Source organism: Dermochelys coriacea, chromosome 20 (genome assembly GCF_009764565.3).
Source record: "Dermochelys coriacea isolate rDerCor1 chromosome 20, rDerCor1.pri.v4, whole genome shotgun sequence".
NCBI classification, from domain to species: domain Eukaryota; kingdom Metazoa; phylum Chordata; order Testudines; family Dermochelyidae; genus Dermochelys; species Dermochelys coriacea.
The window spans coordinates 1653048-1713995 of NC_050087.2; the positions used below are offsets into that span (position 1 = coordinate 1653048).

At 58.6% G+C, this 60948-nt stretch overlaps 3 protein-coding genes across 7 annotated transcripts; 2 read left to right on the forward strand and 1 right to left on the reverse strand.

Annotated features, from left to right (window-relative positions):
• The first annotated feature begins 6127 nt into the window (after window positions 1–6127).
• Window positions 6128–14938, forward strand: PRPH (peripherin). Its single transcript, XM_038378480.2, has 9 exons — window positions 6128–6719; window positions 10793–10853; window positions 11710–11805; window positions 12172–12333; window positions 12558–12683; window positions 12952–13172; window positions 13401–13450; window positions 13818–13897; window positions 14445–14938. The coding sequence occupies exons 1-9, from the start codon at window positions 6202–6204 to the stop codon at window positions 14490–14492; spliced, it is 1362 nt and encodes a 453-aa protein (XP_038234408.1). The 5' UTR covers window positions 6128–6201; the 3' UTR covers window positions 14493–14938.
• Window positions 14939–18522: 3584 nt separating this feature from the next.
• LOC119845760 (trophinin associated protein) lies at window positions 18523–29938 on the forward strand. 5 transcript variants are annotated; one of them, XM_038378470.2, is made up of 17 exons: window positions 18523–18683; window positions 19765–20055; window positions 21295–21514; window positions 22248–22417; window positions 23066–23159; window positions 23410–23528; window positions 24068–24276; window positions 24653–24699; window positions 25303–25460; window positions 25872–25965; window positions 26138–26262; window positions 26786–26884; window positions 27194–27268; window positions 27694–27801; window positions 27974–28307; window positions 28587–28798; window positions 29211–29938. In XM_038378470.2, exons 2-17 carry the CDS (start codon window positions 19819–19821, stop codon window positions 29304–29306), a joined length of 2397 nt encoding a protein of 798 aa, XP_038234398.1. In that variant the 5' UTR covers window positions 18523–18683; window positions 19765–19818; the 3' UTR covers window positions 29307–29938. The 5 variants fall into 5 exon arrangements, with proteins under 5 accessions (XP_038234398.1, XP_038234400.1, XP_038234397.1 ...); XM_038378472.2 differs by having other exon boundaries at window positions 18564–18683; window positions 24656–24699; XM_038378469.2 differs by having other exon boundaries at window positions 18589–18683; window positions 19740–20055.
• An 8978-nt stretch (window positions 29939–38916) lies between these two features.
• Window positions 38917–54292, reverse strand: C1QL4 (complement C1q like 4). The gene is made up of 2 exons (XM_038378501.2): window positions 53189–54292; window positions 38917–39390 (listed from the first exon to the last, which is right to left on the reverse strand). The coding sequence occupies exons 1-2, from the start codon at window positions 53741–53743 to the stop codon at window positions 39211–39213; spliced, it is 735 nt and encodes a 244-aa protein (XP_038234429.1). The 5' UTR covers window positions 53744–54292; the 3' UTR covers window positions 38917–39210.
• Window positions 54293–60948: the final 6656 nt, after the last annotated feature.

Sequence of the window (60948 nt, forward strand, 5' to 3'; positions counted from 1 at the left end):
CTTGTTCTTTGGTTCTTCCATTCTTGAGGCTGTTGGGTGGATTCCAGTCTGCCCCTCGGGGGTCCTCTGGTTACTTCCACTTGACCTCCCTGATCATTCAGTTATTATCCACACCAAGCATCCAGTCACATACATCCGCTATCTCTATTTTAATCACAATTGTTAAAGCGAGATGAATACAATAGAAGGGCGGGGAGTCTCTGGGTGCTGTTTCTGATGTTAGAGTATTGCTTTGAGTCTCTCTCTGAGAGTAGGTTTCAGAGTAGCAGCCGTGTTAGTCTGTATTCGCAAAAAGAAAAAGAGTACCGGTCTCTAAGGTGCCACCCGTACTCCTTTTCTTTTTTCTCAGAGTAGTTGTTACAAAGAATTGCTTTGAGAACAGACTCCATCTTAGAATGTACTAATACAATTAGCAGTTTGCAAGTTTGACACAGGGAGAGAAACAGTATCAAAAACCAAGAGACACCTTAATTAGTAATACCCTGGAATTTAAACTATGGGGAATCAAACTCATTTGTGATTTTAATAGAGAACTTCTTTAATATGATCCAACAAACAGGCCTAGGCCCCCTGGAATGGGGTTATGGAGCCTTTTGCCTTGAGGTGGCCAATTCTAATCCTTTCCAAGGGCAAGGCCTTTCCTGGCCTCCTCAGAGACCCCCCTCCCCATGCAGTGAGTTCATGGGTTCTCATCATGGACTGCCCCCCCCCCTCATTACCCCAGACCTGACTGGCCCTGTAGACTGAGGGCCCTGGGTCAAAGTTGGAGTGTGGGGGGAGTTTCTGCCTGGCCTGGACCCACGGTGGGGACTGATGGGGACTCCAGTGCCCACAACGTTGTTCTGGAAATTCCTATGGACCAGTCTGGTGCCAAGGCCCCTACGGAAAGGATGTGGGTTGTGTCTGGGGCCAGACCCAAAGGCCACTGCAGTTAAGAAGGGTGGTTCCGTCAGACTCATGGACCTTGGGATCGGGCCACTGGGTCCGAGGGGTGGGGGGGGAGACAAGGGGCTGTGGATTGTGTGACACAGTCATCGCCTGGCGGGGGGTGGGGTGGGGGGCACTAGGGGCAGAATTTGGCTCTTGTAAATAGTGAAGAGATAAATGAACATGGCTGAGAATAACTCCTCTTGATTAATTAGCCTCTTAGAGTTGGTCTGGCAACTTCCACCTTTCCATGTTCTCTGTATGTATATCTATCTTCTTACTCTCTCTTCCATTCTAGGCATCCGATGAAGTGGGTTTTAGCCCACAAAAGCTTATGCTCTAATAAATGTGTTAGTCTCTAAGGTGCCACAAGTCCTCCTGTTCTTTTCGTGGATACAGACTAACACAGCTGCTACTCTGATGGCTGAGATTGTTCCTAGTTGCCTGAGAACTGGGAGCCCAAATCACTGAGGCAGATTTAAAAATATTGATTTATCCATTCACCCATCCCCATCCATTCCATCTGTCTATTCCTGTACACCCCCTCTATCTATCCCCATCCACCCCCTCTATCTATTCCTGTACATCCCCTCTATCCATCCACCTATCCCAATCCACCCCCTCTATCTATCCCCATCCATCCAACCCCCCCCCCCCGATCTAATCGAGTTTTAACAAACTTTCCCTTGTACAGAACAATTTTCAGGAGCTTTGGGTTCATGCTGCAGTGGGAACAGCCTAGGATCCCCCTGAAAGTTCCAGTGCAACCCTTAGCTACCCAGTCCCAGCCAGCACCTCCCTACCCTGCAGGTAAAACATCCCCTCCCATGCTGGGAGCAGCCCTGCAGGAGAAGAGGAAACTGATCAGAGCCACAACACAAAACTGACCAATCCGGGCTCCTTGGGGCAGAGAAATCATTGGCCGAAGCTGGGCATCTAAATCAATATTTTGGTGCCCAAATAGGATGCTGATCCTGAAGGATGCTCTATGCAGGCCCAAGGGCACCGAGGAGCTCCCTGCAGAATGGGGGCCGGTTTTCAGTGGTGCTGAGCGCTGGGGGCAGGGAAGAATCAATAGGGCTGCAGGTGCCTGGCCCCAGCCATCTCAAGTTATCAAGCTGTACTGCTGTCTAATCCTAACCTTAAGCCCCAGCACATGGCCCCGGGCACTGCTAAACACAGAACAAAGCAGCAGGCCCCACCCCAGAGAGTTTCCTAAAATCAGTGTCATCAACTCTCATGATTTTATCTTGTGATACTGGAGGTTTCTCCTGAAGCCCCACCTGCCAGAGTCATGGCCTCCTGCGAGAATCTCTCCTTTCCTCATTATGATGATTTAATAAAAGCAACTTGCAAGCCCTCACATCCGTGGGGTGGAGAAAGGGGAAGACAGGACTCTTAGGAACCAGACAGCCAATGAGCAGAGCCGCACCTTTGTGATATTTTAAATCTCAGGGGTTTGAAGGTGATCTCCTGAAGTTTGGAGGCCGGACTTGTGAAGCCTGATGCCGCAGCCAAGCGAATGGCTGGTTTTGAAAAGTTTGGTGCAGACGAGGACGATGCTGGAAAGTCCTGCTGGGTGAAATTTCCAAAAGTGCCTAAGTCCCCTTTACAAAATTCACTGAGGCACTTAGCAGCTGGAGTCTCATGGAAAGTTAATGGCAGTTAGGTTCCTAACTCTCCTAGGTGTTCTCTAAGTCCCAATGGGCGCCTTAGACACCTAAAGATCTTTAGAAATCTGGCCTTAGCTCCTAAACCCCTTAGGAAAATGTTCTCCTTCTAATCAGCTCAGGTGACATTAATAACCCAGGGAAGGAGGAAGATACAAATGGGGCCAGATGCTGCTCTGGTCCTGACATGAAGCCAGGGTGAGACCAGAGATTGCACCAGATTTACCGCAATGGGGCCAAGAGCCCCATCCGCCCGGCATCCTTTGAGCTGAGATCTCTCTCTAGCTACCTCCAAAGCAGAGCCTTGTTCTTCGGAAATGGGGTTCAAGTCAGCAGCTGCCTCGCCAAGGAGCCCCTCCCCTCCCCGTGCAGGTCGGGCTGCAGCCAAGTGCCGGATCTGCTGCGACTGGAAATCCAGTGCCACTGGCTGACGTCTCCCTCACTCTCCTTTTCATGAGGCCTTGAGGTCCCTGGGCACAGACGCAAAATGGTTTATACTTCCCATAAGCTGCTGCACCGCCCCCTCCCCCCCGGATAAATCTTCAGCCATGGGGGAGGGGAAACAGCCCAGTGACCATGGCCTGGCGGGGAAATGCTCATCAAGAAGAAACCAGTCGGGCGCTCAGGGGCCATTTAAAGGCCATTAGCCCAGCATAGTCTGTCTGCACAGCCCGCTGAGCGGCTCCAAAGCTCGTCTCCTTCCCCAGCAGGGACTGGGCCAAGAAAAGCTATTCCCTCCCCCATTCTGTGGCTCATGGTCAGGGATGCAGGAGAACTAGTCACTGGGGATGAGTGCTGGCCCCACCCCATGGGAAACCGACTTCTTGGTCACCTGCACAAGACAGGTGGGGGGTGGGGGGAAGGAAGGCCAGGAAGGGGAGGGGGTCTGTGACAAGACATGGGGCTGCCGGATGTTGCTCAGGGCACATGGGACTGCGGCACCCCGCACACACGCTGGAAGTCGGTGATCGAGGTTAAAGGGGGCACAATGGGGGGCTGTGTTCCCAGGCCATAGTGATTATCTGTAGCACAGCCGTGCCTGCAGCCCCCAGCGGGGAGCGAGGCCCCAGTGGGCTGGGTGCTGCACAGACAAGGAGTGAGACAGTCCCCTGTCCCAGACCGCCCACAGGCTAGACAGACAAAGGATGGGAGGGAAGGGACATCACCAAGGTCACACAGTAGGTTGGTGGCAGAGCTGGAAATAGAACCCAGGAGTCCTGGCTCCCTGCCCAGGGCCTGCTCCATTATGCCAATGTTAATAGCTTGAGGCTACACTGATTGACTCTTGTGGGGTGGGGCCAGAATTTGGTCCTCAGTCAGGATGGCACCTCATCTCCTAAGGAGCTTGGGGCAAGCGAGGTGTGGATGGGCCCCAGCCAAGGACAAAGTCTCTCCCAGCCACACAGAGCTGAGCAGAGGCTGCACCCTGCAGTGGGGCTGGGCGGGTGTCTGGGGAGGCCTGGGCCCTGCAGTGGGGCTGGGCGGGTGTCTGGGGAGGCCTGGGCCCTGCAGTGGGGCTGAATGGGTGGGTCAGAAGCAGAGCATTGACTGGTGGAACGGTGAGGCTGGAGGCATCTGGGGGGTAGGACAGCCAGTGGGTAGCGGGGACACAGAGGCGGTAGGGGGACGGGGCTGTTTCAGGCTGACTCTGTGGGCTGGGCTGGGCTGGCAGCTCCCTGCAGGGGAAGGATCCATCAGGCAGATCCAGCTCCATTACCCCCAACAGCCCGGAGCCAGGCGGGCCCCTGACCCAGCCTGAGCCCAGCTGCTCCACATCCGCCTCCCCAGCATCTCGCAGCCACCCTGCTCTGCCCCTGCCCCAGATGGAAGGGGGTGCAGCAGAGGGGGCTGACGGGGGGTTTATGGCATGCGGGGGGGGGGCTGTTTGCAGCCTCCACTCTCACTTGTTGGCCACAGGCAGAGTCCGTGGGGGAGGGTCACCACAGCTTCAGCTCCCCCCTTGTTTGATCCTGGGGGTGCTGCATTGCTGGAGAGGGAAGAGTCCTGCTGTATCTGGAAGGGGGCCTGGAGCTGGTCAACCCCTCTGCAGCCTGTGTGCGTGGAGGGGTGGGGGGGTTGCTGTTTAACCAGCAACCCCACCCCACCCCACTGGACAGAAGCATCTGAGAGCTGGAGCCGCCCCCCCTCCAGAGGTCACAGTGCAGGTGAGGGATGCCATGTCCTGCTCTGGGGCTGCAGGGCGTGGCTCTGCCCAGTGCCCTCTGGTTGGGTGCGGAAGGGAGGGGCAGATCCCTACCCCCCGCCCCGGCTCCCTAGCATGTGAGAGGGTCTGGCTGTCAGCGATGGGCCTGGCTCAGACAGAGACGGCTGGCTGAGGCATGGCAGGTTGACAGCACCAGGCTGTATCTTGTCTGGGGCAGGGCCGCCTGCTCCCCAAACAACAGCCCCCCATACTCCACCCCGTGGGCGGAGACCCACCGCTGGGGCGGCAGCTGCAGGGGGCTCAGAAACGGAGATGGCGGAGGTGGGGGGATGTGTGTGCAGGAGAGATGGAGGTGTGTGCATGGAGTGTGTGCACACGTGAGCCCAGCTCTGCGGGGACTGGACCCACCCAGCTGCCCCTGCCGCTGGGGAGGCGTCTGGCTGGGCTGGGCGAGGCAGTAGCAGCACTGAAGTCCTGCTGGGGGGGTTCCCGTTCACCAAAGACCCCCAGGGCACCCCCAGGCTCTATCCATGTTGTGCTGTCCTCAGCTAGCTCTAGCCCTTGTGTGTGACCCCAGCATGAGACCCCCCAGCCTGGCTCCTGATCCCACCCCCAGGGGAAGGAGCCAACACCCTGCCAGTCATGCAGGCAGTTTAAACACTGCTGATGCCAGGTTGCTCTCTGCTGTAGCTGGGGAGAGGGGGGCAGGACCGCTGGTTTCTCCACCCCCCGCTCACTCTGGAAGTGGAGCGGGGTCTAGTGGCTATGGGGGGAGTGTGTGCTAAGAGCCCTGGCTTCTGTTGCCAGCTCTGGGAGGGAAGTGGGGCGCGGTGGTTAGGAAGGGGGGGGATGGTGGGTGCCAGGACTCCTGGGTTCTATTTGCAGATCCGTGGGGCGTAGTGGTTAGAGGGGGCAGGGGGGTGCCAGGGCTCCTGGGTTTTATTTGCAGGTCCGTGGGGCGTAGTGGTTAGAGGGGGCAGGGGGGTGCCAGGGCTCCTGGGTTCTATTTGCAGGTCCGTGGGGTGTAGTGGTTAGAGGGGGCAGGGGGGTGCCAGGGCTCCTGGGTTCTATTTGCAGGTCCGTGGGGCAGTGGGGCGCAGTGGTTAGACGGGGGCTGGGGGGTTGCCAGCCCCCCCCGGGGTTTATTCCCACCTGGGAGGTCCCTGTGCCCTGCAGCAAAACTCACCCGGGTCCTCCGCCAGCCCCACTTCTCCGCCCCGGGATCCAATAGGTGACCCCCCCCGACCGTGCGCTGGGAGGGGGGACCCGGGGTGGGGCGGGGGGCTGGGCTCCCGGGGCTCTGGCCGGCGGCCGGGGGGGGCGGAGCCTGCCCCCGCCCGTGCGCTATAAAGCAGCAGCCCGGAGCCGGCGGCTCTTTCCATCGCCAGCCGCGGGCCGGGCCGGGATCGGGATCGGGATCGGGGCCGCCGCGCAGCAGCCATGAGCGCCCGGGCCACCTCGTACCGCCGCGTCTTCGGGCCGCCGCCGCTGCTCTCGCCCGGCTCGGGCTCGGGCTCCTCCGCCTCGTCCCGCCTGGCCGCCGCGCGCCTGCTGGGCTCGCCGGGCCCTGCGCGCTCCGCGCAGTGGGCGCGCGGCTCGTTGCGCGCCGCGCAGCCGGCCCGCCTGGCCCCGGGCGCCGCGCGGCTGGACTGGGCGCTGGCCGAGGCGCTGAACCGCGAGTTCCTGGCCACGCGCGGCAGCGAGAAGGCGGCGCTGCAGGAGCTCAACGACCGCTTCGCCGGCTTCATCGAGAGGGTGCGCGCCCTGGAGGCGCACAACGCGGCGCTGCGCGCCCAGCTGGGCCAGGCGCAGGCCCGCGAGCCCGCGCGCGCCGCCGACCTGTGCCAGGGCGAGCTGCGCGACCTGCGGCGCCAGCTGGAGCAGCTGGGCCAGGAGCGGGACCGCGCGCAGGTGGAGCGGGACAACCTGGCCGAGGACCTGGCCGCGCTCAAGCAGAGGTGACGGGGCCCGAGTGCAGGGAGGGGCTGTAGGGATGGGGGGTGGGTTTTGGGGAGGGGCCGTAGGGATGAGGGAAGGGGCGCGGGTTATGGGGCGGGGCAGGGGCTGTAGGGATGGGGGAGGGGCGCAGGGGAGTGGGGGGTGGGTTATGGGGTGGGGTGCGGGGGAGGGGCTGTAGGGATGGGGGAGGGGGCTCGGGGGTGGGTTATGGGGTGGGGGCGCGGGGGAGGGGCTGTAGGGATGGGGGAGGGGCGTGGGGGTGGGTTATGGGGTGGGGGTGCAGGGGAGGGGGCTCGGGGGTGGGTTATGGGGCGGGGCTGCGGGGGAGGGGCTGTAGGGATGGGGGAGGGGCGCAGGGGAGTGGGGGGTGGGTTATGGGGTGGGGGTGCAGGGGAGGGGCTGTAGGGATGGGGGAGGGGGCTCGGGGGTGGGTTATGGGGCGGGGGCGCGGGGGAGGGGCTGTAGGGATGGGGGAGGGGCGCAGGGGAGTGGGGGGTGGGTTATGGGGTGGGGGTGCAGGGGAGGGGCTGTAGGGATGGGGGGAGGGGGCTCGGGGGTGGGTTATGGGGTGGGGGCGCGGGGGAGGGGCTGTAGGGATGGGGGAGGGGCGTGGGGGAGTGGGGGGTGGGTTATGGGGTGGGGGTGCAGGGGAGGGGGCTCGGGGGTGGGTTATGGGGCGGGGGCGCGGGGGACGGGCTGTAGGGATGGGGGAGGGGCGCAGGGGAGTGGGGGTGGGTTATGGGGTGGGGGTGCAGGGGAGGGGCTGTAGGGATGGGGAGGGGGCTCGGGGGTGGGTTATGGGGCGGGGGCGCGGGGGACGGGCGGTAGGGATGGGGGAGGGGCGTGGGGGAGTGGGGGGTGGGTTATGGGGTGGGGGTGCAGGGGAGGGGGCTCGGGGGTGGGTTATGGGGTGGGGGCGCGGGGGAGGGGCTGTAGGGATGGGGGAGGGGCGTGGGGGGTGGGTTATGGGGTGGGGGTGCAGGGGAGGGGGCTCGGGGGTGGGTTATGGGGCGGGGCTGCGGGGGAGGGGCTGTAGGGATGGGGGAGGGGCGCAGGGGAGTGGGGGGTGGGTTATGGGGTGGGGGTGCAGGGGAGGGGCTGTAGGGATGGGGGAGGGGGCTCGGGGGTGGGTTATGGGGTGGGGGCGTGGGGGAGGGGCTGTAGGGATGGGGGAGGGGCGCAGGGGAGTGGGGGGTGGGTTATGGGGTGGGGGTGCAGGGGAGGGGCTGTAGGGATGGGGGAGGGGGCTCGGGGGTGGGTTATGGGGCGGGGGGCGCGGGGGAGGGGCTGTAGGGATGGGGGAGGGGCGTGGGGGAGTGGGGGTGGGTTATGGGGTGGGGGTGCAGGGGAGGGGGCTCAGGGGTGGGTTATGGGGCGGGGGGCGCGGGGGACGGGCTGTAGGGATGGGGGAGGGGCGCAGGGAGTGGGGGGTGGGTTATGGGGTGGGGGTGCAGGGGAGGGGCTGTAGGGATGGGGGAGGGGGCTCGGGGGTGGGTTATGGGGCGGGGGCGCGGGGGAGGGGCTGTAGGGATGGGGGAGGGGCGTGGGGGAGTGGGGGGGTGGGTTATGGGGTGGGGGTGCAGGGGAGGGGGCTCAGGGGTGGGTTATGGGGCGGGGGCGCGGGGGACGGGCTGTAGGGATGGGGAGGGGCGCAGGGGAGTGGGGGGTGGGTTATGGGGTGGGGGTGCAGGGGAGGGGCTGTAGGGATGGGGGAGGGGGCTCGGGGGTGGGTTATGGGGCGGGGGCGCGGGGGAGGGGCTGTAGGGATGGGGGAGGGGCGTGGGGGAGTGGGGGGTGGGTTATGGGGTGGGGGTGCAGGGGAGGGGGCTCAGGGGTGGGTTATGGGGCGGGGGCGCGGGGGAGGGGCTGTAGGGATGGGGGAGGGGCGTGGGGGGTGGGTTATGGGGTGGGGGTGCAGGGGAGGGGGCTCGGGGGTGGGTTATGGGGCGGGGCTGCGGGGGAGGGGCTGTAGGGATGGGGGAGGGGCGCAGGGGAGTGGGGGGTGGGTTATGGGGTGGGGGTGCAGGGGAGGGGCTGTAGGGATGGGGGAGGGGGCTCGGGGGTGGGTTATGGGGTGGGGGCGCGGGGGAGGGGCTGTAGGGATGGGGAGGGGCGCAGGGGAGTGGGGGGTGGGTTATGGGGTGGGGGTGCAGGGGAGGGGCTGTAGGGATGGGGGAGGGGGCTCGGGGGTGGGTTATGGGGCGGGGGCGCGGGGGAGGGGCTGTAGGGATGGGGGAGGGGCGTGGGGGAGTGGGGGGTGGGTTATGGGGTGGGGGTGCAGGGGAGGGGGCTCAGGGGTGGGTTATGGGGCGGGGGCGCGGGGGACGGGCTGTAGGGATGGGGGAGGGGCGCAGGGGAGTGGGGGGTGGGTTATGGGGTGGGGGTGCAGGGGAGGGGCTGTAGGGATGGGGAGGGGGCTCGGGGGTGGGTTATGGGGTGGGGGCGCGAGGGAGGGGCTGTAGGGATGGGGGAGGGGCACAGGGGAGTGGGGGGTGGGTGAGTGCAGGGATCTAGGAGGCTGTGTCAATAGAGTTGGGAGGGGAGGGGATGGGGGTGCCAGGCGCTGAGTGCAGTAGGCAATGGGGTGTTGGGTTGGGTCTCTGCTGAGCTTCTCCCCCTATACTCTTCTGAGGTGGGGGAGCTCGCTGGTTGGCTGATGAGAAAGGGGTGCAGGGCTGCAGTAGAAAGGGGGGCATGGTTTGGGGCGGAGGGGGTGAGGCTGGGGGGGATGTGAGGGATGAGGTACAAGCAGGTTGTGTGGGGCATGCGGATTGCTTGAGGGTGCAGAGAAGGGTCTATGGGGCACACGGGGGGGTGGAAAGTGCAGCAGCTAGCGTTGGCTCTGTTTGTTTGGCCAATGTTCAGGGCAGACTCTGGGCCCCACTCAGCTGCAGCCCCCCCCATGCAGGCAGAGCAGCTCCAAGGGCCAGTGGGCTGTGGGGAGCGCAGGGTGAGGTTTGGGGGTTGAGCTGGGGCAGAAGAAGGGAAATGGGGAAGGGTGGTGGGTGGGCAGGAGGGGTTCAGGCGGAAGGGAGGAGCAGGGCTGGGAGGATTAGAGGGCAACTGAGGCAGTGATGGGTGAGGCCATAGGTGCTGGAAATAGGGGGGCTGCTGCACCCCCGGGCTTGAAGTTGTTTCCATTGTATACAGGCTTCACAGTTCAGTTCAATGGCTCTCAGCCCCTCCTCCTCCGCCCCCCCAAAAAAATTTTCCAGCCCCCGTGGGTGGGGCTGGCCACCTCCCTTATAGTGTAGGCCTATGGCCTGGAGGGGACCCTGTCTGCCTTGGGGGAGAGAATATCCCAGCAGCCCCTGGGACGGGGGGAGGTCTGCAGTCTGGGCACCCCAGAGCAGCATCCCCCAAGCCCTAGCACAAGGTGGAGTCTGCAGGGGGTGGGGCACTGAGCTGCTGCATCCTGAACTACAGCACCATGGGTGCGGGGGAGGGAGAGGGGCCCTGCTGCCCCTCTGGACCCATGGGCGGGGGGGGGGGTGCTGCAGGGTGTGGCATCCCCCCTACCCACGTGGTCCAGGCAGATGACTGCAGGGCCGGGCTGCTGGCCCCCTGCTGGAGAAGCTGGGGTTGGGGGGGGCTTCTCAGCTGCTGCCCTCTGGGTCTTTATCCTCCAGGGGAGAAGATGGGGTGGGGGCTGTTCACAGTGCAGGATTCCCTCCCCAGCACTGCCCCACCCTCCTCCAATACACCACAGGGCCCATATCCCTGGTTTGGGGGGGTGGGGGTGGACAAATGCAGAGCCCCACTCCCCCAGCTCCACTCGGTGGGGCTCCGAGGTGGGGCACTTCAGAGGACTGAATTCGGCCATCCCAGGAAGGGGTGGGGCAGAGAGGCCCCTCTGATTGCTGGCAGTGTTAGTCCAGAGGGGTGAGGGGCAGGTAGCATCCTGGGAGGGGAGGAAGTGGTGGGGGGAGGATCACGGGGTGTTCAGGGAGCGTGCCCAGTGTGTGCATGGGGGATGCTGGCATGAGGGGGTGGGCGTGGCTGGGGCTGGAGGGAGCAGTGTGTGGGTGTGTCCTGCCTGCCTCTGACCCTCTTGGTGTGCCCCCTCCCCCAGGCTGGAGGAGGAGATACACAGGCGTGAGGATGCAGAGAACAACCTGGTGCTGTTCCGGAAGGTGAGTGTGTTTGGGGAGAGGGGGTGGGCTGAGGGGCTCTGGAGTGTGTTCACCTGCCCCCCTCTTGTATGCACACTTGCACACACTCATACTTGCATGCACTCTTGTTCACGTGTTTGTGCACATGTGTACCTGATCACATACACTTCTGCACATTCATGTACAAACATGTCCTTGCAGGTGCACTGCACACCCGTGTGTCTGCTCACACGCTCCCATGCAGCAAGCCCTGGAATCGATGGGCTCTCGTTGTCATTTAAATGACACCATGCCAGCCCCACGCATTGAGGGGACATGTGGAGCCGAGAGCCGGGCGTCTCCCTGTCCAAGCCACGTGTGCAAATCCATGTGATCTAGAGCCCAGCACTGCGGAGACCTGATCCCAGCTCTGCCCTGCCCTGGCCTTGGTCTTAGCAGCCCCGAGCTGCCACGGACTGTAGGAATGGGGCAGAGGGTTGTGATTGGATCTACACCTGCCCCAGTGCAATGCACGCACCACAAGTTGTGCAGACCTGTGGGCACATGCACCCGGGATCATCATCCATGCGATGGTGTCCACATGCTTAGTGCATACACCCAGGCATGTGCACCTTCACGTACACACCTGCATTGGGAGAGACATGTATGGCCCACGAGTGGTCACACAGGCGCTTACGTACACGTGCAAAAACACCCCCATATGTGCACAGTCACAGCACACACACACAGTATCCCCCTCCCTGCCACCTCCCAAAAATGTCCTCCATGCAAGGAGAGGGAGAGGGTGGCGACCTGTGGGCTGGACTGCCCTCAGCGACCTCCCCACCCCGCGGTGGGCCTGTCCCTGGCACTCGGCCTCCTGCCTCCCCCTCCTCAGGATGTGGACGACGCCACCCTCTCCCGCCTGGAGCTGGAACGCAAGATCGAGTCGCTGATGGATGAGATAGAGTTCCTGAAGAAGTTGCACGAGGAGGTAGGGGGAAGGTGGGGGGCACAGAGGGGAGGCAAAGGAGGAGTGTGGGAGTGGGAGAGGATTTGGGGGTGGGGGTGATGGAGGGACTCGGCTGTAGCCAGCTCTTCCCTGAGCTCGCCAGTGATCCAGGTACCTTTCTGCCATCTCGTGGTGAAGAGCAGAACTGCAGTACGGCCCCACCCTGCGCCAGGCTGCCGCACGCCCGGGTGAAGGCAGTGGCACAGATGGGACCCCAGAACTAGGCTCACAATTAAACTTCTGGGTGCAGCTGGGGCCCCACATGAATCAGATTTCAGGGCGTCTCATGGTCTGTCTTGTCCCCGTGCGTGTGGCTGGCGTGTCTGTGTGTGTGGCTGGCGTGTGCAGGAGCTGCGTGACATGCAGGTGAGCATTCACAGTCAGCAGGTGCAGGTGGAGATGGAGCCGGTCAAGCCAGACCTGACGGCCGCGCTGCGCGACATCCGCACCCAGTACGAGAGCATCGCGGTGAAGAACCTGCAGGAGGCTGAGGAGTGGTACAAGTCCAAGGTACTGGCCCCAGTCGTGGCCCTGGGGTGGAGGTGCCCCATATGCTCTCTGTGCCTGCCTGCGCCAGCAGGGGGAGCCAGGGATGGAGGGGGCAGGCACATGGGGCACGGCTGCTCCTGCTGGGGGGGAACAACCTCACCTGCAGGAAGCTCCCCCTGCACCTCGCTGGGGTAGTGTTTTGGGGGTCCTAAGACCCTCTCCCCAACACTCCCTTCCTCTCACAGTTTGCTGACCTGTCGGACGCAGCCAACCGGAACCACGAGGCGCTGCGCCAGGCCAAGCATGAGATGAACGAGTCCCGGAGGCAGATCCAGAGCCTGACCTGCGAGGTGGATGGGCTGAAGGGAACCGTGAGTACTGTTTGGAGGGGTGGGGGGGACCCCAGTGCCCCCTAGCACTGCTCTGAGGGAAGAGCACCTCCTGGTGGAGCTCCCTGCAGCAACTGGTTGTATCCCCAGTGCTTGAACAGGGAATCACAGCCCAGCTTGCTTTCTGTGGCACAGCTCCCCCCCCAAATGGTGGGGAGCAGCTGCCTCAGGATGGGATGTAGGGGGAGCAGCGAGAGACTGGACTCCTTTGGACCAGGAGTCCGATGCCTGCCCTCCCCCCCGTGGCTAGAACGAGGCACTGCTGCGCCAGATGCAGCAGCTGGAGGACCAGTACGGGGCGGAGGTCGGCAGTTACCAGGACACGGTGGGGCGGCTGGAGCAGGAGATCCAGCACCTGAAGGAGGAGATGGCGCGGCACCTGCGCGAGTACCAGGACCTGCTCAATGTCAAGATGGCGCTGGACATTGAGATCGCCACCTACCGCAAGCTGCTGGAGGGCGAGGAGAACAGGTGGGTGCGGCACTGGAGAGCCTGGCTGGCAAGTGCCATGGGGGGAGGGGGGCGGCACAGCTCTCCAGATGCCAGGACGATGCCTCTGTCACAAGGGGTGGGGTATTGCAAGGGAGGGGGCTGCTGTCCAAGCTCTTCTGCTTCCCTTAGTCTCCAAGAGGGCCTGGTTGGGTGAAGGATAAGCAGGGGCCTTCTGCCACTCATTGTGCTGTTTGATCCCTCCCTCAGGATCACGATCCCCATCCACTCGCTGGCCTCCCTCAGCATGAAAACTTCAGGTGAGTGTGCAGCCACGTGGGGGTGTCTGTCCCTGCCTCCCCCAGGATCCGCCACTCCCCAGCCAGTGTTTTGGGGGCTCCCTGCATCCTTCCCCAGGTGTCTGGGGTGTCACTGGCCTCTGCCAATTGTGTGGGGTCAACTGCGTCCAGCTGCTCTCGTTGGGGAGCCTGGGAAACAACTCTGGTGTCGCTGAGCAGTATCGTTAGGGGCAGCACCTGCCAGCTGCGGGATCTTCCCCAGTCGTGGCCAGAGTCTGCTGTCCTGGTGCACACCCAGCCCAGGGCTTGGAGGCCTCACTCTGGGGGAGTGGGTTCAGTGGCTGCAGCCCCTTCCTCTCTCATGGCCTCCCTGCACCCCCCTGCCCAGTGCCTGAGCCGGAGCAGACCATGGAGAGCCACACCAGGAAAATGGTTCTGATCAAAACCATTGAGACCCAGAATGGAGAGGTGAGTCTCCACCCCTCGGTGCAGGGAAGCCCCAGTCAGGAGAGGAGGATGGGGAGCTGTCAGGGTGGAATGTGCCAAGTCAAGGGTGTTGGGGATGAGGTCAGGGCAGAGGTTCCCTGGGGGTTCAGCTGTCATTCAAATCCCAGCATTACAGGCACATGCAAGGAGAAGTAGCAATGTCTGGTGGTTGGAGCAGGGAGGCAGGACTCCTGGGCTCTATGACCAGCTGAGGGTGGAGTGAGCTACTGGTTGGAGCAGGGGATGGGACCCAGGGATCCTGGGTTCTGTACAAAGCTATTGGGGAGCATGGTGTAGTGGCTAAAGCAGGGATCCCTAGGATCCTGGGTTCTGTTCCTAGCTCTGCCTCTCTTCGGCTAATTGATTTCCCCCTCTCTGTGCTGGGGATAATGCTGGGGCTGGGGCCTGTCAGAAGGGCTCCACGATCCTCGGTGGCAGGGGACGTAGCCAGGCGCTGGGGATGGCGGGGGGGTGGTGGTGTCTAATCCTGCGGTCTCTGTTCCATCCTGCCCCCGCCCGCACGTGGCAGGTGGTGACTGAGTCGAGGAAGGAGCAGAGAAGCGAGCTGGACAAATGATCCCGGCACCAGGCCTCTGCCCTGGACCGAGGCGATGGCGTGGAACTGACATGCAGAAGCCACTGCGAGACCCCTGCTGCAGCCCCCCACCTGCTCCCAGCCACACTGGCCTTATTACTACTGATACCTCTGACAGCCCTGCTGCACTGCCCCCATCCTCCCTGCCCTCGTAGTGCACCCGGAGGGGTGAGCACAGCAATACCCCCTCAAAGCCCATGGGCAGGGGCTCTCGCAGGGAAAGGAGTGAGGGGGTCCTGCCTCCTGCTCCCCCACACCTTTGCCCCTCTCACCACATGCTGTTTCCTCTGTCCCACCCCTGTACTGGCCCTTGGATCTGACCTGGCTGCTTTTCTGCTCCAGCTCTGCCTTGGGGAGGCAACTGACCTTCCCAGACTAGATCTTCTGAGCTGGTAGAGCAGGATTAGGGTGACCCACCAGCAAGTGTATTTAAAAAAAAAATATCAGGATGGGGGTTAATAGGTGCCTATATAAGAAAAAGCCCCCAAATCGGGACCGTCCCTGTAAAATCAGGACATGTGGTCACCCTAAGCAGGATCCTGGCTCCCCCTCTGACCGCTGCCTGTGCTTTACCCAACAAACCTTGAGAGCACTACCAAGTCCTTGGAGCGACTGCTGAGACCAGTCCCCAGATCTGGTCCTGCTGCTCAATCCCACCACGATTCCCGCTCCCAAGGCAGAGGCCCTGACCAAGTTTGGTACCAAAGAGGCGTCTGATGCTGAAGCTGATTCCAGACAGGAGTTGTCCTGGTTCCGCTCTCAATCCTGAACTGCAGAGGGATGTTTCCAGTGCTGACATGGTTCCTGCTGCCAGAGTACTAGGGTCAGTGCTGTACCAGAGACTCAGTTTCTGAGTGTGATACCAATGTCTGATTGCAATTCTTATTGCTGATACCGCAGTCTGACACGGTGCCTGTTCCCAGTACAGAGTGTGGCCAGGCCCCCAAATTCTGACAGTGATCAGTCCAGAAACTGCGTTTTAGTACAGAAGAAACCAATGGCAGGGACTACTCACCACAGCTGGATTTCTAGCCCTAGCACACTCAGCCTGGATTCCTGCTCCCCAGGTAAAATCCCAATACAAATGGCTGATATTGAAGCAGTTCCTAGTCCCACTACTGACTCTTCTCATTGCTGCTGAATCTCTGAGTCGATTCTCATTTGTACTGCTGAGTAGCAGCTGGGAGTGATCCCTTTCCCAAGGCGAACGCCATTTTTAGCACCCAGTACTGATTTGATGCCTGCTCCTGACACTGATTTCTTCTTTGACACCAAATCCCAGCACTGAAAGGGATAACTGCCACGTGCTACTCAATAGTGCTGAGTGAGACAAGGTGGGTGAGCTAATGCCCGTTACGGGACCAACTTCTGTGGGTGAAAGAGATAACAGCAGTTGGTCCAAGAAAACAGCTTAGCTCATCCCCCTTGTGTCTTTAGTATCCTGCACCACAACCGGCAATACTGACTGTCCCGTGCAGTCCCTGATTGTGATTCCTTCCCTAAGGAGCCCTGCTGTAGTACTGAGTCTCCGTTCTCATTTCGAATGGATCCCTGTCTGCCTGGTAACACTCGTGCCTCTCTGGGATTTCAGACACGTTTTTAGTTCTCGTGTCCTGCTACGGGAGAGTTTCTTCTCCTGCCTTTCAGCCCTGGCTCTAATACTTGAACGGATGCATGGAACGAGGTTTCCTGCTGCCGAAATGTGCTGCTCTCCCCTCTCAGTAGCGATTCCTGAGCCCGATACCTGCTGCTGCCACCAAGCCCTGCTGTGCTTTTTCAATTCTGCTCTTACGAGTGAGTCCTGCAGCATCTTCCTGAGCTTGACTGCTACTAAATATGCAGTCCCAAAATGATTTACCCTCCTGCCATCCCCACGTCTGTACTCTGGCCACGTGCACGCACACGCTGTGCCTGAATCAGATCCACCTCCCTTGCCCTAGCTCTGCCTTTAACCAGGGGCTGGGGTAGGGACCCCTCACCCTGCTGGAATGAGTCACGCTGGAGACTCCGAGTAGCTGCAGGCTAGTTGCTTTGGTGCTCCCCGATCTGCCTGAACAACAAGGGTTGTCCAGCGCTCGGCCGTGGTGTTGAATGTCCCCTGTCTTGCTTTACTGGCCACTAAAGATCATCACGAGGAATCTCTGCGTCTGCCTCTCGTCTGTGCCTCCTTGTCCCAGTGTCTGGTATCTCCACCCACCAGTGGGGGCGGGGGGGAGGGCAGGGGAGAGAGACCTCAACTTTGACCCCTTCAGGCAGTGCCCACCAAAGGGCCCCTGTCTGAGGTGAGTTGTCAGTTCTTTGCCCTAGTGGGCAAGTGGTGCCATCCCAAAATAACCTCACACCACTTGGACCTAGCGGACCTCCTGTGTTGGCAGCCACTGTGGGGGGAGGGGGGACAAGCTCCCTGCCTGTCCCTTTAGGGCAGCGTGAGGCGTGGTGGTGGCGATGGGTGAGGGGAGCTCGTCCATGCTGTGTCTGCTGGTGGGTGGTGAGAGGCTGGATTCAGAGTAGGGCCCTACAGGCGCTAGTGCCTGTTCACCCCTTTCACTGCAGCTCGTGGCCCTGGCCAGCTCCCCGCTTCCAGGGAGGGGAGGTCGTGCAGGAATCCAGGTGGACCGTGGGGTAAATTGTGACCATGCTGCACAGTGAGATCCAGGTGTACAGGGTGATCTGTGGCACTGCTGTGCCCACAGATCCAGGGGTGTCATTGGGGCTGTGTCAGGCTGTGCCTGGTTGCCAAGAACTCGCACCATGGTATGACCTGGCACCATGGCACGACGCTGCTGTCTGACCTGGTGGAGCTAGCCTAAGGGAGACCTCACAGCAGGTGAGCCCAGCCAGTGATGGAGAACTATGGGGAGTGTCTGGCATGGCCCAGTGCCAGGGCCTGGCCCACTGGCATGATGCTGCAATGTGACCTGGAGCTGGAGCCTGACCCCTGTGACCCCTTGGCGTGACCTGAACTGGCCTGTGGCCCCTTGGAGTGACCTGGAGCTGGGCTATAAGCTCTGTGACATCTTGATGTGATCTGGAGCCAGGCTGTGACCCTGTGACCCCTTGGCATGATCTGGAGCCAGGCTGTGACCCCTGTGTGACGAAGCGGGACTGTTCTTAATGTTTCCTCTGAATAGGGTGGGGGTGCCTCAGTTTCCCCATGGCAGTTCTTAAGCATCTAGGGGGTGGGATAAGGGTGTATGATCGAGGCAGAGCCCTAGAGGGCAGGTGTGGGCAGGGGTCTGGACACAGAGAATGGCCGACACCCTGTTTCCTGGCAGCTGATGGCCTGGGCCTTCCCCCCTGCAAGGTGAGAGCTAAAGGGTCGGAGAACAAAGGAATCCGGTGCCCTCCTGGCCCGGGAAAGGGACAAAGCCCGGGGGGGGCTGGAGGGGGAGGCAGCTGGGGCTGGCTGGGGACATGGAGTGAAGGGCAGACGGGGTTGTCTGGCTCCCTGCCCCCCAACATGGACCCGGCTGAGGGGTCCTGTTCTCTGCCCCCACAAGCTCCGTGTTAGCCCCTGTTCCTGTCGTCTAATGAACCTTCTGTGCTACTGGCTGAGAGCCCCGTCTGGCCCCCCGGGACCCGCCTGGGCGGACTGGCTGGGGGGGGCTGGCTGCTCCGAGGTCCGACCAGGAAGGGGGGGCCGGGGGCTGTGCCCTGGGGACAGGCTGCTCCCAGAGCGTCGCCCGTGACCTCGTGACCCCGTGACCTGACCCGGAGCCGGGCCCCAAGACATGGGGGGGCCTCAGCTCTTCTCCCGCCAGACCCGGCCCATCCGCCCGCCGCTCTACCCACGCCCTGCTCTATGGTCTGGCTCTTCTCTATGGTCTATACGCCCCAGCTCCCTTCAGCTCAGATCTCGCGAGATCCTCGACTTCCGCTGGGCGACCTTTTCCCGCCCCCCGCGCGCCTGATAGGCCGGAACGGGAGGCGGGCGGTGGGAGGGGCGGACAGCGCCGACCAATCCGTCACCGCAGCTCCGCCCTACGCCTTGCGTCGCCCTGGCACCGCCTCCCTTGCTCCCGATTGGCCCGCTCTAGGATCGAACCCGCCCCCCAGGCGGAGGCAGGTGACCAATCAGCGCCGTTAGTATTTTACAAACCAGCGGGGAGCTGCAGCCTGGTCCCGAGCTGCTGGGCTGAGCGGGGCGGACGCAACCGAATCAACCGGGAGCAGGTGGGGGAGCCCTAGGGGACGGGGCCCTGGGCATATGGGGGGCTTCCCTGAGTTGGGGGTCAAGGGGGGGTCCCTGGCCTGAGGGTCCCGAGGTGGGGGGCAGTAGAGGGGGGACCCCCTCGGGGTTCCTGGCGTGGGGGGTGTTTGGGGATGAGGTGTCCATGGGGGGCCCTGGGGTGGGGAGTAGGTGGGCCCAAGGTGGGGTTCCCAGTTGTGGGGGGTTTCTGGGGGTGTCAGACATGAGGAGTGGGGGTCCCTGGCCTGAGGATGAGGGAAGCTCCCAGGTTGGGGGCAGTAGAGGGGGGACTCCCCCGGGAGAGTGTGGGGATGGGGTGTACTTGGGGAATTCCTCGGGGTGGAGAGTATCCGTGGGGGATCCCTGAGGTGGGGGCCTAGGAGGGTAGTTGGCAGGGGGGTTTCTGGGGACTGTAGTGGTTGGATGCATCCCTGGAGGGGTCCCTGTGGGGGGAGGTGGGGTTCCCTGAGAACAGTGGGGTGGGGGATTCTCTGGGCTGTTGCCCAGCGGGGGGGTCCCTGGGGACCAGCAGAAGGGGGGTATGGGTGGGGGGCAGTAGTGGGTTGTGCAGACCTGTGGCAGGGCATAACGTGGTGGGTGGGACGGAGGAGACGGTCGGGCAGAGGTTGCAAGTGGGTGCAAACTGCAGGGACTTGTTGGCCTCGGCCCTTGGGGTGTGGGTGAGTCTCCCCTGGGGCTGGGGCTGGTGGCATTATGCACGGGGCAGAGAGCCTGTGGCTAGTGTTGACCCTTCGCTAGCCATGCAGCTCCCTGGCTGGCCCAGAAGTGATGGGCTCCATGCGCTGCATGAAATGGGCTAGTGAACTGGGGCAGACTCTGCAGTGGCCAGGATCCAGCCACACGGGGTCATTGCTCTGGGTGTGTAGCCAGTCCCCAGCTGGCTCGGGAGGGAATTCCCCATGGGCTAGTGCTGCCAGCTCAGGTCTAGCCAGGGGGCTGGACTTGAAGAGCCCATCAGTGGGTCTACTCTGCCATGGTGGGGAGGTGGTTACACGCTCTGTAAGTTACACCCTCTTCAGCTCCTGGGAGCCTCTCTTCCTCCAGGTGCAAATGCCAGGAAAGGCGCTGCGGTGACTTTGCTTGGTGCAGCTGTCAAAAATGGCCCAGGTCGGGAAGAGTCCGGAATGGGCTTCCTTTGCCCACCCATCTCGGGGCAAATGGAAAGGGAGCTGCTCCCTGGACAGGAGCGAGCCACAGCCGGGAAAGGAGAACAAGCCGTCTGCCTGGGACAGGTCAGACATGCAGAGCCGCAGCAAGATCCCTGTCCTGTCCAAAAGCCGTCTGCCCCCGGACTTCCAGCAGCTGCACCAAGCCTGGGAGAGCCAGTTCCAGAAGGTGAATGGAGGGCGAGGGGCCAGCCTCGAAGCACCATTTGTTGGCTGGTCCCTGTGCTCAGGAGAGAGCTGCGTGGAAAAACACTTGGGGCACAGCCGAGACACACAGCAGGGGCCTGTGCCACTGTGGAGCCTAGACCCCTATTTACCCTTTTGTGCGTGAGAGCTGGTACGCTCGGCTCGCTTGGAATGTGCTCGCTTCCAAAACAGGGTGCTGGTGCCTGTGTGCTCCTGCTGATCCACAGTTTCCTTTAACAGGGGCAGGGCAAACTCTGGTGCCCCAAGCCCCTGGGCGCGCGGCGTGAAGTGCCTTAATTGCCCAGCACGTTGTTAGCAGATAATCTGATTCTGGTGCATCTGATCCTGGCTGGTCCAATGTTCTAGCCGATGCCCCCTCTCTCCAGGTCATATGGCCACGGCTGTCATCCACTGGGAGCATCCCTGAGAAGAGCTGGGGTCAGCTGGCAGGGTGCTCTGAGCCCCTCTTCCACTGGGATGCTGTGTTCCAAGGCACAAAATAGCCCACATTTCTTGTGCTGCAGCTTCAGCTGATTATGATCACCTTGTCACTCCAGAGCTATGGACAGGCTGTGGGGGTGTGCCCCTGGTTTGACACTAGTATGGGACCAAAATCTTTATTAAAATGAGAAAAGGGGTGTGTGGAGAAAGTAGTGGGTAAGAGCAAAGAGCAGGGGAGACAAGCCCCTGGGTTCCGTAGCTGTCTTTGGGACAGGGAATGTGGTGTAGTGGTTAGGGCAGCGGCTGGGAGTCAGGCCTCCTGGGTTCCATTCCCACCTCTGTGACTGATGTGTGATGTCAGGCAAGATGCTTCCACGCCTAGTGCCTCAGTTTCCCTCTCTAATGGGGATGCGTCTCTTGCTCCTTACGCTTATGGCAGTAGGTAAAGGACAGGCATGATGCACGGCGCCCCATACCGCGTCCATGTTTGTCGCTGCGGTGTAGGTACGCCTGGCAGCGAAAGGCTCCGGCCATAGGGAAAGGCTCTGGCAGTGGGGAGTCAGCAGGGTCTGACACTCGATAGCAGTGTAGACATGGGAGATGCTGCTTGGGTGCATAAAGCTGTGTAGGCAGTGTACCCGGGGGATCAGGTGTGGATGACACTCGCCTCAACTGGGTCTCACTGCCGTGCTTGTGGGGTGTGCAGCGTTCGCACTCTGCATACCTTCATCTCCCAGGTGCTGCACCTAGCTGCAGGGTGACTGTCTTTCTGTCCTGCCAGGGGAAAGCTGCCGGTAAGAAGCCCTGTCCGCAGACCTGTCCCTTTAACCTGACCTGCAAAGGGGACAAGTTCCACATTGATACGGCTGCAGCCACGGAGCCGCCGGCGGGATCCCCAGATCCACTGAGCAGAAGCCAGCCCAGAGGCGCCCTGGAGGAGATACAGCTGGGGGCAGCAGCCCAGAAGACCACGCCAGGCACCAGCATCCCCAGTGGCAAAGGTACGGGCTCTTGTGCTGAAAACCAGTGCTGGTACAGTCCCAGCCTCTGCCAGCAGGGGGCCCCAGGCTCGATTCCTCATGCCTGTCTCCTGCTGTGATGCTCTCACATCTCACAAGCTAAGCAGGACTGAGTCTGGACACATGTGGATGGGAGACCTGTAGAGACAACTGGTTGCTGCAGGAAACTGTGCTGGCAACTTGTACTTGGGGCTCTTCCCACCGAGTCAGTGCTGGCCCTGGTCCCCCAGTGTGGGCCTGGGGTGCTCGGCGGCAGGAACGGGGTAGGGGGCTGCTGAGCACCGTCCCCTGGGGGCACTGTGCAGTTGGAGTACCATCTTTCTGATGAGTGGTGAAGCCCAGGGACTGGCTACCTCTGCCAGGTGCCACGGCACATTTCCCAAATGCCCAGGCCCAGAACCCTGGCGTTTCATTGGGCATTGGGCCTCATGTCCTGGCCCAGCTCCAGCTCCGGTAAGTGCATTCATTGCCCTGGCAATGTCGGCTGCCTTCGGGATTCTTTGCTGTCTAGTCCTGCAGTGTTGCTTTGCACTGTGACCTGGTGGCAGCACTCTGCCCCAGAGGTGGCCGCATTTCAGTGCAGGGTGATCTTGTAAAGCATTTTGGGGTCATTCAGGATGAAAGACTGGCTAAGATCACGGGATGTGGGGGGCCAAGCTACCTGTGGCTTAGTGGTTCCGTTTTGGCCCTTTGACCACCGTGGTATCTCTTGCAGAAGTTGGCTCAGTGGAGTTCGTGGCTGACCCGGTGGCTTTGGCCAGCATCCTCTCCAATGTGGGGCTGGCAAACAGCACGCTGGGTGTGGCCAGGAAACCCAGCCTGGCCCAGCGGGTCCCTCTGAGGGGGAGCAGGGGCAACCCGGTCCACGCCAGCAGGTCTGCACGGGTAAGTCCTGTCATCCCGGGCCCAGCTGTGGAACCAGCTCCCTGCTCACTCTGTGGCTGGCTGGCCCGCCCTGTTGTGGATCCACCTGGCTCACTCTGAGCCCTGGGGCTGGCACTCAATAGGGTCAGCACAGGTCCTGCAGTAGCTCATCAGCTCATGCTGATGGGCCATGGAGGGAGGGGACTCTTCTTTTAAAGGGAAACTATTAACAAATTGTCCTCCTTGTAAGCGGGGGCGGGGTAGTGGGGGACTTGGTGCCAGGACTCCTGGGTTCTACCTCAGCTCTGGGAGGAGAGCAGGGTCCAGTGGGCTAGGGCGAGGAAGGGTCTGGACTCTAGGATCCTGGGTGCTACCACCGGTTCTGGGAGGAGAGTGGAGGTGGGAGTCCTAGGTTCTATTCCTAACTGGCTACGTTGTCTCTTTCCCCATATGTAAGAGGGAGATGACGGCCTCCTTTCTACGGTGGGCTGAGGTCTGAGCTCCTTTGTCTGTAAATTGCTTTGATGTCTCGAGGAAGTTCTGACTTCTCCGCTTTTCTCCTGAACACGACGAGCTTGCAGCCCCCTCACACTAGGGCTATAGTAAGGGGTGGGTCTGGGACCCACTTTCCTAACTGGCCTCCCTGGCTGCTTCTCTCTTTTCCCCCAGACTGTGTGTGGCTCCCTGTACGTGGCCTCAAGGACCCCTGCCTTGTGCCCGGATCCAGCCCGCACCTCCTGCTTCTCCCGGCTGGCAGCTAAAGGTACAGCCCCCTGGCTCCTGCAGCTGGGGGCCTGGGTGGCCCTGGGTAGGGTGGATGGTGCAATGCAGGAGCAGCTTCCCCAGAAGGTGACCTTGCTGCAGGAAGCTGCCTGCATGGGGGAGAAGGGAAGGGAGCCTGGCTGCATCTGCTGATCCTGGGCCCTTTGGCGTCATTAATATAGCGTTGATTGCTTCCCGGGCCCACTCTCAGCTCGTTGCATGACTCCTGCCCTCTCTGCTCTGGCCCCCAGATGCAGCTCGTCGAGCCACACTGGATCCTGCTCAGCACGGTGGCCTGCTCCTTAAATCTCAGCAGATCCAGGCCCTGTCAGCGACACTGAGGGATCTGGGGTCTTGTGCCCAGCCCGCGGTGAGTGCTGTCTGTGCTGGCTGGTTCCAACCTTCCTCTCTGCCTGGCTGGAGATGCCATCAGAGGGCAGTGGGGCACCCGCAGGGTTTGGAGGGGCTGCACTAGGTCCCAGCTCCAGCTGGCAATGCCCCTCTGGGCTGGTGCTGGAGGGTGCTGTCTGCCTCCAGTGCTTAAGGAGGCACCCTGGGACTGACAGCTGGGAGGGGGCCTCGGGGGGGGGTTGGGGGAGGGTGCAGGGGACTCCTTGTATTGGCCTCATTCCCTGCACAGCCCACGGCACTGGGTTCCTCTGCTCCAGAACCTGCCCTAGTCCACACCTGGCCTGGGCCAGCTGCCTCCCCTGTACCCCTGCAGCTCGTGTCTGCTGCTCCCACGGCCCCTCAGGGTGGGTCACCATGGGGCTGGATGCTTTCTGTGGCTGATGGGGTGCCTGTCTCCAGGGTGGCTCAGATGCTCCAGTTCCTTCAGTTGGGGGCAGGGTGCTGTAGGTACCATGTGCCTGCCCAGCCCCCATTGAACCAGGTTTCTCTCGGCACCAGGGGCACCCCGCTCTGCAGAGACTGGGCAAAGGGGCGAAGGAGGCGTGTCGGGGGCGCCCGCATCTCATTGCCACGGCGATGCAGAGTGAACCAGCCAAGAGCCAGGAAACCGGTGGAACCAATGACCAGTCCAGCAATGGCAGGCCGGGGTCCTTGAGCGATGGCAAAGGGGGCAAGGCTGGTACTAGGGGGCAGAGTGCAGCCCACAGGTGACAGGGGAGCTCGCCATTAATGGGTACGGGGGAGGAACATACCATTAAGTGCCCATCGCAGCTCTCGTGGGTCCATGATCGGCTGGGGGGTGCACAGCATGTACCTGGCATTCCCAAGGAGTATCTGCAGCCAGCACTGTCCCCGTCGCCTCGTCTGGAGCCAGGTTATGATGGATTATACAGCGGGGCCCTGTGCTGATACCCGGCCAACTCTCTACACACAGACCTCTGCCCCCTGCTGGGATCCTGAGCCGTGGGGGGGGTTCAGACCCAAGGGGCAGGGGAGCCTGGGACTCGCATGGCAAACAGTGCCCCGCACCTGCCCTAGCTGGCAGGGGTGGGGAATGAGCACCCCCTGTTTTCTCTGCTTCAGCAGCAGCTCACCCTCGAGGACAGATCCCATGGGAGCATCAGAGACAGGTAAGAGGCCATGTCCCGTAAGCCTGGAATAGATCCCAGGAGTCCTGACTCCCAGCACCCCCTGCTCTAACCCACCAGACCCCACTCACCTCCCAGAGCTGGGATAGAACCTAGGAGTCCTGACTCCCCAGCCTAGCCCAAATTCCATCTTGCCTTATGAGTGATGCAGTATCGGGCACTTCCACAGGCTACCATGATGCCCTTGTCGTCGTCCCCCACCCCGGTCCCTGCCCCCCATGGCTGATGACCGGGCTTGGAGGGGTTAGATTGATATCAGTCAGTGTCAGGATGTCGATTTCACTGGAATCCACGAACACGCCATCCATTGGAAGCATGGCCAGCCAGAGCTACCGTCCGGCCCTTCCTTTGCGGGGCTGGGCGAGTGATGTCCATAGTTTGTGTTTTAAGTGTTATAAACGTTTTGAATCTCAATGTGTACTGTCTCCACTCTGCTATTGTCTGACCCTGCAGCTCTGAACATTTAAATCGCTGGAAATAGGGGAAAAACGCTTAAAAACATTGACATTGGCCATCAGAAATGTAAACCAAACAGGACTTCTATTGAGCCAGTTGCTGACAGTCTCCTCTCCCCCATCCCTGCAGAGGAGTTCGTGCCGGACCTGGACGCCCTGGCCAGTGTCCTCTCCAACGTGGGACTGAGCCACGCTGCCCTGGGGCCCACAGGGAAGCTCAGCCTGGCTCGGAGGGTGCCAGTGAAGGGGCTGCGGTGCGTCCTGCCCTCCACTCAGGGGAGCCCCACGGTGAGCTGTTCAGGGGTCTTGAAGTCTGGCCTTGTGGCTTGGTCCTTGTTGGGATCATGTCTTCTATCTGGAACCCCCTGGGGCAGCTGGTGCTGGGGGCACTTCCTCTGCCTGGCGCTTTGTGGGATCCACACCCAGGGGGCTGGCACCACTGGGGCAGGAGGAGGGTATCTGGTCCCAGGATTCTAGCAGCTGGGCTGGCCCCTCCAGCCGTAGCTCGGCCCAGCCAGTGCCTGCGGCGATGGGGTTAGGTGCAGTCCTGGCTGCTGAGAGGTGGGCAGGGTAGCAGCAGCCCAACACAGGGGTTTAGGGTGTGCCTGGCCCTGGCCTCTGGCCCACAGGGGCTCAGCACCCTGCCCTTGCCATCTGCAGAGCAGAGGGGGCTGAGATGGCCTCTTCTCTCCCCCTCAGGGCAGCAGGACCTCGCTGCTGAGACCTCAGATCAGCATCCCCCCAAAGGGTGACTTCGGACGTGCCTCCTGCTACTCCACGCTGGGACTTAAAGGTACAGACCCCTCCCCTGCTCTTGGGATCCAGCGTGGGGGGCAGGAGCGGATGGGGGAGGGTCTGTTTGTGCTTGGATTCTGGGGGCTGCTTCTTATGCACGAGCCACAAGTCCCGGGGGTGGGGGGAGTCTGTGCCAGGGTTCACTGCCTTCAGCCTCCCCTTCTCTCCAGGTGCTGAGGCCCCGGATGGCCTCCAAGCAGCCCAGCTGGCTGGCACGCCCAGGACCCGGGAGATCAGCCGCTCTTCGCCCTTTGGCTCCGCCAGGAGGGTGCCTGTCACACAGCCCCAGTCCCTGGTTTGTACCCTCGAGCGGGGCAGGGGATTGGTCTGAGCAGCTCCTGTCACCCTGACTTGCCCTCTGCTCAACTGGTCCCCACCCTCACCAAATCTGACCCATAGATTGGACCAGGACGTCCCCTGGGGTCTGCCTAGGAGTTACAGCCGGGGGGCTGGGAGCCAGGACTTCTGGGTTCTGTCCCCAGCTTGGGGAGGGGAATCTAGTGGGTTGGACAGGGGGCGGGGCTGGGAGCCAGGACTCCTGGGTTCTCTCCTTGGCTGTGCTGCACAAACTGGTCCCTCTCCTGTCTGTAAGGCAGGGGGCTGCCAGGCTGGGCCCTGTTCAGTCCTGCCTGGGGTCCGTGTCCACGTGTCCTAGCAGGGACTCACTGCAGCGCCTGGTTCTCCAGCCAGGGGAGCCCAAGGAGACCCTGGCCAGTCCGTGCGGGGTCTGTTCCCTTGGGTGCAGGGCGGGGGCAGCCCCAGTCAGACCCAGCCCCTTGCGCTGGGCGCTGTCCACATGAAACCTTCTCCCCTTGCAGCGCGGCACCTGCTTCTCCACCCGCCGCCTGGCCGTCTTCTCCCGCACGCCCCGCACCGGGGGGGCCCTGGACAAGCGCCCAGCACAGGGAGTGCTGCAGGTGGGTGGGGATGGGGCTTTGGAGGAGCAGGGACAGATCAACTTGGTCCCAGAGTGCTGTGCCTGGATGGGGGAGGGGCCCGGCTCCTGGGCTGTTGGGGAGCAGTGGCCCTGCTCAGGGTCTGAGGGGTGGGGTGCCCCCTTGCTGACAGGCAGGTTCAGGGCTCTGCCAGCCCTTGCCTCCCCAGAGCTGAGCCAAGCCTGGGTGTCCGAGCCCCAGAACAAGCTGGGCTCCCGTCTGCAGGGGTGGTGGCGGTGGCCACGTCCCGTTTCCTGTAGGCCTTTGCTGACCCCGTGTTCCCATTTCTAGACCCGAGCCAGGTGGGCTGGTGGCCTCTCCCCGGAGCCTAGAAGCCCTGACCCCGATGAGTCAGCCCTGTCCTTGGTGAGTGCCTTGGGGCTGCGGGGGCGTGAGGAGACCCAGCCATTTAGCGGGGTCCTTTCCCAGATGGGGGATTCCCTTCCTTTGGCCAAATGCCAGCTGAGCCCATCCCATTCTGGGACAGCACCTCTGGGAGGGGAGGGGGCTGCAGTGGGGTCTGACCAATGTCTTGGGGGCTGTGTGACCTCCCCCCTCCAAGATCCTGTATCCTAGCTGAATTTGCCCCCCCATGGCAAAGAGCATGGGGGGGGTGCTGAGTGGGGGTTGGAATTGGACTGTCTTGCAGCTTCTGTGGGGAAGATCATTCCGTGCCCCCCCCACCTACCCTCCGGGAAGGGCCTGGGCTGAGTCCAGGCGGGGGCCCTGCAAGCGGGGAGGGGGTTCTGTGCTGGGTCTGGTCCCATGCCCCTAACGGTGCCTCCCCCCAGGAGAAGATTGTGGTGCGGCTCTTTGGGGACGGGGAGAGCCAGGCGTCCGTGGAAGCGTCAGTGAGGAAAGCGCTCACTCGGCCCGGCGAGGGGGGCAGCAAGACGCAGGTAGGAGGGGGGGGCCTGGCCCTGTCCTGCAGGCACGGGGGGCAGCCCCCAGTCTCCCGGGGGCAGCATGGCTTGAGAGGCCAGTATGGTGGTGAGGACGGGGTGGCCTCCCTCAGGTACTGTGGGGGCTGGGCTGGGGGGGTCCCGTTCTGATTCTCTCTCCTCCCGGCAGTGCATCGAGTTTCTGGCCCGGCTCCTGCGGAAGGAGGTGGAGGGGGCGGGCGGCTCCTCCAGCCTGGATGAGCTCCAGAGCCTGCTGGCTGCCTGCACCCCGTCACCCAGGCACCCCCGCACGCCCCCTCCCCTGCCAGCAGCTGGCGGCAGGCTGAAGCAACTCCCCTCCCCCTCTTCGTGCCAGGGCCCTGCCAGCAGGACAATGCCCCCGGCCTGCTCTGCGGCCTTCCCTGCGGCGGGCACCACGCTCACCTTCTCCTCCCAGCGGCCCGTCTGCTCCCACCCTCTCATCCGCTCCCTGAGGTCCCCTACTGCCAGCGGGGGCGCTGCAGGTAGGACATGGCTCCTTTACCCCGTCGCCGAGTGCCCCAGGGGGGCACCAGGGCCTCTTTGGACCCCCCCGTCCCCGTCCTTGTCTGCCTGCTACCTGGCTGCTGAGCTGATGGGAAATGGCCAATAGGGGGCGCTGGCTCTGATCCAGCCCCAGGGTGTTCAGGTCTCTATTGCTGTAGCCCCTGTGGCTGGCCAGACCTGGGGGCTGGGAGGGGGAACGGGACGGACGGACTGTGGGCTCCAGGCCCCCAGTGGCTCACGCTCGCTCTCACCTGCAGGGGCCAGGGCTGCCCCTGCCACACCCCCCTCCTGCGTGGCCCTGGTGAAGCAGCGGCTCAGGGACCTGCTCAGTGCCCCCCAGCGCTTCCAAGAGGCCTGCCTGGACGACGAGTGTGCCTTCTACATGAGCCGGCCCCTCGGCAGCCGGCCCCCAGCCCCCCGCTGCTGCATGGACCCTGTGGCCATGCTGCTGGAGGCCCAAGAAACCACAGTGAGTCGGGGGCGGCTGGATTGGGGGGGGTGAAAACGCTGGCCTCTCCCCTCAGTGTCTGTTCCCTGGGGTCTCCTGCATTTGAGGGGTGGGGGCTGAGCCCTGGTGCCAAACCAACTGGTCCCTGGGGAAAGAAGAACTGAATCAGGACTCCTGGGTTCTCTCCCAGACTCTAGGGGGTTTGGGGAGGGGCAGGGACCTGGACTCCTGGATTCTCTGCCTGGCCCTGGAAGAGGGAGCTAGTGGTTTAGTGAGGTGGATGCTGGGAGCCAGGACTCCTGGGCTCTATGCCCAGCGTGGGGAGGGGAGGGCACTGGAAAGCAGAACTCCTGGGTCCCAGCTGTGTGCACTGGCGGGGGGGGGGGAGTGTATGTCACGAGATAAGATCCCAGCCTCAGTCTCTCCCCTCCAGCACTTTATCCCCATCGTGCAGCTGGCACCTGGTGGCCCCCCAGGGGAAGCCAGGAGTTCCCTACAGGCAGCCCTGCCACTCCAGCCCTTGAGATGACGGAGGGGAACCAGACCCGCTTGAGCCGGCGCCTGCCCAGGTCCTGCCGCAGATCTACTCCCCACTGGCAGTTGTGGCAGGGGCTCCCCCCAGCACAGGTGGGGTCTGGCATGCCCCCCGCCCACGTCCTATGCCCATGGATGGGCCGGGCGGGCACCTCTCGTTCTTCTTTCCAGGGGCACATCGGTGGCACTGGGCAGGCCCCACGTCACCCTGGCCTGTCCAGGACTCCTGACCTGAAGGTTGCTTCTCGAGCCAGCCCCCCCCCCGGACCCCTCACTGGAGATGCTGCCTCGAGCGCTGGGGGGCGAGCAAGGCAGCCTCTGGCACCCCCTACTGGCCTCTGCCCAGCTGCTGCTCAGGCCGGGCCTGTCACATCACCTGCACGCCAGAGTTCCCAGCCCCACCAGCTGCCCCTAGCCTGGATCACAGGCTCTGCGCCTTCCCGTGTGATCTGCAGGCACGTCAGTGGCCCCTGCAAAGTCTCCAGGACCTCCTTGGGCCCAGCCCCCCTTGGCCCCTCTCTCTATTTATTACCAGCCCAAAGCCCGGGGCCTGGGAAGCAGCAAACTCGTTTTGAAGGATGAGCTGTCTGTTACTACGGCACCCTAATAAAGTATTGTTTACACTTGGCTGCTGTTGTGGGGTCTCCTGTTTTGCTATAGGCCCTGTTTCCTGGCAGCTGATGGCCTGGCCCTTCTCCCCCCCCCCCCCCGCAAGGTGAGAGCTAAAGGGTTGGAGAACAAAGGGATCCAGTGACCTCCTGGCCTGGGAAAAGGACAAAGCCCAGAGGAGGGGGGGCTGGAGAGAGTTTCAGGTTGGGGCTGGCTGGGGACATGGAGTGAAGGGCAGATGGGGTTGTCTGGCTCACTGCCCCCCAAAATGGACCCGGCTGAGGAGTCCTGTTCTCTGCACCTACAAGCTCTGTGTTGGACCATGTTCCTGTTGTCTAATAAACCTTCTGTTTTACTGGCTGGCTGAGAGCCACATCTGACTGTGGAGTTGGGGGGCAGGACCCTCTGGCTTCCCCAGGACCCCGCCTGGGGGGCTCGCTGTGGGAAGCGCACGGAGGGGCAGCGGATGCTGAATGCTCCAAGGTCAGACCCAGGAAGGGGGCAGCCGGGTGAGCTGTGTGTCCTGCAGACAGGCTGCTCCCAGAGAGGAGACTCCCCCAGAGTCCTGACTGGCTTCGTAGGGAGCAGTTCCAGAGCATCGCCCGGGGACTCCGTGACAACTGGTGGCAGAGGTGGGATGTACTGCACCCCACAGATGGCACTTCCTGCAGTAAGTGACTGGGGAGCAGTAAAACGAAGGGGGATTGACCGGGACCAGGCGTGCTCAAGATTCAGAGAGAGATGGTTTCGGGGGGGGCGGTTAACCCCTCGGAGTGTGTGACCAGCGAGAAGGACTGTGCAGTAATGGGGTCCCCCTGGGGACTGCGGGGAGCAGTCTCAGGGTGGAGGAGCCTACGGCTTGGCCCTGGGAGAGAGAAGGACTTTTGCAGTAAGAGGGTTCCCCTGGGGATTGCAGCGAGCAGACCCGGGGCAGAGGAGTCTGCAGCTCAACCCTGGCACAGAGGTGGTGACCTCGAGAAGGGCTGGCACCTAAGGGGTTCTCCCTGGAAACTGTGGGGAGCTGAGAGCACACAGGCCTCTGAGTTCACAGCAACTTGGGAAGAGCGGAGTGATGGCCTGTCACCATCTCCTTAAGAAGGACATTGTAACCCTGTGCAAAAAGAGAGGGTTGCACATTGGAAAGTTCACCAAAGCACAGTTAATCGTGTAGCTGGAGGAGGATGATCACTGTAAGGAGCAGGTTCCTGGACCCCAGATGGGGCTATAGCAGGATCTGGGAGCATCTTGAGTAGTAGCCAGGCATCCCCAAGACTCCTGTCCCCTACCAGCTGGGGGTCTTCATGATCGGGTTCCCCATCTGGGGATTGGAGCCGAGGACAGAGAGAGACAGCAAGAGCCTGAGAAGGAGCTGCAGCAGCAGCATGAACAGAGAGGCAGAGGGGACCTCCCAGGGGTGAGTGGGGATAGACCCCGGGTTGCCAGTTCCCCAAGGAACCTTGAGACTAAATTGCTGCCCCTGGTTAAGCATGGGGGGATGTGGATGCCCCCTTCACTGCCTTGGAGCAGGCTGGCAATTTGAACAAGGGGGACCCTCTGTCAAGCTCCCACTGTCTAGCTCCCTTGCTGGGTCCCAAGGCCATAGACTCCGTCAGCCAGATGGAGTGGGAGCCTGTCCACCTCCCGACCCTGGTCCCAACCTACATGTCTGTGTGGAGTTTCCTGGGGCCAGGCCCCTCGGATCCCCAGTGGGAGCAGAAGGTGATGGCCATGGGACGACGTTCCTGGGGTCGCGAGATCCTGGGACAGAGAAAACTGTTGTCAGGCCCCTGGTGGTGCAGCCTCAGATGCTGAGGGGCTGTGTGAGCTGGGTGAGGGTCCCAGGGATGAAGCCCTTTGCCCTGCTTATGGCCTAGATCCCTGTGCAGACCCCTGCACATACCTGCCCTCTAGGGCTCTGCAACGATCATACACCCTTATCCCATCACCTAGATACTTAAGAACTTCATAGGGGAAACTGAGGCACCTCTACAATATTCAGAGGAAACATTTAAGAACAGTCCTGCTTCATCACACCATCACCTTTCCCTCCCCCTGGAGGTCTGAGGGGCCCAACCCCAGGAGACTCCACACAGACATAGGTTGGGACCAGGAGTGGGAGCCTGTCCACCTCCCCCCCATCTGGCTCACTGAGTCTATGGCCTGGGGACCCAGCAAGGGAGCTAGATACTGGAGCAGAGCAGAGAGTGGCTCTGGCCCAAACCGCCTCCAGTCCCAGCCCTGTAACATGGGCTGGTGGGCATGTGTCCCCCCAACATTTATCCATTCTGCCTCCCCTCGCCCAGGAGTGGGTGGTTGATGGGGGGTGGGAGCTGGTTTGGGGGGAGGGAACGGACCCATGAAAAACAGGCTGGGGGGAGGGAGTGAACTCCTGTCGAATAGCAGGGCCCTGGCCCTGGCCCTGTCTCAGCGCTGCCTTCCCAGCCTGATCTGCCGATTACCGGCATCCCGGGGCAGCGGGCGGGGAGCTCATTACAGGTGGGCGCTGCTGGGCAGCCATCAGCGCGGTGACAGGGCCAGCTGGCACAGATGGGAGGGTGTGGGAGGGATGGTACTGGGCCCGTGTGTGCACGTGGCCTGTCTGCCTGCACACGCCTGTGCACCAAGAGCGTCACCCCCCTGGGGGACCCGACAGGCTGCAGGTAGCACACAGCCAGCGGTGTCATTACTGATGTTCTGCAGACACGGTGGGGGGCAGGCATGTCCCACTGGGGCACCATGTGTGCATGGAGCTATCACGGCCACTAGGCAGGGCCCGCTGGCAGGGGGATGCATTGCACACGCTACACATCTGCATGGGCGGGGTTGGGATACAGACACGACGTGTATAACATGACTGGAGCACGGATGGCCAGGTCATGCTATGTGCATACAGACAAACACGTGGGGGCAGGCATGCTGCCCATTCAGGGCAGGCTGGGGGTGGCCACACTACTTCCCCCTCCAACACCCAGGTGCAAGGTTGCACACAGGGCATGGGGGTCGCACAAGGGGCCCAGCTGCTGGTGTGTGACCTGAAATCTCCTAGCAGGACACTGCCCTCCCATAACTGACACGGGGGGGCACTGCACCCCCCAGGCTGGGTGGCAGTGGGGATGGGGGTTACTTTGTCTCTCTTGGGGCAGTTTGCAGGGTGAGCAGGAGAAACGGCAGGGCTCAGAGCTGCCAAAGCCCAGGGGTGCTCAGTGCAGGATGTGGGGTGTCTCAGACAGTATGAGGGGGGAATCTGGGGAGAGCCGTGCCTGAGTGCCCCATCTATGCCTCCTCTCTTTCACCACCATCAAAGCCCCCAGTCCCCTCCCCATGGCTGCCCCCTCATCTGGCCAGGGTGGGATCAAGGGGGGATCTTGTGAAAAACACTCCAGTGAGATGCATGCCCATCCCTGTGCAATGTAGCTGGTGCTCAGATGCCTTGCCCCACCCCAGCAGTGGCTGCATTTCTGCCCTGGGCGGGAGAGCCCTGTGCTGTGATGCACCATAGCTGTATGGCACCCCTACCCCACATAGAATCATAGAATCATAGAATCTCAGGGTTGGAAGGGACCCCAGAAGGTCATCTAGTCCAACCCCCTGCTCAAAGCAGGACCAAGTCCCAGTTAAATCATCCCAGCCAGGGCTTTGTCAAGCCTGACCTTAAAAACCTCTAAGGAAGGAGATTCTACCACCTCCCTAGGTAACGCATTCCAGTGTTTCACCACCCTCTTAGTGAAAAAGTTTTTCCTAATATCCAATCTAAACCTCCCCCATTGCAACTTGAGACCATTACTCCTCGTTCTGTCATCTGCTACCATTGAGAACAGTCTAGAGCCATCCTCTTTGAAACCCCCTTTCAGGTAGTTGAAAGCAGCTATCAAATCCCCCCTCATTCTTCTCTTCTGCAGACTAAACAATCCCAGCTCCCTCAGCCTCTCCTCATAAGTCATGTGCTCTAGACCCCTAATCATTTTTGTTGCCCTTCGCTGTACTCTTTCCAATTTATCCACATCCTTCTTGTAGTGTGGGGCCCAAAACTGGACACAGTACTCCAGATGAGGCCTCACCAGTGTCGAATAGAGGGGAACGATCACGTCCCTCGATCTGCTCGCTATGCCCCTACTTATACATCCCAAAATGCCATTGGCCTTCTTGGCAACAAGGGCACACTGCTGACTCATATCCAGCTTCTCGTCCACTGTCACCCCTAGGTCCTTTTCCGCAGAACTGCTGCCGAGCCATTCGGTCCCTAGTCTGTAGCGGTGCATTGGATTCTTCCATCCTAAGTGCAGGACCCTGCACTTATCCTTATTGAACCTCATTAGATTTCTTTTGGCCCAATCCTCCAATTTGTCTAGGTCCTTCTGTATCCTATCCCTCCCCTCCAGCGTATCTACCACTCCTCCCAGTTTAGTATCATCCGCAAATTTGCTGAGAGTGCAATCCACACCATCCTCCAGATCATTTATGAAGATATTGAACAAAACGGGCCCCAGGACCGACCCCTGGGGCACTCCACTTGACACCGGCTGCCAACTAGACATGGAGCCATTGATCACTACTCGTTGAGCCCGACAATCTAGCCAGCTTTCTACCCACCTTATAGTGCATTCATCCGGCCCATACTTCCTTAACTTGCTGACAAGAATGCTGTGGGAGACCGTGTCAAAAGCTTTGCTAAAGTCAAGAAACAATACATCCACTGCTTTCCCTTCATCCACAGAACCAGTAATCTCATCATAAAAGGCGATTAGATTAGTCAGGCATGACCTTCCCTTGGTGAATCCATGCTGACTGTTCCTGATCACTTTCCTCTCCTCTAAGTGCTTCAGGATTGATTCTTTGAGGACCTGCTCCATGATTTTTCCAGGGACTGAGGTGAGGCTGACTGGCCTGTAGTTCCCAGGATCCTCCTTCTTCCCTTTTTTAAAGATGGGCACTACATTAGCCTTTTTCCAGTCATCCGGGACTTCCCCCGTTCGCCACGAGTTTTCAAAGATAATGGCCAAGGGCTCTGCAATCACAGCCGCCAATTCCTTCAGCACTCTCGGATGCAATTCGTCCGGCCCCATGGACTTGTGCACGTCCAGCTTTTCTAAATAGTCCCTAACCACCTCTATCTCTACAGAGGGCTGGCCATCTCTTCCCCATTTTGTGATGCCCAGCACAGCAGTCTGGGAGCTGACCTTGTTAGTGAAAACAGAGGCAAAAAAAGCATTGAGTACATTAGTTTTTTCCACATCCTCTGTCACTAGCTTGCCTCCCTCATTCAGTAAGGGGCCCACACTTTCCTTGGCTTTCTTCTTGTTGCCAACATACCTGAAGAAACCCTTCTTGTTACTCTTGACATCTCTTGCTAGCTGCAGCTCCAGGTGCGATTTGAGACCATTCAGATACACATATTCACTCACCATTCAGATACACAGATTCACATACAGAGTCGCACTCACACCCACAGACACATGCACTGACCAATGTGGTTAATTAACACTAATTGGCCAAGCAAAGGGGCTGGAATTGGAGACAAGGCTGGGAAAAGGTTTCCTATAACTGTGATCACCCTGACAGCAGTGCCCTGGTGGGAGCCCAGCGCTGTGAACTTCCCCACAGCAGTGTCCTGGACTCAGGACTCTGGTGTTGCAAGCTTCCTGACAGCAGTGCCCAGGACCTCAGTGTGACTGTTCTTAATGTTTCCTCTGAACAGTGTGGGGGTGCCTCAGTTTCCCCTGTGCAGTTCTTAAGTATCTAGGTGGTGGGATAAGGGGGCATGATCCTTGCAGAGCCCTAGAGGGCAGGTGTGGGCAGGGGTCTGGACACAGAGAATGACCGACACCCTGTTTCCTGGCAGCTGATGGCCTGGCCCTTCCCCACTGCAAGGTGAGAGCTAAAGGGTTGGAGAACAAAGGAATCCGGTGACCTCCTGGCCTGGGACAGGGACAAAGCCCAGAGGAGGGGGGGCTGGAGGGGGAGTCAGTTTGGGGCTGGCTGGGGACGAGGAGTGAAGTGTAGATGGGGTTGTCTGGCTCACTGCCCCCCAAAATGGACCAAGTTGAGGGGTCTTGTTCTCTGCACCTACTAGCTCTGTGTTAGACCATGTTCCTGTCGTCTAATAAACCTTCTGTTTTACTGGCTGGCTGAGAGTCACGTCTGACTGCGGAGTTGGGGGGCAGGACCCTCTGGCTTCCCCAGGACCCCGCCTGGGTGGACTCGCTTTGGGAAGCACACGGAGGGGCAGAGGATGCTGGATGCTCCGAGGTCAGACCCAGGAAGGGGGAAGCCGGGTGAGCTGTGTGTCCCGCAGACAGGCTGCTCCGAGAGAGGAGACTTCCCCAGAGTCCTGCCTGGCTTCGTAGGGAGCAGCTCCAGAGCATCGCCCTCAGTGCGTGATGCTCAGTGCGGTGAGCTTCCCAACAGCAGTGCCCTGTGTGTGCACTTCCCAGCAGATGTGTCGCTCGTTGGTGAGGACTCCTAGTGGTCAGAGAAGGGGAGGTGCGGTGCCCCAGACCCTGGGGAGACAGAGAAGCCCGGAGAGGCCCCCGGGCTGGCAAGGAAGGCGTTAAAGTGCCCGCAGCCACCTCTTTGGGGGTGGAGGGGCCATGAGCATTCGCGGGCCAGGGAAGGAGCCAGGATCCTGGAGCAGTGACTTGGTGACACATGTTAAATGCATCAGTGGGGGAAGGGAGGGCAGACCGGCAGCAAGGCAGGGGTTAAAAAGAGGGGTCACACCCAGACCCAGAATCCCCTTGGCCTCAGCCTGAGGCTCTGGCACCCTCCAACCCCCCGCATCCTGGGCGCTGGCTTCTGTTACTGCCCAAAGATCCCGGCTGGCCCCATGCGTGGCAAGGGAGCTGGTGCCCACGGGCAGGGCTGAGACCCAGCATCGTGATCGTCCTTCCCTTCGGGGCTCCAGCTGGAGACGGGATCCTCCTTTGCTTCCTGGCAGCATTGCAGTGTGGCTGTTAACCCGCCACTGTGCCTCACCCCAGAGGTGGCTGCAGATCAGTGGCGGGTGAGTGAGCTCTGTGCCCGACTGCATTGTGGCAACAGAGAAAACCCCTCCAAGTGCGAGTCCAAAACCAGAGTGTTTTAATGGCGGATCAAACACAGAGCCTGGTGATCGGAGACATGGGTTCGAGGGGCCCCTGGCATGAGCGGCCCTGGGCGGGTTAATCACAGCGAAGTGCCCTGGCCCCTGCAACAGAGTGTGTTGATCTGGACAGTTCGAACAGGCCACTGTACAGCTCCCTCCCGCGGCCTGTGGTCGGTGAGCAGTCAGCACGTGGGGCTTGCATGCAGGGGGCAGCGTGCGTGCGTGCGCAGAACTGCAGTGCTGCACCAGTGGGGTACAGCTTCCACCAGGGAGTGACCTCCTGGAGTGTGCAAAGGAGACGGGGAGGGGAGCAGGGGGAGGAGAGCTGAAGACTGGGTGACACTGAAATGGGGGAGTGGCTGGGGTGATGGGGGGGTGAAGGGGAAAGATGGATGGAGTAGGGTGAATTGGAGAAACATACTTGCACGTGTGTGCAAACACCTGCCCATGCACAAATGCACATGCACACTTGCACACACATCCCCCTGCCTATGCATCCATGTGTGCTCACTCAGACATGTGCCTGCAAAGCACCCACGTGATACACACATGCCCTGCCACACTCATGGGGCGGAAAGAGCCAGCCCGGGTCTCTCTGTAGGGGAAGAGCCACGGGGGTGGCTGGGCCTGGCGGGTCGCTGGTGGGTGGGCAAGAGTGGGGCAGCGATCGGGGGTGTTTCTGCAGGTCTGGGAGGATCCGACGGGGGATGCGGGTTGTACATTGGAACAGTTGTGGGGTGCGGAGGGGTTTTGCAGTGATGCTGTGTGTGTGATGGGGGGAATGGCAGTGGGGGGGTGTTGCAGGGGCTCGGCCGTGGCCCGACTCTGACCCAACCACCTTGTTTCGTTGCTCGCTAGGAAGATGCTGGGGCAGAGTCTGGGCATCGCCCTTCTGGCACAGGCTCCCTGCCCCACCCCCACAATACAGCCCCCACCCCCGGCTAGCCATGGGGGCAGAGGGAAGCCCCCCACAGCAGTAAGCAGCTGTGGTGGGGGAGACCCCTGGCCCAGCCAGGCCCATCTCTCTATTACGCCAGAGGGACTCGGATCCTCCCGCTCCCGAAGGCTGGCTGGGATGGGGACTTTTCGTTGGCCCTTAGCCATACAGGGTCTATGACACACGCTTGAGCAGCTCCAATGGCCTCCAGCAGGGGGCAGTGGCGAGATTATATACAGACAGGCACATGTCAGCCAGTCGATAGGACTCGAGACCATCCCTTCAGCAACACCCAATGGGCAACCCCCCGAGTCTATATATAGTAATATCTAGGGCTGCCCCACAACCCTTCATGCAAGAGACTTGTGGGGCTGCAAATGGTGGCAGAGTATAATCCGGGGAGAAGAGACGAGGGGTAGGAGGGGTTCTCCCCACTTTGGGGTCTAGGGGGCCTCTGTACAAGGGTAATGAGCTGTGGGGGGAGCTGGGATGCTCAATTTGTACCCCAATGCTAGGGGGCAGGCAGGCTTCTCTCCTACCCCTGGGGGAGTCTGGCGGGGGGCAGGGGGTAGGATCTGAGCAGAGGAGGAAGCGAGAGCTGTTAGGAATCTGGGGGCTGTTTTCCCAGGTCCCCCTCCTGACATCCACCCAGTTCTGGATGAGGGTCAAGTCATTGGAGATTGAGAGGCTCGGGGCGGGGAGGATTTACTGCCCAGCCTGCCAGTGCCATCCCCTCCCCCCAGGGGGACAGGCGGGAGGGGGCAGGGCCCCTGGGGTGGGAAAGACCAGCTCCTTCAGAACTGCAGCCCCCCACCCCAACGCCACATCCGTGCCTGACCCCTCCCTTCCCAGGGTCCCCCCCTTGGGCCCCACCCAGCAAGGAGATCATTAGCACCTCCCCCCAGCTGATGGTGGGTTTGGGCCCCCACCACAGTCTGATTTATCCCCCCCTCCACAGCTACCCCCCCACGTGTCATCAGGGGCTGGTAAGGTCTGGAGGTGCCAGAGCAGATGCCCTGAGCCCCTAGTTCCCCCTGCACCCCTAGACCCAGCCGCCCACAGTCCCCCCCGGGGGTCTGTCCCAGTTCATTTCCCTGAGCAGAGCCCGGGGCCACGCTGGGGGCACAGACGGGCTCAGTCCGGGGGGGGCCCAGGGCCACGTTGGGGGCACAGACGGGCTCAGTCCGGGGGTCCATGGCCACGCTGGGGGCGCAGACGGGCTCAGTCCGGGGGGGCCATGCTGGGGAGGCCGACCAGCTCAGTCCGGGGGGCTCAGTCCGGGTAGATGATGAAGCCAGAGAAGGTGCTGTATTTGTTGGTGTTCCCCCCGTGCACCTTCCCCCCATCCAGCTTGACGAAAACCTCGTCGCCCACGTCCAGGTGCAGGATGACGCTGTTGCTGGCGTAGTCGTAATTCTGGTCCGCGTCCTGGGCGATGGCGCTGGCCCGCACCTGGGGAGAGATGGGGGGTCGTGTTAGACGTGGGGGGCCGCTGCTGAGCCCCTGCCCTGCTGCCCATAGCACAGCGCCCCATGCAATAGATCATGGGCCCCGATCCTGCACCCGCTCACGCATGGGAGGCCCCTGGTGATCCACCCCTCCCCCACGGCACCGGGGCACCCCCCCAACCACTGGTGGGGGGGAGCAGCGCTGGCCAAAGACATGCCCGGGGTGTGGTTCAGCCCCATGGCAGGGACCCATCCACTCCACTGGCCTCTTGGCCCCGCGGGCCTGGCCTCGGCGTCTCTCCGCCGCAGGGACGGCGCCTGGAAGGGGAGGGGGACCCCTCGGGTCCTCTCGTCCGACCCCAGCCTAGCACTGGCCAGGGGCTGAGAGCTGGGGCTGAACTAACGCGGGGCCCGCCCTGAGTTCAAACCTTCCCGTCCCGGGCTGGGGGGTGAATCGCCCCCACCCTGGGCACTGGGTCTGGGAGTTAATCCCCTCCCCCCAGCACCAGGGCAGCCGTTTCCTTCTCTGCGTTCGCCCCAGCTGCAGCTGCCCCGGCATTGGGCAACTCCAGCCCCCTTGGGAACCTCTGCTGTGGGGGGGCTGGACCCCCCATCTGACTGGCTGCCTTCCCCCCTGCCCCACCCTCTGAGGATGAGCAGCCAATCAGGATGGCTGCTGGAGGCTGGCAGAGCTCTTCCCCCCCACCCCCGCAGGACCCAAGAGGGGCTTTTGGGTTGTGGGGAGGGAGCTGAAAGAGCCCAGCCGATCAAGGTTGCTCTGCTTCCCCCCACTTCTGTGAACAATGGGCCAGTCTGCCCCCCATCCATTTCCTCCCTGTAAGGGGGGGATCCCTGCTCCCCCCCAGGCCTGGGAGAGGGGGGTAAAGACCCCAGCAGCTGCAGGAGCAGAGGTGAGGTTGGGAGGGGGAAGAATTGATGTGGGTGCATAAGTAATTGCTGGGCTGTGGGAGGGGCAGTTGTGGGGCCGTGCGGGGCTGATTTGAATCATTAGGGGTCTGGGGAGAAGCTGGGAGCTCCTGCAGCGCGGGCCGGACTCATCGCCCTGACTGTGCTGGGGAGATCTAGTGCCAGCAATTATCGGCAAAGCTCAACAGACTAAAACCATCCCAGAATCTGGGGTGTGGGGCCAGTCCCACCATTCGTTTGGGATCCTGATGATCGATCGTCAGTATAGTGTTACTATTACTAATTCATCTCTATGTAATCTATACATAGAATTCATACAATTATATTATGAATTGAGAGATCAATTCTTAATTAATAGCATATAGTAATTATATTTATGCAGTATCGTATTACTATATAATACACCATATAGCTACAATTAATATAATCACTCTATTATTATGTAATACTCCATATAACTATCATAGTCTCACTATATTATTGTTGATTATTAATTATGAACTAATTACATAGTGTGTTAAATATAATTAATATAACCACAGCATTATGAAGCTAGATGATCATTAATTGTGTCATACATTCAGACACTAACACAGTCATTGATTGGTGATGGAGGTTGTTGCTAATACGAGTTATTTGTTAGCAAACAGTAGAATTAGCAGCAAGAGAAAGACAGCCTCACCAGCATGGGGATAGACTCAGAACACCCCCTCCTCCGCCCCCCGCCTGGTCACATAAGCCCAGATCTCACATGATCTCCTGACTCCAGGAGCTGGGGCTTTCAGGAACCCACCCTCCAGTCCCAGGAACATCAGCGCTCCCTTCATCTCCCCGTGGGCCAGGTTCTTCAGCCTCGCTTGCTCCCGAATCCAGCTGTCAGAACGATCGCTGTACGGCTGGAGTCGGTGCTAATGATGCGCAGGGGTGTTAGCGATCAGAGGGAACCTCTGCACGGCAATGTGTGTGGATCCTAGGACAGCTCGTGCACGGCAGGACTTGGACCCTACCTGGTTTTGATCAGAGGGTTAAGTCCTGATAACCCTAATGCCGCACTCTCCCGGTGCTTTGCAGCCGTAGCTGAGCAGGGCTACACTGGAGGACGGGGCAGGCCCATGACAGGCCCTGGGATGGGACCCAGGAGATCTGGGCATGTCCCTTGAATCTCTCCGGCCCCATTTACTCAAAGGGGCCTGATCGCAGCCCTGCCACTGTTTGCATGGGGAGCTCTGCGGGCAGGGCCTGTCTCTCACTGACTCCATGCAGCCCCCAGTATGAGGGGTTGTGAGCTCAGCCGGAGCCCATGGAAATAATCGATACGGCTCATGTTCCCATTACTAATGCCATGGGGCCTGATCCTGATCAGCTTTAATCTTGTGCAGCCCTGACTGACACAGATTTACCCGCCGAAATGGTTGCATGAGCCCGGCCTTTCCCACGAAGGTGGGTTTCTAGGGAGGGGCCGGTCTCAGCGCCCTGCTTAAGGATGCGTCGGGCTTTGCTCTCTTTGTTATGTGTGAAGCATGCGGCGGAGCGACAGCCCCGCAACCGCAGCCCGGGTGCGGCAGGGGGAGGGAGGTTCAAGCATTTGCGTGAGTTACAATGAATTTTAAAACAGCTCATTTAAGAAATGGAGCCTTGGGCCTCTGGCCGGGCGGGAGCAAGCTCCGCTCAGCCACTCTAGCCAAAAACAATAAAGATGTGACCTCGTCCACCCGGCCTTGCTAATGTCCAGGGATCGAGCCGGTGACAACCACGCCGCAGAGCCCGAAAACGGCCGGGAGGCAAATCTTGAGTCCAGCCGAGACGACGAGGAAGGTTTTTTTCAAAGAATTCGCTCGGGTCAGTGGTCACTTTTTCCCATTAGGATATTAATAGGAAATATAATTAAGGTCTGTTGATAATTATATTTGATCATTGTCATATTTTCATTATTAATCACTCCCAGTAATAGATTGTACACAATCCTAATACAGCCCGTGAAATGTAAAACAAAACCTAACCAGGGTAGGGAGGAGGGAAGGGCACACGCTAGAGTTTTGCAGATGCTCCCGCGCCTCCTTGGCTCTGATCCTCCAAGGGATTTAGGCACCTAACTCCCACTGGCTTGGTGCTCAGGTGTTTGCAGGATCTGACCCGGGGGGTGGGGGGTTGTAGCTTGTTTGTTCTCTTTGTTGTCACCTTTCCCTGGGGTGCACGTGACCCTCAAATGCATCCCGCCTGGTGCTGCCATGACTAGATACAGAGAGCGAAACTGACGGGGTGTCGTCGGGCGAGAAGCCGGAGGGAGGCTGCTGGGGGATGGTGCAGGCTGGGTGTGGGTTGCTCTGGTGCCAAGCATCCCAGTGCCAAAGGGAACTGGCCTGGGTATGGCCCAGCCCCTGTCCCGTTAACGTGGTTGGGTTGGGGTGCTGTTGAACGAGTGGCTGTGGGCAGGCAGGGGTGACCCTGCTTTAAACCACTGCAGCTACCGTCCCCCCTCTGGTCTCCAGCCGAGACGGAGCCATCCAGGGAATCAGCTCCTTTGCTCGGTCAGAGGTTTCCCTTCCGCCGGGGGCAGCAGGGAACGCTTGGCATCTGCCCTGTGCAGTGCATGGATGGTGCCCTGGCCCCTGCAGCCTGCCCCTCTCTGCGCAGCGGGCCCTGGGCCCCCACTAGTGCCTGCGAGTCACCCCATGCCCTGCCCCCAACCCCAGCCTCCTCGCTTCAGCTGTCCGGGCGTCCCCTGAGCCCCGGCTAGAAAATCTCTGACAATGGGCTGAGGCCTTTCTGCGGATCAAGCTGCCACAGCAGGGGATAAAGCTCTGCTCAGCAGCTGCCTTCATCCCGCAGAAAGGGATCAAACTGCCAGCAGGCAGCTTATGACAGAGCCGTAAACAGGGACCAGCCTCCGCCGGGCAGGGACAGGGCTTTATGGGGTGGATTTAGGTCCCTTTCTCTGAATCCGTCTCTGCCTCAATTCCTCTGCTCCCCCCACGGGCTGCCTCTCAGTCACCAGTCCAAATGCTGCGCAGGAGGTGGGCCACGGAGCAGCCCTCTGTGAACCGAGCCAGGCTTGGGTGGGTCCTGCCACCATGGCAAGCCCAGGTCCTTGCTTAACATCCAGGAATTTAGCCTCACAAGTGCAGCTCGTTTTACAACTGGGGAAACTGAGGCATAGAGCAGGCACAGTGACCTGCTCAAGGACACAGAGCCAATCAGTGGCAGATCTGCTGTGTCCCCCAGAGCTCTCCTTTTCCCACGTCGGGGTAGGCTGGGGTGCAGGGAAGGGCCTGTGGAAAGTTCACCCTGCTGCTGTCCTGTCTCAGAGGGGTCAGCCTCTGGGTCGCTCAATGAGGCCCCAGTGTGAAATTCACTAAAACTCCCTGGAAACCCCAAACCTGGCGTCTTTCTCCCCACCCCTGCCTCTGAAGAATTGAAAATAAAACAGCCAGGACCCATGGAAGTGTCGCGGAGATGAGCAATTAACAGCCTGCTGCTCCTCCCGCTGAGCTCTCCACATTAAAACTGCATGGAGGGGATTGATTTCTTCTTGTTTCGCTGGAATTTCTCCACCCCGCCTGTGGGTCCCTGGCATGTGGCCTCACATGGAGCTCAACAGACAAGGTTTCGTGCAAACACACTGGCTCCTGCACCCCTCCCATGCAGAATAATACAATGTCCTTCTGCACCTCCCTTCACCTACAACCACACACCCAATAACACAACACACGCACTCTGGCCCCCAGGGAGAGAGACCTGCATAACCATACACACGCAGAGAATAACACTACACCCCCACAGTCACACAAATGCTGACATGCTGAACAACACACATTTTTACACCCAGCTAGTAGCATCATTACCGGCGGAAGGAAGAAGCTAGTAACACAATTCCAGACACCCCCATAAATCCACAGATGTTTACGCTTCGCCAGACCCACACAAAGTCATTGCGCGGCCTGACATAGACCTGGGGAAATAACTGACTTTTTTGGTTTGGCGGCAAAAAAAAAAAAAAATCCGAAAAATAAATTTGTTTCAGGTTGAATATTTAGTTTAGTTTTGGGTGTTTTTTTAACCTTTTTATTTTTAGTTAAATCCAGCAAAATTTCAAAATACCTCGGTTTGGAAACAAAACATCAAACTGTTTTGTTTTGAAAATGTCAAAGCGAAAAACTGTTTGTTTGACTGTTTAGAAATTTTTCGCCCCCTTTTTGGGGAAGGGCAAAATTATTTGCTGAGTTTGTCGGGAAATTGCATTTTTCGGTAATTAAACTCTTTGCCTTCGGCGAAGTTCGACAGCATGTCTCAGACGTCTGTCGATAATGGGATAACTTACAAATGCCGCAAGTTTTGAGCCAGTCCAAGATTTCAGGGGCTATTCCAGGCATTGGTGAGCAGAACCCTAGTCATTTTGGGCAAAACGGGGAAACGGGAAAACCCCTTTCTGCTAAAATCCGCCTCCCACCCCCCAAGTGCCCGTTTGGTGCCACACGTCTCTCGAGCGCCCCATCTCCTGCCTACACCTGTCACAGCCAGCAGTTTCAAATGTCACTGTCACTGGAGGGGTCCAGAGTGTGACCTAGTGACCGGAGTATTGGGCTGGGACTCAGGAAACCTGATTTCTGTTCCTGGCTCTGTCACTGGCCTGCTGGGTAACCGTCACAAGTCATGCCATCTGGTGCCTCAGTTTCCCCAACTGTATAATGACACTGACCTTTGTAAAGCACTTTGAGTGCTCCTGCTGGAAAGAACGAGAGGAGAGCTGGGTGTTCTTAGTATTAATACATAAGCAACAAGAGTGGGTGACCCTCTTACACACCTGGCCACACACACATGGAATAACACCAATGTAGAGACACAAGACTAATGCACGTGCTCCCACCCCATCTAATACACAAACAGAGGCGCCTCTGGCTGGCTGGGAGCTGACACTTTCCTCTTTCTCGTGCTGAGATTCAGTTGCGAGAACCCAAGAAAGGAGCAGACTGGAGTGTGGGGAAGCTTGTTCTTGGGGGGGTCATTGGGTCAGCTGGGAGTTGGGGAGCTATTTCTCATTCTGCGCTGCTGGGTTTATGTGGCTAAAGCCTCTCTCCCCCCCAAAGAGGCAATTTTAATGAATTACCCTGCAGCTAAAGCTGGGCTATATAATTATCCCCATTGCACAGATGGAGAAACTGAGGCACAGAGCTGGGAAGGGACTGGCAGAGCCAGGAATAGAAGGCAGACGTCCTGGCTCCAACTCCCCAATTCTAACCTGCAGGCTCCACCCAGCCCAGCTCCCTGTGCTGGGAGCCCATCAGATCTCGCATGCCGCAGGGCCGGACCGGGTCAGGATGTGGACAGGAGACCTCCACGGCCCAGGCCTTGGTTCCACAAGAGATGCTCTGACCCCTGGGCCAGCGCCGACCCCCACCGCCCCAGCGTGGTGCTAGGGGGTGCTGTGCTGCAGGAACTAGCGTCATTCCTCCGGCCCAGGCACTGGCTGGCAGAGCTGGGGCTGTAACCCCGGAGTGCTGGGGTCATTGCAGCTTGGTAAATTGCTGCTTGCCTCCCTAAACCCCCTTGGTCGCTCCGCCACTGGTGCCTGATGCGACGGTTTTCATGTCAGGGATGCCCAGACGCTGCGATGGTGCCGAGGGATCCAGCACCCCCTGGGCAGAGGGAGGATTAGAGATTCTTTCTGGGGCTCAGCACCGGCAAATCTACCGCTCAGCGTCTCACACTGAGCGCCCCAAGATGGAGGCACCTGAATCGAGGGGGTTGGTGATCGGCTGAAATGCCATGTTACTTGTTGTGGCGTGTGCAAATATAGCCCCTTGTTCTGCTTTTCACACACTCACCTAGTTATCCGTGAAGTGAGCTGCTAGGGTCAGGCCTGCAATCACCCGTAGCCCCTTTCCTCCCAAAGCCCTTTGCAGACCTATATAGAGATAAAACTGTTCAGCCGGCACTGATCTGCAGCTGCCTCGAGGGTGGGCGTAGCAGCTCTTTAACAGTGACAAGCAGCATGCATAGGGAGCGCTTGCCCCCACTGAAATGCAGCCACCTCTGGGGTGGAGCACGGCAGATGTTTAAGACTGCCTGATAGTTTAGGACAGGCTGTGAACAAGGACTTGTCCCCTTGCAACCACAAAGGTGTTTTAGGGAGGCAGACTGGGGTGGGGCTGTCTTTACGGGGATGAGCGCCTCCTGCTGACTCACCCGGCTTTCCCCTCGCGGTCAGCCGTCCCGCTAGTGAGCCGGCTAAGCTTGGCTGAGCTGACAGGATCACAGCCGAGCTGGCAGGGCGGCCGCCTTGGAGGGGTTTCTGACAGTGTGTCTGTGAGCGGCGCAGTGGGGGGATGTATATGTGCTTTTAAAATTCCGCTGGAGAGAAGTCGAGAGGAATTGCTGCCTGTTGATGAACTGACTGTAATTCCTCTAGTGTTTTCTCACCTACCCGGAGTGAGGAATGCAGCTTCGAAGCGCTCCTGGGGCAGATTCCAATTAGAGGCAGGTTTCAGAGTAGCAGTCTCTAAGGTGCCACAAGTACTCCTTTTCTTTTTGCAATTAGAGGCAGAAACTCTCGCAGGGGGGGAGGGAGGGGGAAATATCTACTGTAGCTTCATGTCTTCTGCAAAAGTAGAAGGATCTTTCCTTTATTTCAGGACTCTGATCTGAGCGGCTTTGCCAGACCAGAGCCAGCCCCAAGTTCGTTGAACCCAGTGTCCCGGCTCTGACTGTGGCTGGCACCATGTGGTGGACGAAGGGGTGAGATGGGAGACCCCTGCCACAGCAGACGGAAGGTAATTGGCCCCCAGGAAGGTCTCTTCTTGATCCCGCATCGCTAGAGACTGACTTAAATCCGGTGCAGGACATTTGCTCTCAGTGCAGGGGTTAGGAGTCAGGACTCCTGGGTCTTACTCTTTGCTCTGGTGGGGAGTGGAGTCTAGTGGTTAGAGCTGAGCAACGACCTTGCCAGAGGCTCAATATGCGACCTTAGACAAGTCACCTCCCGCCCCCCGGCCCGTGTCTCTTCTTCCTCCTGTGTAAATTCAGGCCAATGCTACCGAGCGTGCCTGGTAAGGAGCTGGGTTGTTGTTCAGGGCTGCTTTAAACGTGCCCTGCACCCCCCGCCCATGGGGAGCCAGACGCTTCGGTCCTGGGGCCTCCCCCGGGCCGGCGGCATTGCTGCAAGCGGAGTGGTTTGTTGCTGTGAGTTTCTCGCTGGCGGAGTGCACTTGATTGACAGCTGCAGAGAGCTGTGCCTATTTACTCTCCCCCAGGGACAGCTGTGCGTGCAGCCAGCACCCCTGCCCTCGAGAGACCCACGCAAGGGGCAGGACCGGGGTCAAATCTCCACGGCCCATTTAATCCTTGGCCTCTCGTTGCAGCTGCCAATTAGCACCGGCCTGGACGGCTGTCTCCCTTCCTAGGGGCTCAGCTGAGGCCCCACAAACTCATCTCCATACCTGTCAGACAGGGACCAGGTGGGAGCTGGCGCCCATGGGGCGGCCGGCTCCGTGTCCTGCTCCCTCCCAATGTGACATCTCAGAGTTGGCTCGTAATTACTTTGAAATCTCACTCCTTCAAACTGTCACCGCTCAGCAGCACCAGGCTCTGGGATCTGAGACACGCTGGGCCAAACGGCTGTCACTTGGGGAGCTGGCGGAGGAGATGTGGAAACTGGGGCCCGGGCTCCGATTTCTAGTCTGGTCGGCTCAGGAAGATAGAGCCTGGCTGATCAACTGGGGCTTGCTCCAGGATCCTCCCCGAGCCCAGATTCCCTCCCCAAACCTGACCCTGCCATGACAAGGTGGCTTCTCGAACCTGCGGGTGTGTGTTTCTGTGCGTGTGTTTGTGTCTAGCAACTTCAAACAATTTCTGGCATGGTACGATTGCCTCTGAAATCCACCAGTCTCCCACTCCTGGGGCACACTGACCCATCCTGCGTGTTCATAATCCGTGAAACAGTGCGATGAAAATAGTGGGTTCCGGTGGGGGCGGGGGATTGGAAAGGAAGAGTTTCTTCTGGCTTTTCAGGGGGAAGGGAGATCGTGTCTTGCTGGCGGGGGGTGAAGGAATTCTAGCTGGTAAGAGCCCGTGGTCTCCCTGGGCCTGATCCTGTGAGATGTGGCACTGGGCAGCGGGGAATGATGGAAGGCAATGGATACAAACATTTTATGGTGAGTCTCTCTAAGGGCCCATCAGCACCCAAATCTGACTGCCTGTGGGCAGATTTACAACAGCTGCCCGCCGCTGTCTTGCCAATAGGACATAAATACCACCAAGGCTTTAATTCCCTGTTAAAATAAGCTACATAAATAAAAAGTACAGAGGGCCTTTATTAGACCTAGATGGAAAGGCCGGGTGGGGTGTCTGTGAGGGAGGGAACGTCTCCTGTCTGATCTTGTTTGACAGGAGAGTGTTTTGGTATTAAAAATAAAATTAAAAAAAACCCAACCCACTGACAAATTGACTGCAAACAGGTCCCCGGAGACTTGTGGAATGAACCGATCTCACCAGCAGTGATGTCTGTTTCTAGCCCTCCTGATATTTATTATTTAATAACCAGGCGATTCTTCCTGTTTGCAAGCGGAGGGAGAGAGGAGGGTGTCCCAAGGTGTGACTGCCCCATAGATACATCCAAAGCATCCCTATTAATCTCTCTCTCTCAAAAAAAAATCAACCTGACCTTTGGGGCCGTTTTCCAATCATTGCTATTCAGGCCCTCTGCTTTTATTCTAAAATAGGAATAAACCAGCCAGACCTACAATGATCCCAGATTTCCAAGCTGTAATATAAAGGTGGGAGCTAGGGTGGTTTTTTTAATATATTACAGGCCAGACCCTCAGCTGGTGTAAATCAGCACTGAAGTTGACAGAACCATGTCAGTTTACACCAGCTACAATTCTGGCCCCTGGAGATGATCAAAATTTATTATCAATAGCGTTTGATTTAGCCGAGGTGCTGTCCAAACAGCCCCGAATAACGAACTGATCCTCTGGCAGGGAGACAGAAGAGTGATATTAACGGCCAGGTTCTTTTGCTGATTGAAGGGGAGAGGGTGAGTCAAATGGGAACACCAGACTCATTTTAGGTGGTAGCTGGCAAGAAAGCCAGTCCCAGCACCCAAGTACAGACCTCGCTGCTGTGACGTGGGACAGGAAAGCCTGCAGGTGACAGGAGAGAAATTGACACAGGCAAAGAACTGTACGGCCCCCCAGGCTACGTTGGTGCAGCAGCATTGGGCCTTGTTCTCTGTTGCCTGGCACCTTGCGCCCGGGTTTACACCAATGCACTGTGGGTGTGAAAAGTTTCAATTCTGGCTGCATTTGGCCTGGATGTAAAGGATCGCACACGGTGACGGAGGCCCAGGGGCTTCAGTCGGCACCAGCTCAGGATTGGGCCCCGCGGCGTGAGCGTAGATATGAAAAGGACTCGCTGATATAGAAAACAGTGGGGTTTGGGCGTTAGCGCCTACTAATCCCACGGCCAAAGCATTTGCTAAGACGCTTGGCGATCAAATGTAAATATGTCTATTGATTCGCTCAAGAGACACAACAGACGGCTTCTCCGAGGGGCTGCTTTCATTAGTTCAGGCAGCTGGTGGGAGGTGAGGCGGATGCATTTAAAGTTTGAGATCAATTGGCTTATTTATCTTTAATAAATGGAGGGTGTCCAGGTCGAGCTTTTAAACGGTTACATTTTCGCTCCACTGTCACGTTATTTTCTTTATTGAGAAAAGAAAAGAAAAGAACAGAATCACCTGATACTAAATATCTTAATCCCGGCCTTCGCATGGTTCTCTGGGCACGTGAACATCAACCCCATAAAATAGGAAATAAACAATATTTCTCAGGGCATTTTTGAAAAAAGCAGGAGGCGGACTTGTGGCACCTTAGAGATTAACAAATTTATTTGGGCATAAGCTTTCGTGGGCTAGAACCCACTTCATCAGATGCATGCAATGGAAAATACAATAGGAAGATAACTGTATTTTCACTCCAAGCATCCAATGAAGTGGGTTCTAGCCCACGAAAGCTTATGCCCAAATAAATTTGCTAGTCTCTAAGGTGCCACAAGGACTTGTTCTTTTTGCAGATACAGACTAACACAGCTACCCTTCTGAAACAGGGCATTTTTGTTTGTTTCTGGGCCTGGTTCTATGCAGTAGATTTTAAAGCATCCGACCCCGCTTTGGAGCAGATGCTAATAAAGCATGTGGAGGTGAGGAGAAGATTTGATATGAGTTTATTGACGGTGGAATAGGAGAGGAAGGGAGAAAAAGACAAATGATTCTCCAGGGATGAAAAATCTCAGGTTTTTATCCCCCCTGTTGGGGAGACCTGGGAGGATTTTAGAGGAAATTTTGAGAGTATAAATCTGTCAACATGGTGAGTGTGTATCTATCGATATTGACTATATCTCTATAGAAACACACTCTGTAAACATATGCAATATTGTAAATCTACATGCATAACAGTATTTAGTGCTATAGAGACACTTTGAAATGCATATAAACTATTAAACATTATGTGCACATAGATTTACTATTCAGCTATACGTACAAAGTATTATGTATAATACAGTCTGTGCAATATATATGTACATAAAATGTTTGTTTATAATTACGTATATACACACCACTAAACTATTAAATATGATATTTACATTCTGTAAAGTATTTATATTATAGACACTGAAATGTAGCTATAATACACACTCACACACACAGACAGTAGGTTTGTATGTATAATATCCTGTACAGGGCGCACAGAATCATATTTTAACAGCATATATTGGACTATAGACTATTCTATATAAATTGTTAAACATCTGATGTACATTACATATTATACAAACACACTCTGAATGTATAGTTAATAAATATCACCGCTAGACGTATAGATTCACCTATGCACTCTCAGTATATTATAACATATATTAAACATGCAAGCAGCCATATGTAATACACACACACACACGTAATAACTGCTTACGCTTCTATAACATCTCTCCTCTTGAAAGATCAATGAATGTTCAGATACTTCTCATCTTATTTTATTTTTTGGCTCAATACAGAGCACATTTTGAAAACCCATCTCCGGTATTCTGATTCCTCTAAATCTGAAAAAATGTAACAACTTCTCTCCCACATCATAACCCCCCACTTTTGGTTAAACTTTACAAACCCATCTCTCTGTGTTCTGAAGGAGTGTGTGTGTGTGTGTGTATTTGTGTATTGCTTTGATTGTTGCGTGTATGTTATTTTTTGCTATTTTTGGGGTAGGAAGGAAATCTATTTTTCTTCTAACAATTACTGCAATAACGCCCTGACTTTGATAACACAATATTTTACAAATAAAATAGCCCATGGCTATCTTAAAAATAAATGCCTCTCGGATTCCAGATGCTCCGATGTTTGCTTTCATTTTTTAAAGGAATTGGTAACCCTTGCGCCTCCATATTCTGAAGGTCTGAATAGAACTAAATAGCTTTGCCTGGACGTTCTTGTTCTCTGTATTTTACTTTAGGAATAATACAAACAAATCGGTCGGATCCCAAGCCAAGGTGTCTGGTATGAGGAGTTGGCGACTAATCCTAACCCAACACTGGGTCACAAACCTAAAGGGACTTTCTTGAACCCAAGGGTTCCCAGCAAAATTAATCTAGTTTGCATTTCAATTTTTTTAACTCTTTATTTTTTTCTTTAAAAAAGAACCTATCTATCTATCCCCATACACCCCATCTATCTATCTATCTATCTATCTATCTATCTATCTATCTATCTATCTATCCTCATACACTCCCCATAAATCCCCTCTATCTATCTATCCCCACACCCCCATCTATCTATCTATCTATCTATCTATCTATCTATCTATCTATCTATCTATCTATCTATCCCCATACACCCCCACTCCATAAATCCCCTCTATCTATCCTCACACCCCCCCTTATCTATCTATCTATCTATCTATCTATCTATCTCTCTATCCCCATACACCTCCCCTCTATCTATCTGTCTATCTAAAATATATTTATACAATTTAAAACCCGCTGCACAGTCAGCATTATCTAAACAATACCCCGAGCATTGCTGTACATAAATGTTATTATTACCAATGTTAATAATGAAATACCATTATGAATAGAAGGATTATAGCCCAGGGCATGTAAAGGGGTCATTTCTATTGGTACACATAGGAAGTCGCTGGATTTTAGAACGTGCCCTGTTTGTAGGGGTCTAGGCAGCCCTTCCCACATGGGGCTTATGGACCGATGGTCTGAGGAATCAGACCCTGGCTGCTGCCCTTCCCCTCCCCAAAGCTCTGAATCCAACACACACACACAGCTCTGGCAAGGCTGGGCACAGGTGAGAGGGCAGGTGTGCACACTGGCAGGGTGGAGCCGGGGAGCATATGCTTGGAGGTAGATTTGGCTGATTTGCAGGTAAAGCTACTGTCTTTCATAGGTGGGTTGGCAGGAGCTGGGACCTGCAGGTGAGGTGAGAGGAGCCAATGGGAGTTGCAGGTGGAGTGGGCGGAGCCAGTGGGGAGAGGAGTGGGGTTGCAGGTGATGTGGGTGGAACCAATGGGGGAGTGGATCTGGGCTGGGTGGAGCCAATGGGGAGAGGGGTGGCTAGCAGGTGAGGGGGAGGAGCCAGTGGACTGGGCAGAACCAGTGGGGAGAAGGGCAGGTTGCAGGTGAGGTGGGCAGGGCCCGTGGGGAGAGGGGCTGGGTGCAGGTGAGGTGGGAGGAGCCAGTGGGGGAAGGGCAGGTTGCAGGTGAGTTTGGCGGGGCCCATGGGGAGGGGGCAGGTTCCAGGTGAGGTGGGAGGAGCCAGTGGGGGAGGGGCGGGTTCCAGGTGAGGTGGAGGCCGCAGACCGGGGGTGGGGGGGTTCTCCTACCTGCCCGTTCTTCATGAGGTCGGCCCACATGCTGGTCCCGTCCCCGCCGCGCATCAGCACATGGTAGGTGAAGAAGTAGATGCCGGGCAGGGGGCAGGTGAACTTCCCACGGGTCGGCTCGTAGTAGTTCCCCACGTTGGTCACCACGTCGTCGAAGCGCAGCACCTCGTAGCCCTCGTGGGGCTTCCGGAGCCCAGCGTAGAAGGCGATCCGGGGGCTGTAGAGCGATGGGATGTAGCCCCCTGGCCCTGGCCCTGGTGGCCCCGGCCTGCCCGGCTCTCCAGCTGGACCACGCGGCCCTGGCGGCCCTGGGGGGCCTGGGGGCCCTCGGATCCCAGACTTGCCCCTCCTCCCTTGGTCCCCTTTGCCCCCCGGCAGGAACGGGGATGGGGAGATGACGGCCAGCTCCGGACTGGCTTCGGCAGAGGCCGCCCCGTGAGTCTGGGGCGTGTGGGGGTCACAGACCATGTGGCAGCTGCCCAGCATTTCGTACGGCGAGGTAGCCTTGGAGCGGTGCACCAGCAGCGGGATGGCCACCAGCAGCACCAGCACCATGGCCACCCCGATGGCCGCCCCGATCACCCTCTTCTTGCGGCTCAACCTGGACGTGGCCAGGGCTAGGAAGTCGTCTTCGCTTTTAGATGTAATGGTGGAAGCTTCTCAAGAGACGGGGCCCAGGGGGGCTGGATCCGGAACCCCCCAAAGAGTCAGTGGAGGAGAGACGGCCCCGGCACGGCGCCCACGGAGCTGACTTGTGGTGCCCCCGGGCTCGCTCCGTTCTGCAGCCGGCCTCCGCACTTGTTGACTTGGCTCCGGGGGACGGGAAAGTTCCCACCAAGTTGCCCAGGAGCGAGGCACCAGCGTTCTCTGCCTCCCGCTCTACCTCTCCCCACCACGCCAGAGACACTCTCCCCTTGCCAGGAGACGCTCCGGCTTGCTCGCACTTCACTGGACGCAGCGGCAGCAGCAGTGGGAGCGGGAGCAGGCGGGGGGGTCGGAGATAGCTGGGAGGAGTGTGAGTGTGGAGATAGATACTGAGATATTTTGTCTTCCCCTCTTGTCTTCTTGAGAACCCAGCTGGTGAGCGTGGCAGCTCCAGGCTTCTCCTCGTGCCAGATCATATGGGCATCATCTCTGTGCAGCAAGACACTAGCGGGAAGGGATCCCAATCTCTGGTCCTCCCCCCACCCCTTCGCCTCCCTGGCACCCCCCACCCCAAGCTCTCCCGGCGCTCAGCTGGGAGGGAGCGAGAAGGCAGGTCTGAGCGGCGGGAGAGGCCGAAAGTCGCTCGAAGACAAGCAGAGCCACCTCGGGGGCCCAGCGACAGAGGCACGGAGCCGAGGCTCAGCACAAGCCCCGGATGCCTGGAGCTGTGGAGTGTCGGATCCCATCCAGAGCAGCCTGGCTCCCTGGGCATTTGCAGGAGCGAGAGGCAGGCTGGCAGGGCCGGGGGTCCGAGGGCATCGTCCCCAAGTGCTGCTGGGGAGGAGACGCGGCCCACGCATGGAAACATCACGTCTCTTCCGATAAGACGCGGAGCCAGCGGATGGGTGACCCCTCCGTGCGCGTGCTGCTTGGCCCCATTGGGCCCTGGTGTTATCCTGGTTCCTATTACTGCTATTTAAACCCCCACCCCCATTCTGGGCTGCTAATCCTGCCACTCCAGCCCCCCTCAGCTGGAGTCATGTTTAAGGCTGCGTTTTATATGCTGGGTTTGTATCATTCCCCTGTGCAATTAAAGCGCTTTACCTTGGAGCCTCCCCTGCCTCTCTCTGCAGAGACTGATTAACAGTTGACAGATCGGCTACAGGGGCTGCAAAGCATCACAGTCATTAATTAATCAATTACACCCCCCCACCCCGTCCAGGGATCCTAACGCTCAATCTTGCAAGATGCCGTAGCCGGCGTGAGGGGCAGGGAGGCGCACGCGTGTGTGTAAACTAACCTACACTTGCAGAGGAGCCAGACGGGTATGTTTATACCACACATCCATAGACATGAGGGATGCAGGGATGTGACACCAGTGGCCATGCTCCTGGTCTCATCTGGCAGTGGGGTGCAGCTCTGGCTCCTCCAGAGCAGCGGCTCCAAGGTGCAGAGGCCGGAGCCCCCCGTGACATGCACAACTCAGCTCAGCCTGGCCTAGCCCATAATTCCCCCATCGCTGAGCTAGGGCATGGCTTTCTCGCTCTGCAGGACTGTCAATGATACAGCCTCACCTCCTAGCCAGAGCTTTGTCCTCTAGCTACCCGAGCTAGCGCTGGCTTTCAACGTGACCAGCGATTCTGGGGGTGTTCATATTTATGTACCCAACTCATCATGCCTTCAAGAGGCCTGTTTCTCAGAGTAGGAGACACTGAGCCTCAGCCGAGCACCCCAAAATCAAAGCTCCTAGAACTCGCTGGTTCCTTCTGGAAACCGTGGCCAAAATGTGCATGTGCGTATGTGTGAGTGTGAGTATAAATCTATTTAACATACACACTCCTCTTTGCAGGGTAGGTATTTATAGATGGGTTAATTAGATACACACTATAAATAGGTGGTATGTTGCTATTGCTACGTCTGTTGAATAGACAAATACACAATGTGTGTGTCAGTTTTGTGGGGGTCTGAGGCTATTTGGGGAGTGCGAGGTGACTGGGGTGGGTAATATGCAGAGGGACAGCCGAAGAGCAATACGACTGTATGGTTAGGAGGGTACAAAAATTATGTATATCGACAGATCGAGCTCTGCATGTGTATCGGGGTATGTGCGTGCGTGAGAGAGAGACAGCTGGTCACCTGGCCAGCCCTCTGTCAGGATATAACTACTCGGCTAGCTGGATGGCGAACTGTCCCATTCTGTGCTAGTCTAGGCAGGTTCCTAACCCCCCTCGACAGGTATCTCGAGCTAGTAGCACTAGAAATTTCACAGAGGACTTTTTAGAGGTTGATACGTATTCTGCTCCCCTGACAAAAACCACCACCCCCTTATTAAAATGCATTTTGAGGGGCCTCTGGTGACTTTAAGCAAGTGAAATGTCATGATGGGTCTGGTCTCCACCGGCTGCGCAATCTTGGAAACAAAATCAAGTTACAGAGGATTAAAAATCCCCGTGGTGTGTATGTGTTTTAGCATTGCCCCTAGACTGTGTATGTGTCTTAGTGTCTTTCTCTGCTTATTGTCAGTTAGTTTGTGTAGTTAGTGCGTGTGTGTACGTGTGCCTTAGCGCTTTTCCGTTGTTTGTTTGCACACGTAAAACCTTTCTCAGCAAAGGTTCCTTCCTTTTATCACCCTCACGACCTGGGGGAATTGTAGTTAATTTTTAGGCCGAGCTCGGAGCCAGGGTCTGGCTATTCCAATACATCTCAATAGCTACCTGTCTCTGGCCCCCAGTAGTTGTCTCCCATGCTTCCACATTCATCTTAGCAGAAGAGCAGGGGACATTTTGCGCTTTGGGATCTGATTTATGGTTGCTCTTTTCCAGTCTTTACTGAATTTACTCCTTTGATGCAAATGTAGCTCCTGCCCTCAGAGCTCCGGGGAGCTGGGCTGATTCCGGAAAATCGCCGTCCAGAGAGAGTCAAATCTGCATTTTCTGAGCAATTAGGACAAAAAGGAATATTGTGCAAAGGGCTGCCTGGTTCTCCAGGGTGGCGACCTCCAGCTTTCCCTGACACCCGGCTCCTTTCAGATCAGCCAGCGGGCTGGGAATTGGGCTGGCGCTCTATAGGGATTCCGTCTCTTTGTCTGCTCCTTACCCTGACCCGCTGGCAACAGACACTCACTTTTAATGGGGGTTTCAATGTGAGACGTTCGTGGGTCTTGCATTTATGCGTGTGCGTGTTAATGTGATTATCAGTGTGTCTCTGAGTGCATTTCCCTCTGTGTTTGTGTGTTTATGTTACGGTGTGAATTTGTGTCTCTGTGCGTTGGTGTAAATCTGTGTATGTGTGCGTGTGTGTGTTGGTATCTGTGTGTCTGTCTGTCTTGCTGCGACTTGCCCCTGGTTTGAGTGCCCCCGCCCCCTCCCATACCCCAGAGCGGGCCTGCCGTACCAGCACTTGCAATGGTACATGTCGTTTAGCCGTATTGTTTTTAATTTGCAGGCCTGGCCAGCCCCCTTCCAAAGGGCAATAATCAATCAGCCAGGATATTAGACGGATTTATGGGCCCTTTGTGCACCGGGATCAATGCAATTCTGGAAAAAAAATTCGAACAATATTTGTGCAACAAATTACAGCGGCGGGAACATCCCCCTCCCCTAGGCAGGGAGAGAAGAATCCGGAGGGATGCACCAGTCAACGGGCTGCTTTTCCTCCCCACCTTGGACCGAGGCATCCCTCTGTCCATTCCCCACTCGCCCCCCACCCCCATCGGCTTTGGCTTAGCAGCAGCTGCCCCTAGTCGGGAGGAAGGTTCTTGTTCCTGGAATAGGGGCTGATCCTAATGAGCAGCAACAGTGAATTAATTAGCAAGCGAGGCAAGGGGGAGCCCTGCGGAGCCATGTGCTAATTAGCAGGACAGGGAGGGTTGGCTGGGACATAGTAGGATCCTGGTGCCCCGGAGTAAAGGGCAATCCCTGCCCAGCTTCCCTGAGGGGGCTTTCCTCTGACCCAAGGGGGGCAGGGGAGGGGTTTGCTGAGCTGCCGCACTCGGGGCGCCAAGCCAAGGGAGGGAGGAGGCTGCAGCCTGGCTTCCCTGGGGCTGGGCTCTGGCCCCATCAGCTCCAGCCTTTGCCTTCCATCCAGGAAGGTCGGAGCATGCTGACTGAGAGGAAGGAGCACGGGGCCATGGCACAAGGCAGAGAATGCCAGCCAGTGACCCTGGCGGTACTCAAAGGGATTGTCCAATGCATGGGGAAACTGAGGCTCAGAGAGGGGATGTGACTTGCCTAAAATCACACAGCAAGGTAGAGAACCCAGGGGTCCTGATTCACACCCCCCCATCATTAGATCCCACTCCCAGAGCTGGAGATAGAATCCAGGAGTCCTGGCTCCCAATCCCCCTACTCTAACCCCAGAGGTGGGACAGGGGAGGGGAACACGGGGGGATGGAGAGTGGAAGGGGAGGGAGGGAAGGAAGGGGTCAGCAAACGCTGAAGGTAAAAACAGAGGCACAGGAGAAGAGCAAGGTCAGAGCTGCAAAAGAAAATCAGGTGAAAAGGAGTTCAAACCGGAGCAGAGACCAATGAGATCAGAGGGGCAGGGCCCTGGGGGTGGAAAAAGGGGCCTAGGGCAGGGGGGAGATGGGGGTGCTGAGTGCTGGGGTTTGTGCTCATGGGCTGGATTCTGCTCTCTGTCACCAGGGGGGAAATCCAGTGAGCCACTGGCTGCAGTGGGCCAGGGCCGGATTCCGCATTCAGCTCCTATAGAGTCAATCCAGACTTCCCCCAAGCCTCTCCTGGAGCGACTTTGGATTTACAGCAGGGAGGATGGGATCTGAGGTTTTGGACAAGGTTTATTTCACCTTGGGAAGCCCCATGGTGAGATCCGAGCTGACGCCTGCTCTCCCTTGCCCTGTGTAGTCCCTGACCCTGGGGCAAAGAGCCTGTCTGCATGGCAGCGTTTTGCACCCACTGCGCCCTGCTGGAAATCACTGTACACGGGGCAGGGGATGGAGCAGCCCCTAGTGTATCCAGGACCCCAAATCCCACAAGGAGCCTAGAGTCCCTGCTTGTAATCTGGCCCCCGCCCCAAACTGGATGACAAAAAGAGGTACAAAGTAAAGATCTAACCCCGCCCACCATGCATGCCCCACCCACTTCACTGGGAAACTACATCTCCCAGAATCCATTAGCTTGGCCACACCCAGCCAGCTGTGCAAGGGATTCCCCTATAAAAAGGGGCATGCAGGGAGATGAATGGAGTGTGTGTAATTCTGGCAGTTTACTTGCCATCAGCTACAGTGTATTGTGGGCTAGTGGCGTCAAGTCTGGGTGGGGCTGTCCCAGGACACAAAAGCAAAGAGACACCTTGAAATGGATCTCTGGGTCTGTCTGACCCCCCCGGCTGGGTCTCTCTGCTCCCACGGAGCCTGGATCCAGCGTGTCACTGACTACTTTCGGGTTGGCTGGATGCCTGAGGTGACCTCTGCAGGCGTTTGGGGTATTCTGTTTGTTTCCTTCCCTCGCTCCCCAGTCCTGGTTCTGCTCCTGTGCCCCTCACCCTGGTGTTTGAGCACTGTCCAGAGGTGCATTAAGTGCTGTGATGAGCATCTGGTGCTGGGAGGTGTCCCCTTTTTTTCTCCCCTGGGGGTGCAGGTTGGGAGCAGGAGGGAAGTGAGGTGGGAATTGTTCTTCTGGGGGGTTAAAATAGCTGTTTTATCTTAGGCTGCAGGATGGGCGAGGAGGTCTGTGCTGAGGCACTCGCTGGCGATCAGTTAATCTGCAGTACAACGGGTGCGAAGGCTCCTGGCTCGACAGGGCCATGGCCATGCTGCTGCCAACCCCAAGCGCTCAAAAAAATCACAATCCAGAGCCAGGAGATTGGCTTCAAAACACCCAGCGTGGGACTTCGCCGCCCGCTCTAGGAGCCACGTTCTCTGATTAGGATACTAGGGTTGGTCCACAGCAGGGTGGGGACAGCTGCTCATGGCCGTTGCCGAGATGGCTGGGAGCCCGTGGCCAGGTCCAGCCACAAACTAAAGCCACTGGTTTGCGTCTGACGCCCTGGGTTGCACAGAGCTGGGTGTGGAGTCATTTGCAGGGCACAGCACCTGGCCTGTCTCTCCAAGCCCTAGGAACCTGGCTGCGGTTCCCAAGTGCTTTTGGGTCACAGGGTGAAATGCACATGGGGTGGGTGAGACTCGTGTGCTGAAATGGCCTGTCCTGGCTGGCTCCATCCTCCAGGGCCACCTTCCCAAGGACCAGAGTCGCTCACAAACCCCAGCCAAACGGCTGCCCTGCAGGGAGACTTGGCAGCTCCTGGTGCTGGCCACGTGCAGAAGCATCACATGTCTGGAAGAAGAAAAAAAGGCCAGGTGGGAACGGAAGAGGTCTGAGCTAGCCCCCACAGACTGGGGCTGCAATCCACAGCTCAGCCCCGAGAGGAAAGGCTGGGCTAGGCTGGGGGTCACAGTGGGCCCAGTGCGAGTGCACAGCTACCCAGTCCTGTGAGAGCTTGGGAAAAACTAACCCTGAGCTTCAAGAGTTTTCCCCAGGGCCGGTGGCTGTCCCCGGGTCAGACTGAGAGACATGGACAGGTAGATGTAATGCCACATGGCTGAGGGCGCTGGGCTGACAAAGTGCCAGCTGTGCCACAGACTCCCTGGGCAACCTCAGCAAGTCACCAGATGGGCGGACTTTCAAAGGCTCTGTGCCCACAACTGGGCCCAGGTTTCCAGGGAGCGCTCTTGACAATCTGGCTCTGAAGTTGCTCAGTGCCTCAGTTTCCCCCTCTGTGAAATGGAGATGCTGCTGCCGCTCCCGGAGTGTGTCCTGTTTTATCCTGTGAGCTTTTGGGGGGGCAGGGACTGTAGCAGTCTCTCCCAGCGCGCGGGGGTGCTCGTAGCAGGAATGCATGTCACCACTTGCCTCCAGAGATCCACGCTTGGTGAGCGAGGGGCACAGTGGCCGAGGCTGGACACATGGACAGAGAACAACAAGGTGAGAGTCGGGCCTGGGAGAACTGCAGACTTGGGGTGCTGGGCTCAGCACAGGATTGTGGCCTGCAGCTCCCCGGCTGAGAAGGTGACCCCACGGCAGCGGGTCAGTGGGGGACCTGGGGAGCGGTGATGTAGGCTGTGCCTTGCCGTATGGGGCAGTGCTGGTCTGGGCGCC

Coding starts and splice junctions, on each gene's coding strand:
- PRPH (XM_038378480.2), top strand. CDS start 6,202: ATGAGCGCCCGGGCCACCTCGTACCGCCGCGTCTTCGGGCCGCCGCCG. Junction 10,854..11,709: donor ACCTGGTGCTGTTCCGGAAG/GTGAGTGTGTTT, acceptor CCCCCTCCTCAG/GATGTGGACGACGCCACCCT. Junction 11,806..12,171: donor TGAAGAAGTTGCACGAGGAG/GTAGGGGGAAGG, acceptor TGGCGTGTGCAG/GAGCTGCGTGACATGCAGGT.
- LOC119845760 (XM_038378470.2), top strand. CDS start 19,819: ATGGCCCAGGTCGGGAAGAGTCCGGAATGGGCTTCCTTTGCCCACCCA. Junction 27,269..27,693: donor ATGAGTCAGCCCTGTCCTTG/GTGAGTGCCTTG, acceptor GCCTCCCCCCAG/GAGAAGATTGTGGTGCGGCT. Junction 28,308..28,586: donor TGCCAGCGGGGGCGCTGCAG/GTAGGACATGGC, acceptor TCTCACCTGCAG/GGGCCAGGGCTGCCCCTGCC.
- C1QL4 (XM_038378501.2), bottom strand. CDS start 53,743: ATGGTGCTGGTGCTGCTGGTGGCCATCCCGCTGCTGGTGCACCGCTCC. Junction 39,391..53,188: donor ACCTCATGAAGAACGGGCAG/GTAGGAGAACCC, acceptor ATCTCTCCCCAG/GTGCGGGCCAGCGCCATCGC.